A 70,598-nucleotide genomic window follows, 5' to 3' on the forward strand; every position below is an offset into this window, starting at 1 on the left:
TGAGCCTCAGCCAAGAGTGCACAAACCACCCAGAGCCCCGTGGTGTGCAGGAAGGGCGAGGAAAGCGAATAGCTCAAAAGGCTGGAAAAAGCAGCCCAGGGAGTTGCATGGTGGCATTGGAGGACAATAAACCCCCAAACGTGCTGTTCAGATTCAAGTTAACTCTTCATTGCAAAGGAGATGGAGTCAAACTTCTCCTGCTTTCAAGAGTCATCCGTCCTTCAACCCTGAGCCCCCGAACAGTGAATTTAAGCCTCTGCGAACAGACGATTTCAGTTGCCCTAGAAGCAGCTCCCTAAACCCAGCACGGACCCAAAGCACGCATCTGTGCACCTGGCCAGAACGGGTTTGATGTCAAGACAGCTCAAGCTGAAGCACGTTGGCTACAACGCAAGGGAGACCTGAGGTAGCCCCGCAGAGCTGCCAGAGCTCGGCACATGCACGGGCAAGGGCTGTGCCCAGAAAAGCAGCGCTGGAGAGGCTTCTGCAGCAGCCCAGCCGTGCACCACCCCCCAGCCCAGCTGTGCCCCCCCCCAGCAGCCAAGCCATGTCAGCCCAGCCATGTCCCCCCCAGCAGCCCACTCTGCCCCCCAGCAGCCCAGCCTCCCCCCTCTCTGTTCACACGCAGGCATTGTAACGCAGCTGATCAGCCAGTGCCCAGATATTTCCTTCAGCATTATGAGGCAGGAAATCTGCCTGTGCTGGCAGTGCAAGCTCATGTTGCAGACCTTTGCCCTGACGGTGTGAACATTGCACGCTCCCTCTTTCCCTGTCGCTAGCTCTGCTCTGTATGTGAGTCAGTGCAAGATGCTTATCCTTTCCTGGCTTGTTTCAGACCAAGACTTATTTGCAAAGGCCCAACTGTCATCACATTTATTTTTCTTCCTCATGCTTTTCTTGGCCTGGCGTGCTGGGCAGCGATGGTATGCAGATCCAAAGGACCCCAGATGTGCTATGAAATGATGCAGAAGCATCAATATTTTCACTTCAAATGGATGGGGTTTTCTGCTGATAGCCAACTCGTTGCAGTCAAGGTTGTTTAAGGGCTTGAGAGAGAAGAAAAGCACTGATGGAAACGAAGGAGGGAAGAAATGCTTGAGTGCAACGGTCTGAGGGAGGTGACTTGGTTTAACAGGGCTGATTATGATGCAGAAATGGAGTTGCTGAAAACCTGCTCCCCCGACTTCACTGCTGATAAATCTCTGTGCTTCGCTATGAATGACTTAAGCAGCAAATCTGACAGAGGCACGTTCCCAATAGCTTTATTTTAAAGGCATTGCTTCTACAGAGCACGCTCTGAAGGGTCTGCAAAGGTGGGGCCTGATCCTGCCAAAACAGCTCCCTGTACTGAGCTGCGAGCATCCACGGGGGATGCAGGTCGGTTCTCTGGAGCAGAGCCAGAGGTGGTGTGGTGCAGTGAAAAGAAGAGAAGGGTGGGAGGCTCAGGGGCAGGTTTGGAGCCCAGGTAGCCCAGTGGCACACAGACCAATGGCAGCAGCTGCTCCACCTTTATAAAGTCATTATTGATGGATGGACTGGAATAAAAGCAGAATAAGCAAGTCTTGAAACCCCCTCCAGGTTACAGTCACACCAACCACCTTGTTTACATTAAGACCAGTTTGGTTCAGCTAAGGTAAGGCACAGCTGTGCTAGATCCTGTGCAGACACCGGGACCCATCCTGCCCTGGCTAATCTATGTCATCAAGAGAGAAAGGAGGTGGGAGAGGAGCACGCTTACCCTCCCAGGCAACTTGGAGGCATCCCAAAGTCTGTGCCTCAGTTTCCCAGTTAGAAAATGGGCATAGCAATACCCACCAATTTTTAGCACACACCAAAAAGCTCTGTGTCATATTCACGTGGTTTTACCATTAGGGCAATATTAGGATGTGCTGGTTCAAACTGCAGGAAAACAGCTAGGCTATAATTAACTACAGCAAAACCTTGTGATCAGGTATAGCTTTGATGCAGCTCCATCAGATACAGACCTTCTCTCTTGAAAGAGGAATTGATGTTCATGTAATACAGCCCTGCTCATCTCCCAGGGGCTTTCAACCGTGTGAGGGACCTTAGAGCCAGCTGTGTGATGCTTTCCAGCTCCAGCACTCCCCAGATTTTTAAACCGAGCACCCTCGGTGTGATTTCTTTTGATTTACTTATTATAGAAGTTTTTTTTAAAAGCCTCTGATCGTCTGGGTTTTGTACATTGCGTGACACTGGGGAAGAGAAATTTGGGCTGTGCAGCTTACTTCTAGTGCAGTTCCAGGACACATTAACACCAAAGGCAGGAAAGTATTCCTAAGTAGTAATAGCTTAAATAAAAAGGAGAGAAATGCAAGCCAGAAAAATGGAGAAACAGAAGTCTATCAAAAACATTATTAATAAAGGAGAACAAATACACTGAACAGACTCTTTCAAATGGAAAACCGCAGATACTGCAGGGCACTTTGCCTGCTTGCAATAAATGGAAGGTGGCATGAATTGCTACATGCCATCAAGGGGAGCAGGGCAGCGTGAAACCAGTGGAGTACACTGAAAGAGGACTTACGCCCAGAGCCAGGTGCTTTCAACAGAAGTTTATAATTTCTCATTCATTGTTAAACTTCACATTTCTCCCTGCACTGGCAGATTCAGGCTTCCATGGGAATAGAGCAAACTTCACCCCCTTCACAGACGGACTATGAAGGAAACTGCCCCTTCCCAATCAGGGGATTAAAAGTTACATATATATATCCAAATAAGAAATGAATATAACATTCTTGTTGAGAGCAAAAAGGTGTTTTGAGCTCCCACTCATAGACAGGAGACAAGCGGGCCTGTGAAGAGCAAAGCAACGTACTCTGTTTTCCTACCGATGCGCGTCTCCACCTCAACTGATTTTGCAGCTTTGGCTACGATTTCTGTCATCTCTGCCCACTCCTATAAGTCCCTCTCTTGTTCCTTGTACAACTTCCCTCACAGGACAATTTGGCTGTGACACATCAGCTGCCATGCTCGGCTGCAGGAAAGCATTACAGCAAACTTGAGGCTGTCCAAGCCTCAGCAGGATTTGGGCTTCCACCACCACCACCACCACCTCTCAGCAGCCAATTTCCCATACAGATACACACATTTGTTATTTAGTTTTTACCTTCCTGTCAAATTCAGTTGAAACCGGGCAGAGCGTTCAAGCATGAGAAGGGGCACAGGGCCAGACAGAAATACACGTCCCTCCACCAGCTGAAATGCTCAGATGCCCTTTACCAGGCGGACTCAAAATATATTTCCTCCTGATAGAGGGAAAAATGCTCACAGGAAGGTCTGTGGTCTCACAAACAAAACTCTGGCAGCCGCAAGCATCCCTCCTGGATGCTCCCTCAGATCCCAATGTCAGCAACATCTTCTTGCTTTGTGCTAAAATGTTTTTCCTCTGCAAACAGCATTTCCCAGGGTGGAGACATTTTCAAAGATGTTAATTTTTCCCAGATGCTGAGAATATAACATGGGGGGCAGAAAAAGAGACCTCACCTGCACCCAGTCCTGCCCTGTATGCAGTATCCAGCAGTGCCCAGTACCTACACCTAGGGAAGGATTATAGGGGGCAAGGCAAGAACACAGCCCTGCCATCCCTGGAGAGGCCTCAGCTCCCACTGAGCAGCAGGATGGGAATCTGCTGAGCTGGAGACAGTCTCTGAGCCTTGGTCCCTGCAGAGGAAGAACCCAAGCAACTGGGTTGCTCCCCTTGCTACAGAAAGAGGCAAACAGCTCCCATTCCACTTGCCAATGTGACCAGCTGAGGGATGAGAATGACCCTTCCAAAACCAGATCTGATATTTGCATTCAGCAAGCATCCAGACGACATTCCCAGCCACACTGCTCGCCCACAGTAACTCACGCTATGAGATTTTAATTGACAATATACATTTTTTTTCCCTCTGCAACATCTTTTTGCTTAAGTCTAGCTTAATCTACTTGACCAAAGAAATAGCAGCTGGAAAAGCTAAATTTCCCCTTTGAACTAGTAGTTCATGCCTGGCTTACCAAAAAATGTATTCAAATCCGGTAATATTCATCATAAAACTGCAGGGAAGGAAGTGGGAAGGAACCTGGGGGCATCATTCCTCAAGCATTTAAAACCAAAGCTTCATGTCACTTCCACGAGAATAAAAGAAACTATTGACCATTTGATGGCTCCCCTTTATAATCAATTCAGAATTAGGCTTTGAATATTCATTTGGTATTTCTGCTCCCCACGTTTCGCTTGCTCGAATGGAAATGCATAGAGAGGACTTCTGTGTTGATTTGCAGTCCCTTCACAAAGCACCTTCTGAAACCCTGCGACCAGGAGTAGCCACGGACCACCAGCATGAAAATACCTGAGCCAATCTGTTCTCCCTTGTCTCAGTCCAGGATTGACTTGGCATAACCCATTCCTGGCCAAAATAAAATAAAATAATAATAATCCCCCAACGCCAGTGCTGGTGGGTGCGTGCAACCTCTTGTTTCCCTGCTGTTGATCCAAACAGCCCTCTCCATAGTCTCAGGCTGGAACATGTCCTGAGCAGCCAGTTTCTCTTTTGTTTGGCAAGAAGAAACATCGTTTTTTAAATCATGCAAATGAGGAACAAGTTCCATGTATAAAATAAACAGACAACCCATTTTTCACCTGTAATTGTTTTTTTGCCACATTAATAAAAATATGGTGCATATTATGGCTAATGAATATGTAAATGAGAGATGATTAATAGCTTATTTGGAGAGAAATGGGTAGATTCATTTACCTTCTGTAATTCCTCTGTGCTTCCCATCTTCTGTTCGATGTCCTTCCAGCTCCCATCTCTTAATGCCTGAACTGGGTCTCTTTGATGCAATGAAATAGAAGAAAAAATATTGTCCATATTAAACTCGAGACATGCCCAAAACATTTGTTTTTTTTAATTTCTTTGAGGACATCTATACCATGCATGGAATAAATCTCCCATCACCCTAAAACACTTGGGCTAAACAACCTGGCCTGGATGTAAAGTTTTAGGATCTGTGTCCCAGCTGGATAAATAAACCTGCTTGCCAAGGTGTCCTCCCGTGGGGGAACCTTGGGGTGTGAGCATGGGCTGGGAAAAGGTTTTCACTGAAAATCTCCTTTGATAGGTGCCTTTTTCCATCCTTTATGAGATCCGCGTCTATGAGCAATACCCCTTGTTTAGATAATATTATGTGATTTTGGTTTTACTCTGGAAGCTTTCTCCAGAAAGTGTCTGGTGGCAAAACATTTCCCTCTCTCATGCCCCGCTTTTGTATAAAGTCCACCCTGCCTGTGCTGCCTGTCCCACATAGACCCCTTTCAGCCTTGTTTCATACTCTCTGGCACCACAATGGCAATATGGACCCCAACAAAACCCTCAGCCTTCACCCTGAAAATGCTAACTAATTTGCGTTAATTCGAGAGCTGGAGGTGAGACCTGTCCGAGCCCTTGGAACACCAGGTTGCATTTATTGGGCAGCTGAAAGCCCAGAGGGGTATTTAGCTTGAGGGGACACATCCTCCTGCACATTATCATCTCATGTGTGAGACTGTTTGGGCTGCAGTCCATTCACAGGGAGTCCCCCGCATCCTCCCAGCATCACTTCTTTACCTTTTCTTTCGCAGAGGAGCGAGAGTCCGTTTGCTGCTGCTATAAGAGCAAATGAGGCAACCTGGCAGGGAGGTTAGGCTACCGAGCCTGCAGGAGGCATCTCTCATCAGCTTGTGATCAGGAAGGCAGCGTGGCTGTGCCTGCTCGCAGGCGTCCCCAAACCGGCGAGGGGGTGCAGGAAGAGCCCTTGGAGTCTGTGTAATGGAAAAAATGCAAACCACTTTTCAGTGGAAACACTGTGAATTTTTGTTAAAAGCCAAATGCTTCTTTTCTTTCTTCTTTCTGAATTTCCCTTGCTTTCCAGGCTCTATTTTAAAGGAAAAGTGATCAGGGAAGTTTGCTGCTCAGAAGGGCACTTGCAGCTCATGCCCATGCATGACTGCACTCAGGGCAGCCTCCCTGTTGCAGGAAAGGTCCCTTCTTTCTACATTTAAGCAGGGCTGTTATGAAAAGCCAATTAGTCCTCCTTTTCCCTTGAATTACTAAGATTTCACCTGAACCGTGGATTATCCTCTAGCTTTTACCAGTCTACACAACTCAGGGTCAGCACATGCTGGGACCGCTGCAGCTCACCCAGGGCTTGACCAGGGGCCACCCGAGCGAGCAGGAATCACACAACCCGGTGCCTCCTCCGCAGCATGGGACTGCTAGAGCCAACAAAGGCTAATTTTTGAGCCATGATGATGAGGTGGGCTGCAGCAGAAGCGGGAACTGGACTGTTTGCAAAGTCCTTTAGCAATGCCCAAGGTCCTCCCAGAGAAGCCCGGCTCCTGTGAGCACCAGCGCCGGCTGCGAGTTTGCTGGGCTGGGGCTGTCTCACGCCGCAGGGCTACGCGGGACAGAGGGAGCAGCCCCTCCAGGTTGTGGCAGGACTTTGCTCCAGCATGCCCGTTCATTCAGTGTCTGCATCATCTAGCAAGGGGTGCCACTCACGCCGTTCACACATGCTTTTTGGCTGAAATAAAACAGCCATGCTGAGACACCACCCCACCCCCCCCCACCCCCCACCCCCGAACTGCTCGGTACAAACCACTTGAGCGCAGGCACTGGGGTCAAAGGAATTTTCCTTTGTTTCACTGCAGTTTGGTGGGTTAAAATGGGCAGAAACCAGTGCTTGGCAGAGATTTTTTTTTAAAAAAAGATTTTTAATTTTTATTAACTGACTGGCTGCAGATTGCTAAGAGGCAACTGAGCTGGTCAGGGTCTTATTTCCTTCCCAGCCCCCCAGGACACACAGGTGCTGACTGCGCAGCGTTTTGGAGGACCTTGCATTAATCCTTTCCAACCCTCTTCCCATGCCCTGAGCTCACTGTCGGGACACACACACCCTCTCGCGGCAGCAGTTCACCCTTCAAAGGGCCCCGGCTCTGCTTTGTGCAGGCTTCGTGTCTCCCTGGTGCGACACGTGCAAACAAGGGAAGGCACCAGTGTGGGAATGACCCGCTGCATCCATCATACCCACCCTCCCCACAGCCCCGAGACCCTTTGCAAAATTAGGAAACTCTTCCTGCAGCTGCTGGGAACAGCTGGATTGGGTTGCAGAATCTTTTGGAGGAGTTGCTGAACTGGGTGTACCTTACCTGAAGGACTGTGGGTGCTTCATTTCTGTAGAATTCAAGGTTTGATTCTATTTTGGAAAGAAGATTTCCAGTGCATATTCACATCTGCCCCTTCCCTCCTAATCCCAGGGTGGTCATTTATCCCTACAGAGCCTTCAGCCCTTTCCCAGCCTTCTCCTATATCCAACACCGTGGGCTTATCATAAGCCTCAAAACAAAAAAAAAGCTTTCTTCAGCTTCCAGAAACAGATAACTCCTCAAGAACATCAGCTTTCCAGAAACACACAAAACTAATTTTTAGCCCTCCTAGTTATTGGAAAACACAACCCAAAAGGCAGCTCCGAAACATGGCTCAGATAACTGCTGCTTGCATGAGCAGAGGTGATGGAGCCAGCCCTCCCTTCAGCTCCTGGGCTTGCTGTGGTGTCCCCAGCTCAGGGACAGCAGGACATGCCCAAGGTCACAGGGGAAGAGCCAAGGGAAGACTCAAAACATCAGCTCCAAAGCCCCCACCTGACTCCTTGCAAAGCACTTTCCTCTTGTCTCACCACCCTTCCCCACTGACACCCCTCCTTGTGCCCCTGCGAGGACAGGGGGAGGGACTGTCACCCCACTATTTCATGAGGGCTCCTGCCTGAAAGCAACCAAAAGGTCCCACACAATCACTGAAGATAAACACAGATATATGCAACGGGAAGGTTTCTCCTGAACCCTGATGGAAGATTCTCAGATAGCCATGGATACAGGCACACATCGGGGCTTATTAACAGCTTGGGGGGGGGGGGGGGGGGGGGGGGCAGCCCTTCCCACCCGGCTCCATCCATAATGGATGAGGCTTCAAAAGCCCATGAGTAGCCCAGGAGAAGGCAGCTGCTGCGAATCTCTGCTCCTGCGCCACGGGCAAAGGAAGCAAGCGATCCAAGCACAGAAGGAAACAGGTCTTTTATCCATCCCCTTTCAAGGGGGATTCCCATTAAGGGGAAAAAAAAATTATCATGAATAACTGGATTTCTGACCTGCAGCCTGGTTCAGCACCATGCCATGCTTACTCATCCACGTGTCCTTTCCCGCACGCCTGGCTCCAGCATGCTGCACCGTACAGCCAGATATTTTTAATTGGAGCAAGCAGGCGCAGGCTGTCCCTTGTGTCATTGCGTGCACCCCGCTGAGCCAAGCAACCTGCAGTGTCGCAGATTGAACCCAGACATTGCCTAATTTCCTGGGTGAGCCCAGGCAGGCAGAAACTCAGCAGCAGAGCTGGCTACACACCCGCCATCAAAATGGAAATTTAGCTGTAGACGTGTCACTGGAAATTAAAATTTTTGCAGGGGAAAGAAAAAAAAAAAGAACTATTATTAATCATTTGTTCCAATTTTTCATTAAAAGCAAGAATTTTCCTTAAAGTAAATGTTGGTTACAGAAAAGCAGCTGTTTGTTTTGTTTTCTCTAACCAAAACCAGAAGATTGGTCTTGAAAAAGTTTTTGAAAACCAGCTGCTTTGGTCAATAAAGCAAAAACAAAAGGAAACTGTTGCAATGATTAAAACAAACGTTTCTCTCTGAACTTCCAAGAATATAAAGAAAAGACACGATTCAATTGATTGTAGTCAGTATTTGAATCACTTGACACTCCGCAGATGATGAGTATTTGCTGCCTGCAGCATCCCAGACCTCTGCAGCCCCTTCCTGCTCCGGGTGTGCCGCAGTCTCAGCAGGACGGGATAACAGCCATGCGTTGGCAAAAAAAAAAAAAAAAAATTCCTGTGCCCAGGCTTTCAAGGACCAAACCCACAACAGGACAGTAATTGTCTCTTGTTGGTATTAGATCTGAAGCCCTTCCAGGCAGCCCCCCAGCACCACGTGCATGGGGAGCTTTCGCATGGCTGCGGGTGCAGAAAGGACCCCCAGAGCCCTGAGCTCAGCTCCAGTTGGTCACAGCTCATGGAGACACGTTGGGAAGTGCTGTGCCACAGCCCTTTGCAATCCCTTGGTGCTTTCTTAGTTACCTGGACTGGTGTTTCCATCTCCCCCACCTTGACCATAGTTCTGTCTTTCCAAGGCTGATGAAGTTAAGCAGATCACTCTGGCAGACTTGTCTCTCTGGCTTACTCGCAGCATTTCAGTCACTAGGAAAAAAAAAAAAAAAAAAAAAAGAGAGAGAGAGAGAAAAAAATAAATCAAGATGTCTCCCTGGATCTTATGTTCTTTATTGATTTTTCAATTTGGACAAACAAAGCGTCATTCAAAAACCAAACTCTTCCTCATTAATGCACCTTCGCTGTATCATGTTCTATAGCAATCAATTAACACATAAATAATTAAAACAACATTTTACAATAAAATGTTTTGTCCATAAGAAGGCCTGTGATGTGTGAATTACAAGGCATTAATTCATACCTAGTTTTCTTAATGGACCTTGACCTTCGGCCTCATGTCTAGTGACAATGAAGTGTGAATTAATCCACCGTATTTCATGCACTGTCAACTCATCCCATCTAAATGGAGCACAGCCCCCTGAAAGGTCACCCAAATCTGCAGGGAGAGCAGATGTGGATGGTGTCAGCTTTACTGCAGCCCTTGGAAAGGTTTGGGGTGCACTGCATGGGGTGCCCCAAGGCTCCAGCGGCACCAGGCAAAGCCCGAGACCATCTCCCCTCCCCAGCCCTGGGCTTTATTTAACTCAACGCCAGAGCATATGGGCTTGGGATCCCCTTGCAGGGTAAAAATGCCACCATCAGCCCTCCCGTTGTTTAAGCAGGAGCTCGCCTAATGCCTTAGTCTGGCCTCTGCAAAGCCTTGCGGGATCCAGGCATGGGCTGCTCTGCGGAGGTCGCCCACCCCACGCCAGCCCCACCACCCAGGGCTTCACATCCCTTGAGGGCTGGGTGAGCAGCAGCACCCCCTTTGCTCTGCACCCCATGCATTGGGTCCATGGCCATCACGGGAGGAGCAGAGGTCCAGAGCTCAGACCTCCAGTCCCTAGAAAGCCCACATCCTGGAGGACACCGGCCCCTGGTCCTCTCTAGGCAGCAGGTTCACTCAGCCTCATTGGAGGGATGCTTCGAAGGAAAGGATGCAAATTCTATTACCCATCCCTCAAGGTTTCCTCGGTTAAAAAATCAGATCTGGGCTGTGAACATGTCTGTGCTCCTGCACTTTGAGATGAGCTTTAATTAAGAGGTAAAATTATTAAAGCTGCAAGTTATTATAGCCTTAGGACCCCGGCCAGTGATATGAAGCAGATGGTCCAGGGGCAAGCAAAAGCCCTTTAATAAAGAAGCGTTTGCAATTCATGAGCATTAATTATGTCCACTTCTCTCATTTTAAAATGTTATGCTTGTCAGCCCTGGTATTGTGTGGAAAGCAAGCATGATGAATTAGGCAAACCCCTTCTGGTTCAGGACATATTCTTTGTGTGACGAAAATTAAAAGTATTATCTCCCAGAAGATAGAGTGATTAGAATATTTAAGCACTCGGGGTTCCCCACCCTTCCTCAGCCTCCCTCCCCACCACCTCAGCTTCCCTTTTCAGGTTTTGGAGGGCACTGCTGGGGTCCGGCTGCCCCAGGAGGCAGCAGGGGATGCATCTCCCCGGTCCCTGGGATGCTGACTGAGGGCACTGGGGTGCTCCAAACAGCTGTTAAACGGGGAACTGGTGCCACCCGGAGCAAGTCACTTGTCCTCGTGCTGCACCCCATATATTATTTATAATAAGACTAGCCCATGAAACAAAGATGAGGGAGAGGGTCTATCCCATTGAATTCCTTGCTCTGCTGCAGTTTGCTGTCACCACCACCATGCTTCCTCACCTGATTTCCATGGGTGTGAAGTGCCACACCATGGTACCTGCTTGCCAGATGTTCTGTCCTGCCACCAGATCCCTGGCCGGAGCTGCAGCGTTTCAGTGGGACCACGCACAGCTGGAGAGAGCCCTGCCAACCCAGGCAGTGGTGGGCTGGGGAAACCAAGGTGATACCACATGGTACAGCAGACAGGAGGCTCAGATCCCAGCCTGGACCTCCTAAAGCTGCAATCACAGTGCCCACCTGCCCTGCTCACCTGGGTGGTACAACAGCTTCAGGGCTAAAAGCAACGCACCTGGGGGCTGTTAGGGGAGGGCAGCATCCAGGATCCAAACGCATGGACAGCCCTGGGTAAGACCAGCTCTGCAGCCATTGCTGTCACTCCTCTTTTTGCAATGAGAGCCATATCTTAAACTTTCGCTAGTCCAGGGGCAGGAAATACTCTGACATCCCTGCAACAGCACCCAAGTCTCCAAATCTCAGCGCACCCACACTGCATGGGAGAGTGGGGCAGAGATTCATGCAGGACTTCCCTCAGGCCAGTTTACCTCCATATGCTGCTAGCACAGCCTCAAGCTGCTGAATAATCCCAGATTTTTGGAGTCTCAAAAGGGGAGGAAATATTGAATCTGTGCTACTCTTTTCAGAGAACATCCATGACTATGTGAATTCAGGTAAATGCATATATGAGACCTTCCATTTGGGATGCAACGGATGGAGCAGCCTTGCTATGCTGCTGGGAGGGAGCTCTGGCTGATGCCTGGGCCAGTGCTAGGTGAGCTCTGGTTGCTCATCACGTTCATTGATGGACTGAGAGAGTTGAATCCGTTTGTCTTGGTGGTAAAAGGTAGGCTTGAGACTGGTTTGGGCTATAAGGGACAGATTGAGGAGGTGTGGGAAGCACTGGGAGCACTTCAGAAAAACAGCCACCGACAGCACTGCCCATCCTCACGTGGAACCTGAAAACATGGCACAGGGAACTGGTCACGCCGGCACATCAGGAAACCCTGCAAAGCCACGTGAACGTACCAGTCTGTCTTATTGTTGTCCTTTGCTTTCTCCCCTCATCTTTTTTCTCTGGGCACTTGAAGCATTCGTTAAGACCATTTAAAACATAACAGTGAATAATTTCTCCTACCACCCTCAACAACGAGAATCTCAACAAAGAGCCGAAAAGCCTCTCCTTGCATTTTCCTAGGTAGAAACTCAGGTTTTCTATGCAAGGGAGGTCTTGTGCCATGCCTGATGTTACAAGGTCGGTGGGAAAGGGCAAAGGATCTGAACTTGCTCAGACTGCTCCCCAACCCCCAAAGGCATCAGATAACCCAGTCTGACCTTACAGCATGAAGCCGCCTGCCCTCCCTGTAACAGCTTCACCCACTACAGAGCCTCATTTAAATATGACATAGTTTACATTCACAGAAATTTACTGGCTCTTCCTTTTGCCCTAAATTAAGCCCCATTATGGGACCATTTGATTTTTCCAGGGGTTAGTCAGAGAAGACCAGGACTGGAGGAAATCATCTGTGTAAGCCCCCTGCAGAGTCCCAGCAAGGGCTGAGCACCAGGCTTTGGGAGGGTGCAAATCCACTCTGAAAATGGACCAATTCATCCCAAAAAAGCCATCCCACACACTGTGCTGACCACTGCTAAGCACCAGCCTGAGCTGGTCTGCGTTGAAATGAATCCCCAGCCTAGAGCCTGGAAGCTGATGCTTTAAGTGAAATGGGTCCTGCCTGTGAACCCTTACACAAAATAAACAAACCCAAACGCTTGGGTCTGGCTTTATTCAGGCAGCCCAGAGGAGGAGGTGGCTGTGGGTGCTTGTTTGCTGCAGTGATGGCTCAGTGCAATGGCTGGCTCGTACCTTGGTGCCTCTGCATTGCACCAGAGCCTGGGTCAGCTCATGACACCCTTTGCCCCCCTCCCTGTGCAGGGGTCCCAGGGGACAAACCCACCCGCTCCCACTGTGCAATGCAGGCTGGCAAGTACACACTGCTCCTACCTGCGCTTTGCAAGGGAGAAAACTGAGGCAGCAGTGGCTTGCCCACCGGAAAGCATTGCACAGCGTTGGTTTTAGGTTGGCTTGGTCGAATCGATCCACGAGGCCGTGTGGATGCTGAGCTCTGTCAGCACAGGAGCTCCCTAGGACCCTGCATCCAGCAGCCTGCTGCAAGCGCTGCAGGAACCTGCTGCCCCCTCCTGCACGTTTCTAGGGATCAGGGATTTTGTTTGCTTGCCTGCCAGCTTCACGGGATTTTATTTTTGCTTCCCGATTTAATTTGCCTGTCATTTATTTATAGCTATGCTTATAAAATATGCGGCCCCTTCTGAAACCTCTGTCCACATCAATGCTTGCAGGGACCAAAATAATTGCCACGTACACTGCTGGGCAAGACCAGCCCCAGAGGTAATGATCTCAGGCTGCTGCGAGACTGTGGAGCATCCTTTCCCAGGCCAGAACATTCAGCCATGCAGCCGTTTACTGTATTAACACTAAATTTCATGCTTGTGTTCCCATCCCTTCCCTGGCCACGTCTAGGCACTTCTGGTCACTCCCTGCCAGAAGAAGCACAGCTGGTGCTGCCATCTGAGCTCAGAGCCACTGCATGAAGACATCTCAGCACAGGGACAGCATCCCGACAAGGTCGCCAGGGTTTGCTCCGAGACCTCTCAGGAAGAGGAATGGGCGACCCTGCTGCAAGGTTCTCTAGTGAACCCCAAAATGTTGTCATTTGTCTCAGGGGCATCCAAACAGGCTTTAGGGGCAGGTATGGGAAGCATCTAATGCAAACTCTTCTCTGGCATGGATCCTGCCCAAAGGACCATGAGCTAAACCTGCCAGGAGCGCCCAGGCAGGGCTCAGCCCCAGCGCTGGCTCCCTGCTGGGAGGGACCAGTCCTGCAGCCATCCTTCCGAGGGCACCGAACGTCCCTGGAGGAGCAGCTAACAGACCATGCCCAGCAGACACCCAGGGCTCAGAGCAGACCCAAGGCTCATCCTTGTGCCCGAGACATCCAGCCAGGGCCGGGGGATGCGGCTCAGGTCTCCAGGAGGGCAGTGCATTTTTGGAGCAGCACCTGGAGGCCAGATAGGGCTCCCCACAGTGACTGGAGCCAGCCTACAGCACAACTCTCCCAGGTCAAGCACCAAAGCACGGGCCTCTTCAGCTGCTGAAGGATAAATCAAATACACAGCTACCTCCTGCCACTGGTGGGTTATTGACATATGCAATGCTTCTCTTGCACATGCATGCATATAATTTGCATACGCAATTATCCCTTGACACAGGTATCTCAATTGCCTTGCTGTGAGCCTGCCCAGCTTGCAGCCGGCGAGAACACACGCTGCTTTTCCAGCGCAACACAGGGGCCAAAGGAGGCTCAGATCCCCCCAGCACTCATTCCCTGCCTCACGCACATGAAACCCAACCCCACACCACCGTTTTTGACCAAGTTCAACACCAGCACACCTCACCCTAGCTCATTGCCAAATTCAGCTGATTCCTCGGGTCCTGGGCCGGGCACACGAAGGGCTGTGCGGGGCTTGGGGAACATGCACCCCCAGAGCTCCGACAGCCACCGGGGCTCGGGAGCCTCCTGCTCCACCTGCTCCTGGCTGCAGAGGGGTCAGGTGCAGCTCCACCAGCGCAGCCGGGGGCACCGGGGTGCCCCTGGGCTCAGGGGGTCTCTCATTAAGGAGGAATAAGAAGAGAAGAGGGGGTGAGAAAAATCAGATACTGAACACAAGGAAAGGGAGGCGGAAAGTAATTCATTATCCCAGCTTACACCCAGGCCTATTAACTACTCCCCATCCCCTCGGCGTGGGCGGTAGGAAATCCTGCCCCGCGCCAGGGCAGATGGCAGCGCCTCCAAATCACCCCCAGGTGCTTCACGGTCAATTAGAGGGAGTGTGGAGCAAGGGAGAGGGGTTAAAGATTACGCAAAGGGCCAGGCCAGTGACACAGCGGGGAGCTCTGCTGCTCATCTATATCATAGACACTAATTTGGTTTAATTTACTTCAAAGACTCTCCTGTAGGCTATGGCATACGCAGGGCTGGGATCTATTTTTCTCAAAAGATGTTTGAAAGAGGGCAGGGGCCTTTCTCTTGAAAGCATCCCAAAGAGTGCTTTGGGGTTTGGTGTTTTTTGTGTTTGTTTGTTTGTGGTTTTTTTGTTGTTGTTGTTTGGTGTTTTTTTTTCTTACAAGAGCTGTCTCTAAAGGCAGATAAGAGGGAGCCCTGGGAAATGAAAGCCAAAAAAGTATATATGAAAGGAAACACAACCAACAAAGACTGAAATGAAGCAGTTAAAGCACTTCAGAATAAAGCCTCTCCCCACCCAGTGCCTGCCGAGGGGCAATAAAAGCATCCTGCAAAGTACTAGCCACAGATTACCCCGGGAAAGTTAAAGGTGTTGAATTATCTCCCAGGAAGCAAATAAACCAGGGAACGACTTGGAGCTTTTATCCTTTCATCAGTCTGGGAAGGAGTGGCTTGTTAATGCTGGGAGGCTTAGGGAGAATGGGAACACAAGCAAAACAGGGCAGCGGCTCGGAGCAGGATGCCCCTCGGTGGGCAGGAGGAAAGCGGGAGGACTGGGTCCTGGGTGCAGCACCCACCTGCTCCCTCCTGCACGGTGGGCGAGGTAGAGCCAGGGCCAGGGAGCTCCGGCTGCCAGCCCAGCTCTGAGCATCTTCCTGCAGCCTTGGGTGATCACAGCTGCCCTTCTCCATCCCACCCCAGGGAAGGGGCAGCACCTCCTTGGGGGGAGGGGATGCCAGACACAGCAAGAGCTAAGGGGTTTCCCTGTGGGAGCATCCCCGGTGCCCTTTCAGCCACAGCACAGATCATCCTTGGCTGAATTCAGGGTTAGACCCACTAAACACTCCTGGGGGTCTCTGCAGCATCTCAGGCACCTCCTGACTTCCAGGCAGGGCACTCCAGCACTGGCACCAGTGACTCACTGCTCAGCAGCCAGGCCAAAGCGTCATCCCCTGACTGCAGCCCCCAGTCAGCCTGTCCCTGCGAGGGGAGAGAGGAGCTGCAGCAGAGGAAGCACTCCATAAATCACCGCACAAAGAGGCTGTGTTCAAGGAAGCATCAATAATCATGTTAAATAATTACGAGGGAAAAAGTTGACCAAGTGAGAATGGGAGGGCTATGGGGTCAGCACCAGAGGGCAGAGAGGGGAGGGAGAGTTTTGAGGGCAGTCTGGAGGATGAGGGCAGCAAAGGGATGGGAGGGCTCAGGGGATGGGTAATAGATGCAGAAGAAAAAGTGTTGCTAGACTCCAAAAGCAGGCTGAGACTGCTCCAGCCAAGTCCCAAATGGATCTATATATTCACTAACCATATCCCAGCTTCAACCTGTTTGAGGAAAATGCAGCCCTCAGCACCCCTGTGCTAGGGAGAATCCAGCAGGGGAGATCTGCCATGGATGCTTTTATTTAAAGGCCAGTCCTAGTAGTGGTGGTGTTATCACATTTAGTTGAATTAACCAGATTACAAAACAACAATAAAGCCTGTTCAGACAACATACAATCTGAGTCTTCTGCTAGTCTCAAACAGGGCTGAAGTGGGCAGCCTCAGAAGAGCCCTCCCATCCAGGACAGGTTATCTGACATTATTTGTGTCAAATAAAAACAACAGGAAAAAAATTGCCACCTACCTCAGTTCTTGCAACAATAAAACAAACATGGAAGTGGTTCATCTTATTTAGTTGATAAAAACAGACTAAGTAACCAAGGTAGACAAAAAAAAATAATAAAAAAAATTAAAACAGCAACCTGCATCAGGGCTGTTCAACTTATAGTGCCAGGGTCACTTACCTGTACTGCTTCCTCCACACGGATTATATAGGATGACTAATTGCATGTTGCCAGCAAACTCTGCCAATTTGCTAATTGACTTGAGTTTGTCATGAGGCTATCTGACCCTCTCTGCAAGGTGTTGGCCCTTGACATGGTCCTGGATTTGCTTCAGGTGTCTTCCATGTTCATTAACTGATTCCAGCAAGGGGGTGGGGAGGGACTGGAGCATCTTTAGGTGACTTGTGTGATGCCTCCAAAAGCCTGGTTCTCTATAAAGAGCCATGCTTGCTCCACTTGGTTCATCTTTGTGTGTCTGCAACTGAGCACTCCCTGGCTGAGTCACACTCGAGTGAGCCAACTTGTTCATTTTGACAGACTAAAAGACTCTTGCAACCTGTCAGCCACCATGGGCTGAAGAAAACCTTCCCTGCACGAATTAATGTGACATTGACCAAAGAAGTCAAGCCAGAATGAACTAATTAGCTAGCTGGCACTTAGGGCAGCAGCAGCTGCATTTCCCCAGCGTAGCCAGCGTGCTAGCACCTGCCTTATCGGCACGTGAAAAGACCAGGTCGGTGCCAGAAGAGAGGGCTTCAGAACCCCAGCCAGGGCTATGCCCAGGGTGGGAGTGCTGCTGCGAGCTTTGCAAGGAGACCCGGCTGATACCCTGGCCCAAGAGATCTGGTTGTCACCCCGGGCGAGGACAGTTCTTGGCACCCCAGCCATGCTCACTGGAGCCCGCAGCGTGGCCAAGCTCAGCCCAAACACTTTCTGTCTGCTCAGGGCTGCAGGGAAAGGCTTAGCTGCTCCTACCCATGCCAGCTTTACAGCCAGGTCCTGCACGGGGACCATGCCCCCTGCACCTGCGAGGTGTCCCCCAGAGCAGGGTTGGTGGCACCAGCGGGGCTGGGGGCTGCTCTCACACCACAGCCCGGGAGGGCTCTAGGAAGCGCGGTGGGAGCTGGGAGCCATGGCGGGCTGTGTGGGGAAAGGGGGCTGCATGGGGAAAGGGGGCTGCGAACAGAACGGCTGCTCCCAGACACCCAGGATTTTTATTCCTACCATAATTTTTCAATTTACAAGGCAGTAAATGAAAGAGGAAGACGAGATTTGCTCAGCGCATTTTTCAGAAGTATTTACTGCTGAGAACGCTCAAAAAGCCATTTAAACAATTGCTTTTATGATACAACACACATTACAGAAACTTCCCTAATATTTTTTTTCACCCCTCTGCCACTTTGCATCACGCTGCTGCCGTGTTGTTCAGTTAGCTGGTTTATGGGCTGTTTTGATTTTAATTGGGCTGTAGCCCCAGGGTGCACTGAAATTTTTGAGTTTCATTTAGCTCGGTGTGCTTACAGCTAATCGGGCAAAAGTGCTGGGTCCTGCCTTAATGTCTCCTGTCATCTTGTGAGCCAGGAGAGCCGGGAGCGGGGAACACAGCACCCGATGGGGGTGACGCACCTCCAGCCTGGGTGCTGGTGGTCCCCCACAGCCCTTGTAGAGATGGCTTCCTGGGCTGGGGTCTAGAGGATGGTCCCTGTGGCCGTTGGATGGCATGAGGGGTAGGCTGAGGCCTGGGATGCTCAGGCTGGTGTTTAGGAAAGGCTTTTTCACGGGGCGGGGGGGAGGCGGGGGAGTGTCGGGGACTCACCCCTGGAGGGTGCCAAGGCTTGGCTGAGCAAAGCCCAGCTCAGCCCGGGGCATGGTCCCACCCCAGGCAGGGGACAGGACTAGAGACCTCTGGGGCTCCCTGCATTTTTAATTCTTAATTATCTGCACTTTAACCCAGCCATTCCCAGCGGGCAGTAAGTGACGCCAAGAGGGGGGGACAACCCTCCACACCGCCAGCACCGCGGCTGGGAGCTGCATCCCACCTACCGCCCCCAGCCGCCCCCAGGGACCGGCGATGCTCCCACCCCGGGGGCACATCACTTCAGCCCTGTCCCTGCTGTCATCTGGGGGGACACCCGGACCCTGCGCCTTCAGAGCGCGGCCCCCGCAGCGGGGTGTCCTGCGGCGCCCCGCACCCTGCCGTGCCGCCTGCAGCCAGCGGGCGGCGCCCACGCACCGCGCAGGGCCGGCCCCCTCCGCACCGCTGCCCTGGGGCAGAGGGAAGGGAAAGGGAAGAAGGGAAAGGGAAAGGAAAGGAAAAAAGATCAAAAAAAGCCCGTTCCAGGCCAGCACGGGGGCTGTGGTGGAGGGACAGGACGCAGCTGCCGGGTGTCGCCCAGCTCCTGTCGCCACAGGGCCACCCAGGTGGGAGCACGTTTGCAGTGGCTGTGAGCCAGGGTAATGGGGGGGGGGGGGGGGGGCAGGTTCCCACCCAGCCGAGTCAGCCCCCAGGAGGCAGGCTGGGGGGACACACATCAGCCCTGGTGCAAATAGGTGGCAGTTCCCCTTGGGCCCATTTCCAAAAGGGATTCAAACCTTCGTATCTTTTCCACATCAAAAGTCACCTCGCTCCTCATGCTTTTAAAAACGCATCCCCCGGACAAAGCCAGGATGCAGCACTGAGGTGTTGGCACTGATGCTGCTCACTTGTTTACACCTTGAATGGATGGAGAGCACCGCACTGAGAGGCAAAAATTAAGCAGTCAGCTTTTTGTGCCTTCTGTGATAACTGATTCAAACTAAGAAAGAGCATCTTTAATTTTCCCACAGGAGGAGGAAAAAGCACATGTGTTCCTACCTGCTCCTCAGAAGGGAAATGTTTGTCCCCTTTGCATGGTGAGTGGTGCCAAGCCCAGCAGGACCCAGGGTGGCCGTGTGTCCCAGCACTGCAGCTCGTGGGGGCTTAAATGCTGCTTCAGCAAGTGAGATACCGCCCTGGGCTTAGTTGGAGCTCAGCAAAATTAGCACATGGGGGAAATACTCCCAGCTGGAAGGTGATGACCAGGAGCACCCAGATGGGGTGGTCCCGCTGCGCTACCCACGCTCTGCATTGGGTGGCTGAGAAGATGCAAGGCAGCTCCTGCTCCTTTCCTTTGGGATGTGGCTGGGATGAGGGCTTTGGGATCTGGCCTGATGTTAATAACTGGCCTCAACAGGCAGCCTTACAAGAGCCATTGTGTTTCTGCCAGCACCGGTTGCTACATCAGCACAGACATTTAACAGCCAAATGAATGGGCCAATGGAAGTGTGAGCGTCTGTGCCAACCACTGGGGCTGCAGGTACTGCCCACAGGGTGCTAATCCCCCCGGCCATAACTGCACCCCCCGGCTCTGGGTGTTTCGGCACACAGGACTGAAAGGCTCCTGCTGTTTGTGCTGGGTGGCAGAGCCAGCCGGATCCCCCCAGGGCAGCTGCTGCTGACCTGAGCCGTCCTGGCTTGGGACACTGGGAGGGGTGAGTGTGGTCCTGCCAGCTGCTGCCCGGCTGCTGTCTCTGGGGAGCTGGTGGTCACATCACGTGAGCATCCTAGGACAGAGGTGGAATGATAAGCACGCACCAGCACTATGGCACTGGGCTCAGCTCCTGGCCCCAGTGCGAGCTCTGGTGCAGTCTTACCCCTCCGGCACAGACACATGTGCCACGAAGGCAGCCCAGCGAGCTCAGAGCCTCTCTCAGCGCCATGAATTATCCCACAGATCCGCTACATGGCATCACTCGGAGCCTCTCTCAGCGCCATGAATTATCCCACAGATCTGCACATGGCATCGTCGAGAACTTCCGAGGCGTGGCCGGGCAAGCAGACTGGTAGAGCACAGCCCAGCTCTAACCCGCAAAAACGCCAAAAGCAACTGAGTTATTCTGACTTTTATTTCATTGCTTCTTAGTCCACACAGTCGGTATAAAATCAGAAAAGCAAAGCAAAAAAAAAAAAAAAAAAAGAACCAAAAAGAAAAAACAACCCCAAAATGAAACAAAAACAACAACAGCAACACAGTGTCTGGAGTCCTCAGAAGGCAGCCTGGGGTCTGCGCAGGTGCCCATTCAATTCATGGCCAGACATGTCACTGCCACACAGAGAGAGGACAGACATCCCGCTCCGGCCGAAAACAGACCGACGGGCACAACCCAGAGCTGTTTCTGTTCCTCTTGACCACAGCGGGGGGAAAAACGGAACGTCAGTTATAAATGCTTTATTAAAAATAATAGTAAGAGCAAGTCTAAGTACAAAAGCAGTTATAGCTCATTTATATTACACAGAATTATTTTTCATTTCTAGCTTGGTTGTTTACCTCCAGATTGTTAACTGAATTTCCAGTGAATAAGGTTAAATGGCTAGCAATATAAGGAATGGTAAATAGATAGCACCATTTCATATATCTGGTATTTGATTTCATAGATACACTGGGTTTGCTTCTTTCTCATCGGTGGTTTAGCTCCACGGCAAGGATAAAGCACATTTCACGGTTGGGAGCATCAGTGCCCCAGCAGCTCGGCTCGGCACGGCACGGCACGGCACAGCACACCCCCCGGCCCCACTGGCACAGGTGCCGGGGGCACCCCCAGAGCCCCCGCGGGCGAAGGCAGACAGCCCGTGCTGGATTGCAATCCAACCTAAGTGATTTAAAAGCCCAAACTCCCAGCGGGTGTGGTGGCAAGGCAATGGGACTTAGGCACATAAGTCATTTAGGCACTTGGGGCAATCAAAGCCTTTGTTCCAAAATCCTTCAAACCTTTAGGAAGCATCTCCCATCAGATCTGGATGTGCACTTCAGTTACCAGGATCACAGCATGTGGCAGGAGTGGGGGGGACTAACCCTCCGGCTGGCGTAAACAGGCGTAACTCTGATTTATGCCAGCCTAAAACCAGTCAGAGCTGGGGTTTTCTGATGGTTCGATACAGGCTGGGATGGGGAAGGGGAGTTCAGGTCAAAGAGGATTTTGCATGAGAGAAAAATCACTGCGCTCTTGTTACACTGTTAGGAGTAATAATTCCTTAGGCACTTGCTTTAGGCTTTAAAACATAGCATATGGTCAACAAAAGCAAACAATACTATGTACATATATGTAAAAAGTGTTATAAATAGGTTTTTTAAACCATAGATACTATATACATCTTCAATTAACAAGTAACCCTTTGAGTGTTTCCTTTTGGGGTCGGTTGGGTTTGGTTTTGGTTTTGGTGGGAGGGTTTATTCCTTTTTTTTTTTTTTGTGTGTTAATTTTCTTTTCCGTTTTCTCGTCTATTTTCCCCCGCCTCCGTCTCCTCCGTGGACATCATGAGTGCCCTTGTCACACCACACCACCTCCTGCAGCATCACTCGCGCTTCCGTAGGATGACGTAGACGATGCCGCTGGCGAGGGCCAGGGGGAAGGCCAGCCACGCCAGGATATAGGCGAAGCCGTAGGAGGTGTTTTCTGAGGCTTGGTGCCAGTCCGTGTGCCTCACTGTGAAGATGGCCGCACCGGTCATCACGCAGAGCCCTGCCAGGGAAGCACACATGGGTTAGCAACGCCATGCACGGAGCAGTTCCCTGCTGGAAACCTGGAGCCGGAGTGGATAATACCCAATACCAATATGGGAAACTTTTTATTATTGCCCCCTTGTTATCGTGTCTCTTGGACAGCTACAGATGATCGGGGCGGGGAGTGATGCTGTGGGCTCTGCGCTGGCTGCAGGTGAGTGGGGGTGTCTGCTGGACTGTGGAAGTGAAGCAGAAGCCCCTGGAGCAGGCAAAGCTGGAGCATCACCCGGGCTAACCCATCCTTCAGGCAAGCATCAGGCAGCCCCCTGCTCCAGGCTGCTGCTCCAGACCAACCCTGCTCCCTTGGGCAGCTTGTTCAAAACCCAGAGTGTAGCCTGAGCAGAGCTGCTGCAAGAGGGCACACACAAACCCGGCTTGTTTTAAAGCATGAGAGCTTCTTTATCACCTGCTCAGGCAGACAGCTGGGGTGAAGGACGCCCTGGCCTGGCAGGGTCTGTGCCGTGCGATGCCTTGTCCCCTTCCAGGGCTGAGCGAGGAGCTCAGCTGCAAGCCCCGCTCGCTGCAAGCCCCCCTGTGCCCATGGCTTGTCCCTCTTCCCAGCTCCTGGCACCCACCCTTGCCAGCCAGGGCCCAGCACAGGTCCCCGAGGGCTGTCCGGCCAGGCCCAGCTCCGGTAGGCAGCATTCAAGCTTTGTTGTAAAAACAACCCATCAACGTTGGGGACTGCCCAGAGCGAACACAAAGCCACCTCTATTTCTGCCCGAAAAGAAGCTCTTTCAGTCCATCCCAGCAGTTCTATTATACAGTCGTGGGGCTGTTGTCGGAGCTGAGTTCCAAATACCCTGCACGGACCTCGGGACCACCTACATTTAACCACCGTGATATTTGAGCTGTAATTCCACTTGACACTGCTCCTTTGTTCTGGGAAAGTGCAGAAGTGGGAATATGTTTCATTAACACGCCGCTGGTGCGGTTTCCATTCTCTGAGCACGAGAGCCAACTCCCACTGCCCCGGCCCATGCACAGGGAGCACAACAATTGTCTGCCGAGGCTGGTGGGACAGAAAGCAGGCGCGTGGCCATGCCAGTCACCTACAGACAGCAGAAAATACAGCAGCAATTGTCCGTGCGAGGAAATTGGCAAAATGGAGGCAATGGTTCTGACTGCACTTCTGCAGCATCTGCACTACTTTCGGCCTGGAGAACACGCTCGGGAAGTGAAGCACAGCTGCATTTGGCTGCTTGCACCAATGCAAGCAATAATGCATCACCACTTTAGAGCCTGGTTTTAAGAACACCCTCTAGTTTTGTTTTGACAGGCCAGGAGGGCAAATGCTACCGCAAATGTGTTCCTGCAGGTTTGCACGTGCTGCCCTAGCCCCGCAGATGAAGCAGGCTGGGTGCTGGTGCAGGCTTGAGGTCAGCTCTCCAATGCAGGTTTCTGCAAAAAGCTGTGGGATATGTGGAAAGCGCAGCCCTCGAGGCTGAGCTTACCCTCTCCACCCCTCAAGGACAGCAGCTCCAGGGTGGGAGGCATGACAGGAAAGGGATGAAAGTGATGCTGAAGATGGAGAGAGTGATGGAAAAGCTGGGTCAGACCTGGAGAGATCCAAACCAATGTCTCTCCCATGCTGGGCTTATGCAGCTATGGGAAGTTACCTGTCAATGTGATGGACCCGCCAAGGATGGAGGGGAGCTGTCAAGGGCCTTTTGATGCCTTTGTGATGGCTAAAATCCCATCAGGGCAAATTTAGCTAGACTTCAAGGCATGTTCCCAAGCAGTGCGGAGAAGGTGCGGGGGATGCATCCTGCCCTGCTGCCACACAACAGACCCGAATGACCTTGTGCATCTCTTCTCACCCTGACCTCCACTCCCCAGCTCCCCTGAGCCACCGCCTAAGCCACAGTGCAGACCAGCCCCTGACCTGCTCCCCGGCTCTCAGGACACCACTGCCTGGCTCTGCCACGCAAGAGCACCCAGCAGTCCTGCTCCCGGCACCCGCTGGTTCAGGTCCAGCGCTGCTGTCTTTCAGGTTCCAAAACTGGAGACCCTCAGCATCGCCAGGCTGCATCACGCCGCGAGGCGGTGCAGGGTGATGGAGGGCTTCAGCAAGAGCCTTCCCATCCCCTCCCAGAAGGAGGGAGGTCCTCTCCATCTCTGCTGGAGCTGAAAGCAAAGCACTCAAGTGGGTAAGACCTTGTCCCTGGCAGACCTGCAGCAGGGCTTTGTGGTGCCAGGGCTTTGCAAGGCATGGATAAACACCTGCAATGCCTGAAGGCCACAGGAATTTCTTCCATTGGCTTCAGACAGCAGTGGCCTTCCACAGCAAGCTGCAAGGAGACCACATGAGGTTCAGCTCCTTTGACCAGAACCATCCATACCTCCTCCAGGTGGGATCTCCTGAAATTCAGGGTCACAAAGGCCACAACTGCCCTGAGCCCTCTCCTCCAGCCCTGATGGGGGAGAACAGCAAGGATGGCCACCAGTGCCCACCTCTGCATGGTCCGTTCCAATCCAGACCTCTGCCTACAGGTTCCTCAGGCCATAGGAATAAGATCACTCTTTTCCTGTCCTTCTTACTGGCTGGGGATGGATTTTGACCCATGGCTCAAACCCAACAAGGAAAAAGACAGCAGGTCTATAGCCTGACCCTGCATCCCCTTAGGACACCCAGCACAGCACGGACAAAAGGATTGCAGTCCCATTTTTTCTTCCTCCAGGAATGAGGATTCACCACCGATCACTCAGGAGAGAGAAGCCTTCTGCTCCCAGATCTATTAGACAAGCTCTCAGGCAGATAATTGCATTATTAATGCCCATTTCCCCTCCCTGTGTCCGTGCCTGTAATGTGTTTCTACACATCCATCTTTTCAGAGACAGTGAACTGATCTGAACTCATCACCTGCGTCACGGCCAGGCAGATACGCTTATAACAGATTTCATGCCACACCTGCTAATAAAGGTTAGCCCCGAACTTTTCCAGGGTTTGTGAAGATCGGTTGCTTAGAGGATGCTCAGAAACTTTGTTTAAATTCAGTGGATGAGTTTTTCCACTGATTTAGGGGCAGGACCTGGGGTGGCTTTTAGTGTAACATCTAAAGCTCTAGCAAACAACTAGTCTCCTTCCCAGACAGTCTGTCATAATTTAGCCAGAACCTTGCTGCACCATTTCATTTTTCTGGTCTTGAATGCTTGAAAATCCTCCCCACTGGTTTCATATGTGGAAACGTAAACGGAGCCCGTGGCTTTACAGCATCTATATTTGGAGAACTGCAACGCAGGACATGAACCGTGGCTCATTTCCAGTGCTGAGTTCTTTAAGAGTTAAAAATAGTAGCTGACAGTTCAAAGTCAGCTGGCTCACCCTGCACGCTCCAGCGCTCTTTGCTGAAGTGGAAAGCACCAGGCCCCCTTATGGCAAGTTTATAAATAATCATTGCATCCTCTTTTGCCAAAAGAGGTTTGCCACTACTTCCCCCAGCCCGCCAGCAGTTGCGGAAACCTCGCCCAGGCCAGCGGAGGTGGGTCCCAGAGCCAGCGTGGCCGCCCTGGACCCTCAGCATCCCACCCGGTGCCATGGGAGGAGGGGGAGGCAGAGCCCCCAGCCTGGCAGCCCCCGCGCCCTGCTTGCCCCACCACCCACGGTGGGCACAGCTCTGCCTCCAGCAGGCACCTGGCCCCTCTGAAACCTCCCTGGCCAGCACAGCGACCCCCTTACACCTTCCACGATCCAAAGGTTTGGATGCATAACGCCCTGACAGATGGATCCCATCCCGCAGCGTGCGAAACCTCACCAGACCTGAATTATTCATCCCCTCCCCCCCGCCCTGAGCCAGGCAGGAGCCAGCTCAGGGGTCCTGCTTCCTGTACCCCAGGGTGTGATCATTCCCACCGTTACCCGATCATTCCCACCGTTACCCTCTCTTCTGCTGGAAAGCCCTTTCCCCACCGCTGACAGCCCCATCGATTGGCCCCCACTTACCAGCAAGGATTTGGAAGATTCCAGTAACGTAAAACCGCCCGCCCTTGGTGAGTGTGAACAGCTGGCAAAAGAACAGGAACAGGGATAAGACGCTGAAGATGATGGAGAGGATCATCATTGCTTGGACTGACTGCAGCCATTCTGGGGAAAGACAGACAGACAGAAACGTCAGTGTGGGCACCACAGATAGCAAGCGCCCACCACAGCCCGTGGCCTCAGCATCCTCCTCATGCCACCATCCCATCCCTGGCTCCCATTAAGTTTAACAGCTGGGGGATGCAGCCACATCCAGTGCTGCACCAGCTGGTGTGGTCCTCAGCACAGGCAGAGCACTGCCTGGGATGGAGGATGCCACGTGCACAGACCTGCATGCTGGGGTAACATGAATTGTGGGGCCACACACTTTCACAAGGAACATTTCTAATAAAATACGAGCAGAGAGACGAGCTCCAGTCTGAAGCCTGCAGAAACCGTGACAAAGCCTCTGCCCCACCTTCACATCAGGCCCTGGGAGTTCTGCTGTATAGAAACACAAAATCCATGTGCAACAAGTCATGAGACACCGAGCTGGCCAAGCTCAGAGGTAAAATAAATACACAGTGAGTGAGAACACCCTCTGCCCTTGTGGAGTCAAACCTTTTGGAAAAAGCCTTCCCCAGCTGCCAAACACAACTGCCTCCCAGAGCAGACCAGTTAAACCAGCCCCTGAGTGAGTCACTGCCCAGCTATTTCCAGGCTTCGTGGGTGTGTAACTCCCCACGTAAAAAATAAAATAAATAAACAAGCAAAATGCTGCTCCATCCCATGAGCTGCTGCAGCTTGGTGGAAAGAGACAGTGCCTGACGGTACTAGGACGGCGCCCTGCGCACAAACACCTCTGCCTTTGCTTCTCCTTATAGAATCTGAGATCAAAATGGGTATTCACAGCCTTCCTTGAGAGGGTCTTTAAGGATGCAATATTGATTAATTCACCATGGAAGGCAGACAGGACTTGGTACAGGTAAACTGAGACACAAACCACCCAGTGAAAGGCAGAAGAACCATGCTTTGGGCTGGATCCTCGCACAGGGGACAGCGAGGCAGCACTGAAGTCTCAGTCCCAGTATCGTCTTCCTGCCAGTTTTACTCCCTGCAGCTTCGCTCCCCCGGCCGCACGCTGCGAGAGCCAGCTTTCTGCAGCAAGTACCTGAAACGCAGCAAAACTTCCACATCAAGCTATGCTTCAGCTCAGCGACCTTCGTGTGGGACTGCCCTGAGCAGCATCTGCTCTCAGAGGAGCAAGCACGCTTCTCCCCCAGATCCTCGCAAAGCTGCACTCGTGGAGGGGAGAGAGGAATTTGAGCTGGAGAGCGAGGTACAGCCTTCAGCTGGGACAGCAGTGATGATCCATGCCTGAACCCTTCCAGCAAATCCGTGCCTGCAGGGAACATCCTGTGCAATTGAGTAACGTCTGGCGCATTTGGCTTTGCACCATCAATCCTGCCCCTCGCCTTTGCCTCCCCATGTTCACGCAATGGAGCAATTCAAGTCCTGCTCACCGAAGCAGACTGAACCCACCCAGAGCGGCCCCTGCTCATTGCAGCCTGCTTTTTCCTTCCCCTCCTTTCCACCATTCCCACACCAAACTGCTCTGCAGCGTTACCCGGCCCTGCTGAAGAGCTGCTGCGCTTCACCCGAGTCAGCGCCGCTGGGTTTACATCCACATGCACCAGTTGCTGCTGTTCCTTAGGAAGGAGCAGCTACCACTGCTGTCACTCCCAGGAAATCCCAGCGTAGCTTACACACCGATGCGCAGACGAAATGTCCCACAGATTTCATCACTCTCAGCTGGCCAGGCAGGGAAACCCACTGCCTCACCCACAGCTGCCCCCTCCGCTCTGCCCATGCTCGGCCAGGGAGCAGCGGAGGGAAGGAGGCAGCTCAAACGCTGCTAAAATCAAGTCATAAATCATTCCTTAGATGGGATCAGAAAGTATGGTTAGAGGATGCCCAGCTGCTGAATTGCCTTCTCCATCCACGTTCCAGCACAGAAAGGGCTCCCGTCCCAGGTGTGAGAAGCTGAACCTTCATCTCACCATCTCCCGAGCCCCACAGCCCTGCCCCACTCCGTGTCCTGGCTCAGCCCACGCCTGCCCAGCCCCAAGCCCTGCAGTCAGGTCCAGGACCCAGGAAGCCAAGTCTTTTGTGATCTCAAAGGCCACGGGATCTGGCCCAGAGAGGAGCCCTTTCTGCTCCGAGGTGGATGCTCCAACTGCCAGTTATTTTAAGGAGAAGGCTCTCTAGATGGAAAGCTGAGCTGAGCTGCCCTTTTAATTGCATCCGCCTTCCCGTGCCTCTTTTTTGGTTCTGAATGCAAATGATTGATACAGGCTTTGCACAATCCCGTTGTAATAAAGAGCTGTGACAGAGGAATACAAAGGCAGGCACTGAGGGAGAGGGGAAAGCCCACCGTGACCGCAGGGCTCTCAGCGGCCAGAGAGCAGCAATCGCACAAGCTGGCGAGCAGGAAAATTGGAGATAATCCCACAGACCAGAGCTCTGGATCTGCTCACATCCAGCCCTTTGCTGACTTTTATTGGCCTCCTTTGTAAAAACAAGGGGCAGGATCCCCAGCTCATGACTCGGAGACCCACCAGTGCAAGCCGTTATACTCCCATTAAGTCCAAGCCCAGCTGCCCCCAGACTTCAGCTGTATTAGCACAGCTCATTGCCTTTAATTCCTTTGAAAACACCACTAGAATGGCAGATAAGATTGCTGCTTCCTCAGCCCCATATGCTCTCAACTCTGCTGCTATTAGTGCTCTCTCCTACCTATAGGCTTTTAAAAATAAAGCAAGTTTGCCACAGGGAGGTCTGCGCCCTGTCAGTTGTACCACGGGGCTGTCAGCACTGTTTACTCCCAGGCTGTTATTTGTGGTTTCCCCTGGGCAGTGAGTCGATTATTCCATTTTTCTCCTGCATCTCTTCAGCTCTGTGTTTATCTCTTTGTTCTTCAGGAGGAGGAAGAAAAGGAAACAGAGTGGAAAGGACAGATAACACCCTGCACGCCGCTTCCGGAGAGGACCCGTTGGGAGCAGTTTTCGAGCCCTTTCAGGCAGTCAGAAACAAAGTCAGAAGTTTTTACAAAACAAATTTGAAAATTTCCCTAAGCCCTGCAAACTCTGATGTGCTCATGCCACCGCTTGTAACAGCGGGGAAAAAGATTTCACCCCGGGGATGCTGAAGACCACGTTCCACTGCCCTGAAGTCTAACATGAAAGATGGAAACTCAGAGCAGAAATTGCAGCTGACCCCACTAGAGCAGCAGATGCTAACCCAACCCCTTCCAGCAAAGCCCCAGCCCCCCTTGCAAGGAGGTTTTATACCCAGATGAGGGGTGCAGCTGAGCAGGATTGATGGGGCAGGCAGAAACATGCCCTTGGGCAGGAGCAGAGGGCTTTAAAAGACAGGCATTGGCTCCCCAGGGTTTAATTCACTGCTCTGTTTTAGACACCCTGTCCTCTTTTGAGCTAGCCAAGAAGAAAGAATGAAGTACAAACTGCAAAGAAACTTATATGAGCAATCAGCTTATGTACTCGCTGTAAGACATCACTAGATTAGTGCTGGGCACTAAAACCACCTGTGTGCCATGAGCTGATGGTAACATTCGGAGGAAAGCTTTCCCTTTGCAAACTGCATATGCACTGCATCCATCAAAAGCAGCCACTTCTCAGGAAGAAAGCACCCACTAAGGAGGTAACTGCAGCACATAACATATACAAAACTAGAGGGAGGGGAAATTCATGCCCACATCTGCAGGGTAAAACCTGCTCCTGCAGTGCTGCTGACCATGTATCAGCAGGGTCAGGAGCACATGCACCTACTGGCACAAGGTACCAGCCCAGCTCTGTCCACAAAAGCCGTAGTATCTGAGAAGGGTTTTTTCAAAGCAGACTCTCGGGCTTCAAGGTCTGACCAAGAAACTGAACCCAACCTGCATCCTCACCTGTGAAGCAGACAGGTCACATCGCAAGCGCTGGGGCTTGCAAGGGTGTTAAACCTTGATACTCAAACACACCTTAAGAGGGTTGAAAAAGGGTGAACTAAAGATGCAGAAATATTAGCTCAATGGCATCGTTCTTCTGGGCCTGATCTTCAGACCGCTGCCCCTTGGCAACTTGCTGTAGCAACTCAGAAAGTCAAAAAAGCTCAGCTACCCGCAGCACTACTCCTGAGTGGCACAGACCCCCCTGCTGCCTCCCACAGCCCCGTCACCCAAAGTGAACATCTCCTGTTGGGGACAACAGCATCACAGTTCATCAGCTGCATCCAGCAGAGCTGCTAACATCTCCTAGCGAAAATCCAGCTCCGTGACACTGCAATTTTCTTCTGCTTTGGTCCCAGACCTCCCACCAGCACGAAATCAAACCTTCCCCAGCTGCATTTGTGGCTGCTGAATGTTCAAGCCAGGAAAAGCAGGTTTTGCACCCAGCAGTTGCTCCTTTCCCATTCTCCTATGGTCCATCCTCTGGAGGGGACCACAGAGTGCTGGTTGAGGTATTCCTGGAAAAACCACCAGAAAAGGGTGATTTTAAAGGGCTCCCAAAGTGTTTGTAAGGGCCAGGGGAGGAGCAGGTGAGAAACACTGGGGCTGCGGGGAGGCAGTGAATGAACTCAGTACTGCCCGAGACTTCTTGGTCCTCTTCTGTAGCTCCTTCAGAAGGAGATGAAACCCCCAAAGCCCTCTGTTCTCCTCTCGTCCTCTTTTCCTCTCAGCTGTCCTCCCTTTTGCCTTCTCCTTGAAGCTGCACCCAAGAAGTCCCCGAGGCCAGGAGATCTGTAGCTCTCCAGAGCTGCCATGTTCAGTCATCCAGTCAGACTGTTGAAGCTCACAACCCACAGAGGCAACCTCTGATGCTGTGGAGGCAGCAGAAAGCTGCTGGCACCATGAAAAACACCTTCCAACAGCTCCACAATGCCCAAGCCAGCTCCTCTCCAAGACCCTCGGTGTGGTGGCTCCGACTTCCTTTTGGTTTGTGTGTGAGAGTGAGCTGAGGTGGTCGACACGTCACTTCAGGCTCAGGTCCTCCAAAGGGCTTAGGTACCAGCTCCCACTGATTCCGAGTCCAGGCACCAGGAGCAGGGATGGGGAGCGATGCTGCCCTGACCCACAGGCACGTTGCAGGTATACACCTGGTCTGTGGCCACAGGGGCATCCAAGAGTCTCATCAAGGCCAAAAAAACGTTGATTTAAGGGTTCTCCAGCATGGTGCTCTGCAGTGGACCCACCGACCCATTCTTCTGGTTTTGCAGTCATTGTTAGTCCACACGTCAACTTCTTCCTCCCTTTCTCTCCTCTTCTATGGGCCAAAGCCCCCCACACAGCAGGGAAGGTTGACTGACCCCCTTCCACAGAAAAATGGGAGCCAAAGAGCCCTGAAGCAGCTGAGAAGGAAAAGCACGAGTTCCCTCCCTCTCCTTATCAGATGCTCTTTGTAAGAAGAACAAGAAACAGTAAAAAAATGGCTTTAACCAGAGGAAATCCCTTTAATATCATAGGCTACGTGGTTATGGGAGAAACTGATCTGAAATACAAAATGTTCTCCGGGAATACCCCACAATTTATTTGAGACAACTAAGGGGCAAGCTGTAGTCACCCACAGCTGGCAGAGAGGGGTTCAGCCCTGCCCCAGTCAGGGCAATGAGGTCAAGCGATGGCGAAGCGGGTGTCCTGGACCCACAGACTGCCGAGGGTAAAAGCTGGCTCTGCTGCAGACTGCAAAGACCCTGAAGGATCAGCTACGTCCCCAAATCAAGATACCTGTACATGCAGTCCCTGAGCTGAACGGGGCCAGCTGATGGCTAGAACCTCAAGCGTAAAGGCTACTACACAAACAAGCTACTCGGTATTTACTGCAGGGCTCGTCATAACAGATCCAGCATCTTAGACCTGGGGAATTTCTCGCTAGTTTGCAGCTGCCCAGCAGAAGTAAAGCAAAAGGCTGCGACGGTGCTGTGCCCGCAGGCTCAGCGAGACGCGCAGCCTAAGTGTGGCAGGTTACTTCAGCATTCAACAAAAAGCTGAAACCACTTTTTAAAATCCTTGCACTTCTAACTTGCAGGGGTGACTAGACTATTGCTTCCACCTCACCCTCGTGCACTGGGAAGTGTCCCCTCGCCAGTGACAAACCCTCCAAGTCTCAATCCACTTGGTGCAGTCTCAGTCCTTCCAGTGGGCTGGAGGGGAATCTGCTCCCATCTCTTTTTGTTGAGGTATTTTATACTCACTAGCAATACTGGAATTAGGCATTGAGAAGTAATTTTCCTCAGCGCAAGGCTTCACTGAAGCCTAGCAGCGTCGTTTTCAGTCACAAAAAGGATACAGCAGGTTAAATGGCACCTCCATCTCTCAATACCTTTTCTATGCCATGTGAATCCAGCCTTGCTGGAATAAAGGGTCTGAAAGAAGGGCAGCAAAGCCACTCGGGAGGGGGGGCTGACAGACCAAAAGCGATGGGGGTTCAGATGTTTCAGTTATGCATTTTAAAGTGGAGAAACAGCAGCGCAGCTCCTCCTGGGAACAGCTGATGGGTCAGGGCACCGATGCCCCTAACTCATGCCAGGAATGAAGATCTGTCCTGCCTTCTCCAGCCCAAAGAAAATGCATTTCAAGCACCAGCAGTGCTGCTTAGGGCACCACCTGCCAGAGCAAAGAGGGACGGTCAGTGTGCAGAAGAGCGGGGCAATGCCCCGGTGTGAGGCAGTGCCTGCCCCATCAATGGGAGGTCCATCCCTGCCCACCCAGGCTGTCCAGGGCAGATCTCCATGCTGGACAACCCACCTGGGCTTTGCTTGTGGCCATCACATCAGCAAATTAGCAGGTGCATCACACGGCCCATAGCACTTAGTAATCATGTGGACTGGCAGCCTGCACATTTCCCAAGGTTTAGGGTTTTCTTTTCCCTTTAAAAAAGCCAAAAAACCACCAGCCTGTCTGCGAACAAGCCAGTCATGTGAAAGCCACAGAGCAGTGACAGGAGAAACTGTGGGAAAACAATAGGAAAAGCGTCTCCTGATGTTACAGGAGGATGCGGGGATCTCCAGGGAGGTTCCCGTTCCTTCCCCACATTCCCCACTCCCACTGAAATCAGAAGAAGAATAGTAGAAGGTAGCAGAAAAAAAAATCTTCTTGCCTGCATGAAAATTCAGTTGTGGAAGGAAGAGGACATTTTTGGAGGAAAAAATACCACCATCTGCAAATTTGGGGTGGAATCTACTTAAGAGCAGTTGGGCGGTGCAGGTCCGGCCGTGTGCCCCATGTTTGCAGCGGGATCGCACAGCTGGGGGCTGGCGCGCAGCCGTGCCGACGCACAGTTCTGGGATTGAGAGCTGAATTCTTGAGATAAGTCTTTTCCAGGAATGTCTGACAGTGCAAACGAAGCAAAGATTGCAACATTTTTTCCATAGTTCTCGGCCTCTTGAAAAAAAAAAAAGGCATTATCTAACAAGCAAATGCAAAACTCAAAGCAACAAGCAGGCAGTTGTAAAAGGTGAAGAAGTGGGCATCTGCCCCCAGCCTGGTGTTTCCTCCTCCCTCCCTGCACACATTTCCACCAGGGCTGCTCAGCCCTCACACATGCACGGGGTTCAAACCCTGCCAAGAGGAATGTGGGAGGTGGGCGCTCAGCCCCCTCCAAGGCCAGCTCCAGCCTGTACCCCAGGTCTGCTAATGTCCCAGGAAGCCCCGGTCTGGCAGTCCTGCAGCCAACTCTTGGGCTGTTCTGCTGCTTATTCCATCCCGTGGGATAATCTGTGAAGTCCGGAGCACAGTCCCCAACCTGCCCCTGTGTTCAACACAAGTGCATCTTGCTGGCACCTGGTTTTAGCAAGTTGAGTTTCTCGTTGGGCATCTGCATAATGGTCATGGAAACAAAAGGGTCCCTGTGCAGCTGCCCCCTCCTCACCGTGCTGAGACCGAGAGGGGCACCGCAGCAGAACACCCCCCAAAGCCCCCATCCGTGCTGAACGCACAAGACCCCACCCTCCCTAATTCCACATATTCCGAGTACTGAGCACCACCCCTTCCCAAAAAGAGAGGAAGAAGTGACTGCACTACAGCGGCCACTGCAATGGCCAGAAGAAACACCGTCTCTACGTCAGGACTAAGTTCTGCCAAAATTCCCAAGCGAGGATTTCTTGCTCTTAGCCCAGAGCAGACCTTGGCACTCTGCAGTTAACCATTAAGTACCCTCCTTGGCACAAGACAGAGAAACAAGTTCTTACAGCTTTCTACAACTGAGTGTAGCACGCACAGCCGTTGGAAGAGATTTAAATGGGAATGGTTTGCAGTATTTGGTATGGGATCTTTCTTATCTTTTAAAGTAAGCATATTCCTAGCAAAGAGCATATGAGGAGCATAACAAGGTTGAGGGAGGGACAAGCACAAGCCTCAGAGGTGTCTCGGCCACAGTATCCTTGCCCTGTGTTCCCACTATCGCTTCACATAGTGACCGACCACAATTCCCCCAGCAGCGTGGGGTGGTGGGAGCAAGGGGCCCAGAGATGGGCAGCGGGGAGGGAGAGAGCAGGGATCTACTGGAAAGGAAGCCACATGGCAGTTTTGTTCTGGTTTTACAGACAGATTTTAAAAGCCTTGTGCAGGCCTAGGAAATATCTTTTAATTTTGTGTTCCTACAGCACCGGTGAGCTCTGGATCCTGCATCCAGAGTCCCACCAGATGAAGACTGGTCCTGAGTAGCACTGCTCCCACACTCCTGTCATGGGTGGATGAGGCACAAGCCCTTGCCCAAGCAAAATCCCCTTCTGATGCCAGAGCAGAGCCTTCATATGAACAAGAGCTGTCAGAAAGCTCTTTCAGGCTCGAGCACCATTGCACCTCGCTCACAGCAGCCCGCTGGGGCACCTTATCAACCAAACTCAGCTGCTCAACTGCATTCTTAGCAGGGTCATCTTGACTATAGTCCCATTAATGATAAAAAAAATGAGGGAAGCCCTTCTTTGAGCAGTTTCTGGGAGCAGGGCAATATAGATGCACAACACCCAGCGGGACAGTCAGATGTGGAGGAAACGATCCCAACTGCTTTTTGGACAAGCCCCTCTCAACACCGATAACTCCTCGACACGCAGCATCCTGCAAACACCCAGAATAAGCAGTGCAGGTTTGAAAAGCAAAAGATTTGGGGAGGCTTTACAGCCCTGGGCTCTGGGACTCCTGGGGGCCATCGCTGCCTTTTATTTCAAAACGCAAAGTCAGCAGTTTTGGAGCACGGATGAATGGCCGTGAAGCAGCCTGCCTACGCTGCAGATAGCCAGCACCAGCCAACTGCTGATGAAGGACATGGCTCCAGAAGGCTCCTCGGCTGGGATAGGATCCAGCCGCTTCCTGGCCAGCCTGGACACCACCAGGCGTCAGCAGAGACCAGCACGGCAGCTTCGTTCCCACCCAGAGCAGAGCCTGGGCCCGTGCACGGGAACAGCCGCTGCTTTCAGCCCAGGGGAGGTAAGAGGGAGGGTGAGCATCAGCATCCACCCCCCTGCGTGGGGGAACCACGACTGTTTTGCTCCCAGCAGGCTGGGGATTAGGGTGACCCGCATCTCCAAAAACCTCCGATAGTCCCCCATCGCCGCAACCCTTTGAAAGCATCTCAGTGTTCCCTCCTTGTCGACCTAGTGCTCCCAGTGCGACCATTCCCTCCTTGCCGACACCACGCGGCATTGGTTTGCTCCTGTGCCAGGACCATGTTTCCAGCACAGTATGACTGTGCGTGCAGTGACATCGCCATGATTCACAGGTGGTTTCACTGGGGGAATCTGTTTCCATGGGAAAGCAAAAGCCAAGCTAACTGAAAACGAATGCTGGACACACTGGCATTAGCCCTGTCTTCTGGGGAAACTGAGGCACAGGCTTGCCTGACACCCCGAGCACAGATTTCTCATTCCTGGTACCTCTGTATGCCCTGGAAACTCTGTCACAGCATCTTAGCAACTACTCCTCCCCTGCTGACCTCAGCAAGCACTTCGCTGGGCGATGTCACCCAGCGTGACATCAGCCTTCACCCAGCTTGGTCCAGAGGCGGCTGCTCAGCCACCCCAGCTGTGCAGGTGCCACGGGCACCATTTCAGCAGCAGGATGAAGAGCCTGAGCACTCAGCACATCCCACACACAGTGCTCAACAGCCAGCTGTAGGGTGAGGCGTGTGCCTGAAACCTCAGCCTGTCATAGCAGCAAAAAGCAGTGCAGCTTTCCAGGCAGGGACACGCTGTCAGTGGGGTACCACGCGCATCTTTGCGACACCCTCACAACCGGAGCAAAAGGGAGGTGTGCCAGAATCAGTCCCTCCACGCCCAGCAGGGCGATGGGTGCTCAGCAAGCCCTGCTCCAAGGACTGCCTCATGTTTGTACATCCGAGTGAAATCAAAACAGGCTGATAACAGGACACCACCCAACAGGGCTTGAGCCAGTCACCTCCAGTGCGGCTGAGCATGCCAAACACACTACCACAGTGCTACCAGGAGCTGCCCCGCAGCTCGAGGGCAGAAGGGCAGAGCAACGGGCACTGACTGGGTCTGGTACCCACGCTAAGCCCCATCACAACATCAGGGACTGGTAAGGTGTTAGGGAGCCATCTCTCCACTACATCCCCCCACCAGGACATCAACAACGTGGTGGAGCCCTGCCCCTCCATCTGGGGACAGGGCAGAGGAGGCAAGGAGAAGGGCTGGGAGGGAACAGCTTTGGGGGTGCAGGAAAAAGCAAGAGGGAATCACAAATAACCTGCACAGGCAAATCCCCCCTGATTTCCCATGTCCAGGGAAGTCACTAGAAGTGATGGGCAGCACCAGCCCTGACTGCTGGGCAGCACTCACCGTTCGTGGACGACGTCAGGCAGTGGAAGACGCTACCAGAAGTGCAGTTCTGCCAGAGGTCTGCCGTGTGCCCGCCATTCACCAGCCATTGCTGCAAAAGAGACGCAGCCCCGTGAGCAGGACCCTGGCAGGAGGCAGCAGGCAGCCGAACGCGCCCCCACAAGGCTTCGGCACCGGCCAGCCCCAGTGTGTACTGGTACGCGCGTGCCTGGCCAGGCGCTCCCAGGCACATGCTTTTCTTTGGGGCGTTTGGGGTTTGGAAAGTAAATACTGATATTTTCTTTTAGCTGCTTTCGCCTCAACGGCAGAAAAACAGAACCTCTTTATTCTCTTTAACATGGATCAAGTCCCACGGGGGACGTGCATTTCCCTCCCCTCTGCTGTCCTCGCCTGGTGCCAAGCCGGGCTATTTGAATGTTTCCACGTGATTTCTAACGACTCAGAAGATTTTTGTAACGTCTTCTACTACCATTACCACTCCCCCCCTCAAAAAAAAAAAAGAAAAAAAAATAATATGGGAAAGAAGAACCTGGTGAAGCAAGCCTGGAATTCACTAGCTCCACAAAACTGCTGCCTTAAAACCAAGTCAAACCTCTTCCTAAGAAGATTACACATTAATTGGGCTTAAGACTGAGCGCAGTGCTGGGAACCCTCACTGCAACATCCAGCCCTTCCCACTGCTTGCAAAACTTGAGCCTTGAAAATCGCCAGCAGGAGCCCATCTGGGTTAGGAGACAGAGGCTGTGCCTAACTCACAGCCCTAAAGGAGCAGAGCTGGAGAGCAAAACGCTGGTGCTGAGCAGCCAGTGCCCAAACCAGCCCCCTTCCCAGGGGTTTTACCCACACTGGCTGTACTGGTCCTGCGGGCTGAAGCCCATGAGCAGGCGGAGCTCCTTTGCGAAAGGGGAGCGCAGCGTCACCCCCAAGGAGGGTATTTTGGGTGCTCTGAGGCTGCTCCCTGATGCGAACCAGCGTGGGGACGATGAGGAGATGGGCTTCATCAGCACCAATGCCCTGAGCACCCGCTGCCGCACGCAGCCCAGCACCCCACCAGTTCCACCTGCCAGCACAAAGCCAGAAGGAGCTCTCTGTGTGAGATGCTCCAAAATTCCACTGCTAGTAAGACCAGCAATCGGCAAGATTCCCGCTAAAAGCCAGGCTGTAAAATAAACCACAAAGAAAAATAACACCATCTGCTCTTGCCATGCCGTGCCCCCCCCACAGCCGCCCCTGCCCTGCCGGTGCCGGAGGAGCCCGCACTTACGCTGACGATGGTGGAGACGAAGAGCAGCACCAGCACGGTGACATGGAGCACGATGATCCCCAGCAGCAAAAGCAGCATCTCGGCGGCGGGCAGCGCTGGAGGGGACAGGGATGCCGCTGGGCGCGGGGCCGGCCCGGGGCGGCAGGAGGCGCACGGCAGCGCCTGGACCCGCCCGCGCCGGGGGATGCTCGGGCAGCGCCCGGCTCCCGGCTTCCCCCCCCCCGGCCCCTGCCCGGCCCCCCCCCCCCCCCCCGGAGACCCCCGGGGGCCCCTCCGAGCCCTTCCCCCGAGCCTGCTCCCCCAAGCCCTCTTACCGAGGGGGCTACCCCCCGCCCCGCTCCCCTGGGGTCTTACCCGAGGGCGGCCCCCCAGCTCCTCTCCTCCGAGGGGGGGCTCCGATCCCTCTCCCCGAGGGCACCTCCGGGGCGGGGGAGGGGTCCATCGCGGCGCATGTCACCCGAGGGGCTACCCCGGCCCCTCTCAGCTGGGAGGGGGGTCCCCTGCCCACCTACCCAAAGGACCACTGGGGGTGACTCTGCCTGCTCGTCTCCCCAGGGCAGGCTTTCCCCGGCCCATCTGCCCTGGAGACCCCCGGGGGACGGTGGGGTCGGGGCGTTTACCTCGGCCTCTCTTCTCCGGCGGGTGCCCTCGGCCCATCTCCCCTCGGCACCCCCCGCTGAGGCTCTTTTGGACCCTCTCCCCGGAGAAGGGGGGGGCTCTCCCCATCCTATTCCCCCCTCGGCACCCTCGGAGAAGAGGGGAGGGGGGCTGCCCTGACCCCACTCCCTAGAGGACCCCCGGAGCTGGGGGCCTCCCTCAGTCCCTCTCCCCTGCGGACCCCCGGAGGGTCTCTCCGGCCCTTCGGGGTGCCTGTTGTCCTCCCCGGGGAGCGCCCCGCGGTGCCCCCGCAGCCTGGCTGGCGGAGCGGGCCGCCCGGGCCGTACTCACGTCGCGGCGGAGCCGAGCGGAGCGGAGCTGGAGCGGAACGGGCGGCGGGAGCGGGCGGCGGCGCTGACAAGTTTCCCCTTTAACCGGGGCCACCGCCCCGCTTGCGTCTGCGGGACAGGGAGGGCTCTGCGGCGGCGCCCGGCCGCTCCTCCTATAAATGTGGCAGCGCCCCAGCCCCGGCCCGCCTCCCCCGAGCGAGAGTCACTCACCGTCCCATCCCCATCCCCATCCCCATCCCCATCCCCATCCCCATCCCCATCCCCATCCCCATCCCCATCCCCATCCCCATCCCCATCCCCATCCCCATCCCCATCCCCATCCCCATCCCCACACACCGCCGTTCCCGCCTTCGCCCTCCAGCCGCGCAGCGGGGACATGTGGGGCGACACCCACCCCATGGCCTGCCTGCCCCCCTACTTCTTACCCACGACGCTCCCCCCTCAGCGAGGACCCCTGGCTTGGCCACGCGTGTCTTGGGGGGCACTGCTTGTCAGGGCGGCCGTCAGGGAGCTGGGCTGTGCCCCACGCAGGATGTGGCCAGTGTCCCGCAGCTGGCAGCTGGGGCGGGGGGTCCTAAAGCAGATAAGGGGAGGGCTGGCAGGGGGTTTCCCCTTCCAGGGCTGCCAGGGGACGGGGCACAGGGAGCTCTGCTGCATCAGGTGGGTGCCAGAAGCAGGGACCCGAGGGACAGGACCTGGGGAGCGAGCATCTGGCTGTGCTGAGCTGAGGGGTGCTGAGCCGAGGGGAGCGTCATCTGATTTACACAGCGGGGCTGCCTCCAGGAGAGCGACACCTTTGCCATTTGCTCCTACGATGGCGATGTGATTCTGACTCTCGAGCTGGAGTATCTTAGCACTTGAAAGCCAAATTCTGCGGAACCGAGCAACTTTTTGCTAAATAGAGTACGAGATTTTCCAAAATGCTGGAGGACTCGATAGCTCGGAGAGGAAGGGGTGGCTGCACTCCGTAGGCAGCCCGTGCTCATTCCTCAACCACAGCTAACCTGCTGAAATGAACACCCTAGAGCCACCCACACCCACACAGCCCTAGTCCCCACAGGAGACGTGCACACTCCTCCCCTGCACACTCCGGGGAGTCCTGAGCACTAGCACCAACCTCCCATCACCTCTCCCCTCTTCATGCACCAGCTCCAAACTAGTCCTGCTTTGTTGCAGAGACGAGGGAATTCGGCATCCAGCCACCAAAATTGTAAATCTTGGGAGAAAAGAGGGAGAGAAGCGTGCTTGGCTCCTTCCTCCTGGCAAGCACAGGCGTGTTCCCTGCAGCACAGGCTCTGGCTCCTCCGCACTCGTGTAAGTAGTCCCATAACACACGTTAGCCAGCAACTGGGAGTTCAGAGCACTCTGGGGGTGAGGGGGAGATGGGCCAGCGGCTCAGACGAGGCCCCTGGCCTCACACCATGCTCCAGCCTGTTTCAATACCTGCCTGCATGCCCCACTGCAATGCCACCAAGCCAAACTGTGCTCCAGCAGTGCCAGCTCTGCCTGGTGCAGGTTTGCCCAGCCTGGTTCCAAAGGATGTGATTTGCCCTTTCTTCTGAAAAATGCCCGCCCATTCCCCTGCTACCACCACCGCCCCCCCGCCCCCGCTGCTGCTGCCTGCCACAGCAGCCTGCTGCATGTGCCGCCCTCAGAAGCCAGTGCCATCTGTGACTGCAAGCCCCACAGGACTACAACATCTGGACAACCATCAGGACATTCCTCACTAATGAGGCTATTTCAGGCCGTCTTGCCTCTGTGGGTCGGCCGCCCGTGCTGCTTTCAGAGCAGAAGCCACCACGCTCCAGGCAGCACAAACACAGAGCGAGAAGGGTCTTGTCCCCAGGGACTGCCACTCAGCCTGCCGTTAGAGACTATCTTCTGATTCGGGTGTGTAGGTCTGAGATCTCAGCTGCTGTCTCTCTGGATAAATAATCTAACCTGCTCCCCCAAAGCAGAGCGGGAAGATGCACAGTGGTGAAAGGCAGCTGGGAGGTGTGGGGGTCACATACTGCACCCGAGCTCCTCCATGAATGCGGGAGAGCAAACCCACCTCTGCTCCAGTTCTGAAAATGGTGCCAAAAGCAGCTTTTTAAGCACAAAAGAAATATCTGAAACTCAAATCAGGGAAAGAGTAGCCTGCGGGTAATGAAGCCTGTTTTGGCTGAGAGTCGCAGATTAGGAATGGTGGAGGCAGCCCAGAGAGAAGAGCACATCACTCCCGTGCTCCTCAGACACTTCTCTTCTTGGAAAGGTGCACGATCCAAAAGGAGAAGGGCTTTGGAAAAACATCTGCTGAGCACGTGCTATGACAGCAGCTCTGGTGATGGGACCATGCTGCCCCAGGGAGCATGGCGAGTTCCCGTGAAAGTGCTGGAGGCAAAGCTCCTCCATGTGCCCTCCATCAACCAGAGGTGCTGGATGGCGACTGTCCGGGCCAGGACAAGAGGAGGCAAGAAAGCGAGGATGCTCACAGCAGAGCCCTTGAGGTTTTGCTGCAGAGACAGCATCGCCAGCAGAGCCGGCACAGGCTGGAGCACTGCAGTGCTCCCCATCAAGGGGCTCACAGTTGCCCCAGCTCAGTCTCCATGTGAGTGTGGGTAGCAGTGGCCATCACCGCCTAAATAAAAGCAGGCGCCACAATAAATTTAAAAAATGTTTTGTGTACAAACAAGATTCGCCACAGGCTGTGCTGGGAATACTGTAAGATTGGTGGATTGTATAAACACTGGGAAGAAAATGTGGATTTCTCACTTTGAAACTATTCCATGGGATCGCTTCAAACTCTTTATGATGCTCAAGCTTGAATTTTTAGAATAAAATAATGAGAATTCAGGAGGGAAAGTGGGGTTTATGTCACTTTGAGGGGCTCAGATGCTAATCTGACAAGGTAGTGATGGACTTTGAAGACTTTGCTGAAAATGATCTAAGCTTTGTTTAAGTGTCTGTGGCATCACCTGAACCAGCACATCATGGGCTCTGCTGCCACTGGTCCAGCGTACACTTGGCACCATCCCCTTCCGCAGGCCCGGTGAATGACACCGCTCTTAAAACAAGCATTTTCAAACTACACAGAAAGACAAGATTTTCTCTGTATGTCTTCTTGTTTAACCCCAAGATTTTGCTTGGTCATCACAATTTTTAGGGACTTGCTTTCTGTTCCCTGCCCTCGTGATTAAGACCATTAGCAACAGAGGGTTTGAAACACAGAGGGGAAGGGGCAGACATCTGCACTGCCATCAGCAAGCCCACAGCTCATCTGGGGCTGGGAACAGGACAATGGGGGGAAAAATCCTGTTGTCAAACAGCTGTGCAACTAGGGAAAGGAGGAGAGCAATCTATGGTTTAATTTGCATTGCATGGAGAACGTATAGTGCTCCCCCAAGCAACGCACATACATATATATGTATGTATATATAAATACACCTACACAGAGCGGAGTAACTGTCTCACTAAGTTTTCCAGCTCTCCACCTTGAGCGCACGTCCCCAGCTGGCAGCGAGAGCCGGCTCAGCAGGCTGCCAGGACCTTGCCCTTTCCCCAGCACACGGAGGGATGTGCGCTGAGTGCGCTGGGTCTCAGCCAGGCACCCGGGGGCAGGCAGACACTGTGCCCTGAGCAGGGGCACCGCTGCGGGCTGCTGAGCCCCACGGCCGGGCTGAGAGAGGAACGGGCCTTTTCTCCAGTGTAAAACGCTTTTTGGATCAAAAGGCACTGAGTGGTTTTTACCTTTTTGGATAGAACTGGTAGAATGGCTATCTGAAAAGCCATCTCTAGCAGAAAAAAAGAGAAGACATTTAAATTCAGCAGACTTCTAAAACAAGAGGTCTAATATATCTTGGACACATTTACTTACTTTTCCTGACATTTGTTCTCCACCAAACCAAGAAGAATTTGCAAAATATTTTAGTCCTGTCTGCATTCATGCCCAAAACCCAGCTTTGTCCAACTTTGTACTTTGAGCTCCAAGCCAGTTGTCATCACTGATAGGGGCAGGCTGAAATCACTGGAGAAAATCCCACTGGCTTCAATGAAACCAAAATTTATCCACTGACTCCAAAACCAAAAAAAAAAAATAAACCCACTCAACCAGGCTTCCCAGCTGGGACACGGCTCTGTGCCAGATGTATTCAGATACTTTCAGAAATTGTGATTTGTGCTCATCTCCTGCATACTGACAGCATAGAAAAAGAGCCAACCCGCTGCGAGCTCCTGCGGTGAACCTACAGAGGATACAGACCTACGCCAGCCTGGAGCTACCTTTCTGCCCAAGCTACTGGGTTTTACACTTCTGCCTTCAGCAGTCCCAGGTCTGGCCCCTTTTTCAGTCACCTCCAGTGTCCCAAGAGTGGCCACCGATGCTCTGAGCGTGACGATGCTCCATCTCCTGCAGCTCCCTGCTGAGGGACACAGCAGATGCTGTGAGTCTGCACAGGCTCGAAGAACAGCTAGAACAAGACCATGTGAAACAAATCCATCGGGGGCTATTAAATCCAAGGACAGCCCTGTCAGCTCAGGAAGTCCTTGAGATACTAATTGCTGGAAGCTGGGAAAGTGGACTGGGAAACTATCACAGGGTGCTTGCCCTGCTCTGGTGCTTTTATCTACGCATCCTCTGTTGTCTCTGTCAGGGGCTGAATCTGGGGCTTGCTGGACTTTGCTTGGAGCCAGCACAGCCACTTCGACGATCCTACACTGCCCGAGTTTTCCTTAGCATTTTGCCAAAGTTTTCTTCCCTCTCTTCCCCTTTCTTTTTTCGTAATAGCAATGAGTTTGGGTTTTTTTCTGACTGCTGATGCTGTTTTGGGAATTCTGTCTCCCTTGAGCATAATAATCTACATTAATTATGCAATATACTGTTAACATGGGGTTTGGCAAGCTTTCACTTCACCCAAATTCATATCAGACTCCTCCAGGACATCTAGTAATTTTTCTTTTCTTAGACAAAAATATCATCCAAGCCTCCTTTCGGAATAGCTTCTTGATAGACTGGCCTTGACAGTTCAGCTGGGTCCTGGACTGACGTGAAGCTTAGCTTGCATGAAGCAACGCTGTCCTAGTTTTACTAATTTATTTTCTTTCCTCCAGTCAGTAAACAATCAGTTTACAAACCCGACTCTGCAGGGTTTATTGGAATGATGCAGGAGGGTGGGAATATGGCTGTGGGATGCAAAGGAATTTCCACAAACCAACTTTCTCAGCAACTTGGCTGATAAAGCCAGCAATAAAAGCAGCCACGTCGTTCTTCAGACTGAAGGCATTTAAAGAAAGGAAACATCACATCAGTGCAGAAAGGCAGCCGAGGCAGCCGGGGATACTATTTAGAAGTGATCTATGAAAGCAAATCATGTAACGGTACGAAAGCAAAGGCATCTCGCACATCAGAAGCGGGAAGGCAGGGCAGTTGTTTAATGCACTTGGTGTAGATCAAAGACAGAGGCTGCTTGGCTGCAGCCCCACAGGCAGCCCCACAGTGACTGAACCCAGCGGCTTTACCCACCAGCAGCTCAGCCATGGGAGGCAAACCCATCCCTGTGCAGGAGACCCTGCCACAAGCCATGTGTCTATGGGAATGTCACCCAGAGCCCTCTCCCTGGAGACACATTTTTACAGGAGCTTTGTGGCAGGGCTGGCTGCCACCGTGAGATGTGCACAGGACGCACTGTCAGAGTGGGGGGGAAAAAAAAAAAAAAAAAAAAAAAAAAAAGAAAAAAAAGACTCAAACTGAAGCACATGTAGGATTAGACAATCAAATCCTACAACTGGGCGGGATTTCAGAGTATCAGCTGCCAGAAGAAGTAACATCAATATTGTCAACTTATGGAAAACTGGCGTGGGGAGAATGAAGCCCCAAAGGGACCTGGGAATTCTCTAATGTCTGGGAAATCTGCTGCAGGAAAGCGGAAAGTATTTGTGAAAGAAATTAGAGAAGCTGCAACTGAAATTCCTCTGGTCACGGCTCAAATGGAGGAAAGAAACGCACTGCCAATATTGTGTGAAGAAGCACTGCGAGGGCAGGACGGCAAGATAAAATTTAGAGAGAGAGAACTGCGACACCACATAAATGCTGTCAGTTAGGAGAAAGCCTTAGAGGAGTTGGGCTGGTGGGAAAGATGAGTGTTTGGGGGGTGCTGAAAGCAAAATCGGAGAAAATCGGAGGCTCCGGGTGCTGACTGTTACCGGAGTGCCCTCAGAGTAAAACGGAGCTCAGCTATATTTTTTGACGTGGCTCAGAAATGAAGGTGGAAGTAAAATGAATGTGAAGCTGTCAGCGATGCCAGGACCTCGCACAAGTTACTTCAAACCATGAGCCTTTCAGAAAAGGGCTGGGGACGAACTCACGGGGCCCATTTCTCAAAAAAGAAAACGGGCAGCTCTGCCTGAGAAACCAGCTGTCTGGAGCCGGACTGCAAAACAGCAGGGCAGCCAAAATCACCAGGATTTGGGCAAGTCAAAGTAAAGGAACACGGGCAGAGCAGGCGCACAAAGCAGCACAAGGCTAGCGAGGATGCTAACGAAAACCGGCAATCCCGGTGAACTCGGCATGCCCTCGGCATGTTCTGGGGAGGGAGTTTAGTGGAGAAAGGGAAGGTGTGATGAGCTGGACAGTCTTTTCCTGCTTACGGTTGTATCTTCTCTTTAGAAAGGGTGGCTTCTGTCTCTGACAGACTCTGGCTCCAAGATACACACAAAGCAGAGGAAATCTATTTTTAGTTTCCACAAGACAAAAGTGCTAGTAAAAAAAAAATAAATGTTAAAAAGACAATTGCTTCCTGTGTAGGGCTGCTGCTGCCGAGGGAGACCCTGCCAGGGTGCTGAGGTTGGGGCAGGACCTGGGCACAGGTCACAGCTCTCAGGGGCTGTCCCGGGGACAGCAGGGAGGGCAGGCAGGTCTGTCGGGACCTGTGCTGTGAGATGGAGTCATCCAGGGATGTGGGACAAGAAAAGATGCTCTCAGCTCCTGAGAGCCCCCACACTGGACCAGGAGGTCCATGCCCTGCATTCCCCAGGGAAGAGAAGCGACTTGAGCCTCTGCTTCTTGGGGATTCTTGGCTTTAGGCTGAGCTCAGCTCTGCTGGGGTTAGAAGATTCAAGAGTGTCTAAGTGACACGTGAGTATGGAGCCAATTTGCAAAGTGACTTTCACACTGAACCTGGGATAGATTGAAGGCTTAGCCCTCTGAAAATTCCGATCCTTGCAAAACAGGTCTGTGTCACAGCAGGAGAGCAGGTGCTGTGGCAGCCAGGGTGGTGACTTCAGGACTGATTCATTCCTCCGTCTTCAAAGCGCTTTGGTGCTCCCACCACCAAGCTACACGCAAGAGGTTAAATTAGGAACCAATCCATACTCACCAAAATTAAAACCACAGCATTTTCTTCAATTACCTAGTTGAAAGTACTTCCTCATTTTAGGACCCCAGCACTGACATTTTAGATGTCATCTAAAATTTTTCAAAAGCAAGAAAATGATCATTAGAAATCAGCTTAAAATATAGGGCTTTCTATTTAGGAACAGAACATACTGCAGCGATTTACAGGATAGTTTGTGTTTCTTCTGCTGCACCATTAAAATTACATCATGGATGTCAACAGCTAATTACTCTGACAACTAGCTTTACCTCCCCTTGTGATTTTTCCACAGACTCGGGCAGACTCAAAAGGAGGAAGAACGATAGTTTTGCTCCTAAAATCACAGACTGGAAGGGTAGGAATAAACCCCTGTGGGTGGATTTACTCTTAGTTGCATACAGGATATTTTCAGCTACTTTCTGGCACACTGTGAAAGAGCGGTGGAAGGAGAGAAACCAAAGGAAAAAAAAATCCTGGTATACCATGTAACACACAAAGCAATCATTTAATTTCTACTCAGGGCTTTCAACAGGAAGTGGAAGTCTAAACATGTATTTTCAAAGCCAAGCATCTTAGCAGAGCTGGAAACGCATCCTAGCAAAGCTGGGAATATCCCCTGCAACAGATTGCGTGGGCCCAGCAGAGCCCAGCCTAGACATAACCCAAGAGTCGCGTGGTGCTGGGAGAGGTCTCGCGCATCCCCATGCAGGTCCCCTGGTCGATGGAGAGCCAGCTGGCTGTGACGGCCAGGCTCCAAGACCAACTTGGCACGAAGCAGCACTTGCAGCACACCCTCAGCACGTCTCAGCTGCTGCTGAAGGCTTGGGATCATCTCCTTGATTTCATGGACCTCCTTGATGAGGCTGGGGAACAGCAAGAACCCCCCATCTGACAGTCCCATCACAGGGCTGGTTTATAGCACCGTGTTGCTGACGGGCCCTGTGGGCACAGGATCTCCCCCTCCAGCGGTCTTGGGCTGACTCGGACCCCCCATTTCTGGCAGACGTGTGGGGAAGCCGAGGGCAGAGCCCCTCTGGAGGGGAGGGAGGCACGGTTCGGTTTGCTCTAAGGCTCTGCCAACGCACAGCCGCATCTCCCAGTGCAGCTCATCTCCCAGAGCAGCTCATCTCCCGGAGCAGCTCATGCCACCCAGAAGAGGGACAGGCAGCGGCAGTTTCCCGTTCCTGTTTAGTTTTGCGGGTTTGTTGGTTCCCTCGCCTTTGATTTCCCTGTGCAGGGGTCCTGCCCACACCCACGGATGCACATACAGCAACATAGGACAGATGGGAGAGGCTGGAAGTGAAACAAGTGGAGGATCAGAAAAAACGACGGGGTGTGAGATGCTGAGCAGGCTCTGGGGCGGTGCTGAAATTGCTTTATGAAGGCTTCACCTGGAGTCATGCCCAGAGGGCTCCCAGGAGGAGGTGGGAGATTGGGGGGCCTCAAGGGGGGTGCTGCTGGGTGCTCAGGGCAGCCTGCTTCTCCACGGCCCCTTGGGGTGCAATCCCAAAGAGCTCACTGTGTCCTTGAAAGGATTCCTGGGGTCCCTGGGGAGGACAGGACAGCCCCTACTGCTTCTCCATACGGTAACCCCCCTCTTGTAGCTCCCCAAGAGGAAGGAGCCGAGGGCTCTCAGCATGAGCCTGGTGGAGAGTAAAGGGGTTATTCCTCAGAACTGAGCACATCCCACCGCTGGGAAGCAGGCACGGAAGAAGATGAGGTTTACCCAAGTGGGAAAAATCCAGCCCCTCATAGTGGGGCATCAGGCTGCACCTGGCCGTGGTGTGCAGCCTCCTCCACGGGTGCAGAGCTCTCCCAGCACCCAAAAGCTGGGATGCCTGCTCATTGCTTTTGATTATATCAGTGCACACTTGTGGAAGGACTATTTAGAAAAAAAACACATGATTAATTAATGTCTTACCAGAGCTGGGCAGCATCCTGGCACAGCTCCACATCTGGTCTCCATGTGCGCTCATCCAGCCGGGTCTGAGCCACTTTTAAGGGACACCTTTTGTCCTTAATGGCTTTTCAGATGGCTCCTATGTTCACCTTGATCTGGAAGATTTCCTGCAGTGTCTGGTGTGAAAAGGAAACATATGCATAAATTAAAAAATGTATTCTCAAGTGACCACTTAATTTCCCTTTTCTCCTGCCTGTCTGCAGAAACAAACGAGTTCAATAAGCAGACCCTGAGCTCAGACCACTGCCCCTCTGCCACATATCCAGGCACAGATCCAGCAGGGATTTCTCTTCAGGGAAAGGCCTCTCTTTGCTGTTGCTGTCACATCAGAAGAGGTTTCGGAGTAGTGATGGATCCACTGAATTATCAGCTTCCCAATAGCACTGCTTGCAGGAACTGATCATCCATCAATAGCAACGACTAGAGGGAAGTTTTTAATGGATCCTCATTTAAGGATGTGGTATCAGCCCACAGTGCTGCAACTCTGCTCAGTTAATCAATACTGTGTCCAGCACTTTTCAGGGAGCTTCCCGTGAGCCCCACCAACCTGAGCCCGGTGCCCATCACTGGTCTGCACTCCCTCTGCTTGGCAGAGCAATGCAGGAAACACAGGCAAAACCACGCAGCAAGCAGAGCGCTGAGGCTGAAAGCACGTCCTTGGAGGGGAAGCAAGCCTGCGACCCCCCCGGCAGGCACCCCAGCAGAGACCTTCTGCAGGGCAGCCAGCATTTCTGGAGTAACTACCAGGAGATGCAGCCAGAATTGGCACTTCCTGCTGGAAATCCCTGTGCTGCCAGGCTGTCAGCTAGGATCACAGAATCCCAGACTGGTGGGGGCTGGAAGGGACCTCTGGAGACCACTTAGTCCAAACCCTACTGCAGCAGGTTCTCCTCCAGCAGGCTGCAGAGAGTCACGTCCAGGTGGGTTTTGAACATCTCCAGAGGAGACTGCACAGCCTCTCTGGGCAGCTAGCGCAGGAGGCACAAGCAAAACACAGTATCCACGGAGATGAAGTTACAGTGCCAAATCATCCTGCTCCAAGAAGAAAGTCCCCAATACTTTTGAGTTTCAAACAGAAAATGATACTGTAACCAACTTCTTCTGGTGACCATCCTCGGGCCAGGTCTGCATGGAAGGTGGCGTCACGGGGAAGTGACAGTGTCACACCAAACAGGAGGGGCTCAGGCTACCTTGGCCAGTGGGTCTGGTCTTGCTCTTGGCTTCAGCAGTCTCAGAGATGCGGTTGGTGAAGGTGACGTTCACCCCGCTGAAATGCTGCCACATCTCGTTGGCCATCACCATCAGCAGGTTCCTGATGTCCTGCAGCTTGGCAGAGGCCGCCTGTTCACACTGGGAGGGGAGGAGGTTGTTGTCCGTGAACATGGTCCGTGACTCCGGCACCGAGATCCTGGTGAGGGAAGGGACAGGCCCCTGGTGAGCCCGTGCTGCTGCTGGCTGTGGGCAGGCACGGACCCTGCCAGGGAGCAGCGTGGATTAAACATAGATCAAACCTGTGTTCTTAATTTGACCACATGGAAAGTGAGATATCTGGACACCATTTGTTTAAGAATACTTATCAAAAAATTCCACGTCCATGAAGACAACTGTGATACTTATGAAAGCTCAGACAAAAAAACAATTATCCCAGAAAAACAGGTATTTTAATCAGACCTCATGTTTACGTGTTTGAGGCATTTAAGTGCTTCCCAGCTTCACAACAGCGCGCAGATTGCAGTCGATTCACTTTGCTCATAACTTGCTCAGTTTCACACTAAACTGAACGAGCATTAGATGATACTCGATTCCCTGTCTGTGCATACAGGATGAAGTTCACGCCTGTGCAGTAGTCCAGAACAAGGTCAACAAAAGACTTAAATACCACATAAGCTCCATTTAAAACATGCTGATCCTCGGCACATTTTACCCCCCTCTGAATTTTAGCGTCAATCCTTTGCAATTCATTTGCCTGTCTAAATATGTCTGAGCTCTGCTGTGAATAATTATCAAAACATTAGAAAAATTGAATCAATCTATGCCCCTCCATAAACTGCACGTGCCTGTGCGAGCAGCAGATTTATTCCCTCAGCCCTTTGCCACTTGGGGCATATCTCTGCGAGTGCTGGTTTAGGTCCCCATTCATTTACTGCAGAGCCAAAGCCGAATTCCTGGCACCCAAAAGCAGCTGAACTCTATCCCGGGACCATGCTCTCTATTTCTTTATCTTCTATGTCATGTCGGCTCCCTGCCAGGCCCTCTCCATGCAGGGGTGAACCCCCCCCGACCTTACGTCAATGAAGAGCGCTCAGGCAAGCACTGACACATCTTTGAAAATATGCATAAACTTAATGAGCTGTGCAGAGGTGCTGGACTGAATTCATTTCCAGGCTGATCTCTGAACCCTGATATAATGTTTAATTAGGTGGGACTCGTTTTTACCCGTTGGATGTTCAGCATCCAGCTGAAAGCAGAGTGGTGTTCTCCCTTTATGGTGAAAAACGGCCCCTCCGAGGTGGGTGTCTCTGGGTGGGATGGATGTGATGCCCTTATAGTGGGCTGAGGAAAACCAGTTCTCTGCCGGGGAGAGGCACCACACATCCCGGGGACAGCCCAGCACTCGCGGGCTGCCTGGCATGCGCTCACGTGGCGTCAGCCTGCTCCAGCCCTGGGCAGCAGCCGATGCCATCGGAGGTGTTCCTCAGGTGGTGGCACTTGCTGTCGATGCGGTGGGCCATCCGCTTGTTGGCCAGGTCCCTCTCCAGCTCATGCTGGGCCACCCAGTTGGACCTTCAACACACAAACAACAGCCATGGGTGGGGATGTTTGGGTGGGAACTCTACCCTCCCCATCCCGCTTCCCTGCAACTCCCACAGCTACGTGCTCCCATGAGCATCACTGCCCACTTCCCAGGGAGCCTGCACAGGTTTTACACCTGTGGCATGTGGGTAGATGTCGGGGGTCACCTGGGGGTTTCAATTACTGCTGTCAATGCACACCTGCCCTGCAGCAGGAGATAAGGAGTTCCCCCTTACATGAGCTGGGCTGCTGCCTCATCCAGGCACCTCTGCATCCTCTCCTGGCAGGACCCGATGACGCCGACTTCCTGGGCGAAGGCAAAGCGTGACCCCATCAGCGTCCGTGCTCGATCCTCCTGGTCACACTCATCCCCTCGGGTCCCTCCAGCCTTGCACACAGCAAGAACGTGCCTGCCTGTCTTTCTGCCCAAAGCAAACAGGCAGGGAGTGGAGAAAGTGCCCCCCAGCCCCAGCACACTCGCTTGTGCAGCTGAGCCCGCCCGCAGTGACCGGGAGGGGCCGGGAAGCTGCTGTGGCCGCGGCCTCTGAATTTACTTTCGGGGTGGATTGGCAAGTGTTTTTTCATCTTGACATCAATGTCAAGTGTTTAGTTCCACTACATCGAGACAGGGACAGATCCTGACCTAATACGAACAGGCATAGTGGTTCCCCGGACCAGCAGCGCTTCACATCCCCATCCCCAATGACTACTTGCCCTTTTGGCTCCCAAAATTTTTTCCTCCCCATGAGAAATCCCATCCATATCGGACAAGAGGAGATGCACTTCACTTTGGTGTAAATCCCCAGCTATTTCTGAGAAACCCCCAGTTCCACCAGAGGAAGGCATGTGCTGCTCTCAGCTCACGGACTGCGGCACGAACCTATTGCGCTCGTAAAGCCCCAGCTGCTGGAGCCAGGTGATTCCTGCTCCAAACCCAGGAATTTTTAAGCCCTCCTGTCTGCAGGTGCCAGCTGAAAAAGCACAGCCCAAACATGTCCCAGACACTTAAAATCCAAAATGCCATTACGGAGATATCAGCTTTGATTATTTTCCTAAAATCTCATGACCTTTAAATTAATCCTTTAATTTTTCAGGGCCTGACTCATAAGAAAATAAAAAAATCTTCTAACGGAGCAGTGGCTTCACAGTCCCAGGGGCTTCAATGTCCTTCCCAGTTCCGCGATGCCTTTGCACGATTGTACTTCGCTGTACCCCGCGTTCGCATCTCATCTTCTGTGCCAGCTCTCATCGTGTTTGCTTTTTATTCATAATTCAAAGCAGACTATATAAAGACAGGCAGGAGTGCACATTTTATGATTTCTCTAAAATACATTGCTGAAGGGTATGGAGCACCAGGCTGATGGGGAGCTCAGGGGGGAGCTGGGGGGGTTCAGCCTGGAGAGGCGGCACCTCTGGGGGGCCCTGATGGCTCCCTACAGCTGCCTGGCAGGGGGTGTGTAGGCGAGGGGGCGGGTTGGCCTCTCCTCCAAGTAACAAGCAACAGAACAAGAGGAAACAGCCTCAAGTTGTGCCAGGGGAGGTTTAGACTGGATAGTAGGAAAAATGTCTTCATCAAAAGGGTGGTCAAGCCCTGGAACAGGCTGCCCAGGGAGGTGGTTGAGTCACCATCCCTGGAGGTACTTAAAAGCTGCGTAGACGTGGCACTTAGGGAAATGGTTTCGTGGTGGACTTGGCAGTGCTTGGTTAATGGTTGGACTTGATGATCTTAAAAGTCTTTTCCAACCTAAACGACTCTGTGATTCTAAGCACACACGGCGGCGGCCCTGCTGCAGCCATGCTGCTCTGAGCAAAGCAGAGCTGGGGGGAGAGGTAATATCTTTTATCAGACCAACTCATAGAGTTGGGAAAACCAAACAAGCTGTCAGGCACTCGCTGCTTTCTCCATACCTGTGTGTGCATATGTGTGTAATACATATAGATACGTGTCTGTGACATAGATACATACAGGACCTGTTCTGCAGGGCTCCAGAAGGCAGGAAAGGATCACAGACTCCTTGAAGAGGGACAGAGGACCCCGATATACTACACACACACAGAGATGGTTGTCACCTAGTCCTTCCTCTGTAAGGGTAAGTCTTACTCCCACTGTGTGGGGGAACGCCGCCCCCCGGCTCAACAGGGTTTGGGGGTGGGAAGAGTTTATACCTCAGCAGCACTAAGGAGCCAGTGAGGGAACAGGGCTGAAAAACCTGTTTAGGGAGGTTTAGGTAAAAATAACTTCATACACAATCTGTGTTGCCAAACTTACTGTGAAGAGCCGTTTCTCCACATCGTCATGGACTAGGTCGATGCCCATCCTCTTCTCCTGGTGACACACGCACTCCTGAGTGACCTGTTGGGGACACGCCATCACTGCTGGCTGCTGGGGCAGGGCTCCCTACAGGGATGCTCCCTCTGCCAAGTAATGTAAGAAAAGAAATTATAGGTGGTCACAGAGATGACAGCGCAGGAGAAAAGTGCCCAGGGCAGCTGGTTTAGCTGACAACGAGCAGCTGAGCTGCAACATCAGCATTAAATCAACATGAGGGAGCACACGTGTCCGTGGTGCAACCGCAGCTGAATGCAGGGACCTGTGTCAGGCTTGACGCTGACCTTGCCAGAGCCTTGTAGTAAGGCATGGGCTTTTGTCTCCCAAACCGTGATTTTGGATATACCGCTTTATAAAAATATTTGGTTAAGCAAATACTGTTCCGATGCGCTCAGCATGCGCTGATCGGGGATGCAGCAGATGGCAAGGGATTTGTTTATCGCTAACTTAATTAATGGCCTCTTAATAAAAACTTTCTAGATGTTACAGAGCTGTAATGAAACTTCATCAGACGTTTGAAAGGCTGCAGATGCTCCAGCAGGAGGCTACAGCCTGCAGCCCACTGGACAGGGCGTACCCGGAGAGGGGTCTCCATCCCAGCCAGGGCTCTCTCCAGTCAGTTCTTCATGTCTGTGAGGGCACTGCTTGCCCCAGCCACCTCTTCCAGCTCACGGCACAGTTCTGACTTCCAAAATCCTGTATCAGCGGCATGTTCTCCCTGAGTTTTGGTGCTTTATTCTTGGGGTTTTTTGTTTGCTGAAATTTACCCTGTATCACGCGGGAGGTTTCAACTCTCAGATGCTCCACGTCGTGCCGGGAAGCCTCTGACTGTTCATAGTTGGTCAGGTTGGAGCTGTACCAGTCATCGGGAGTGTACTGGGTGAAAGGGGGTTGTTCTGTTGGAAATCAAAGGAAGCGTCTTGCTGGGAGCCAACACCTGGGAGCTTCTGGAAAAGGGAGCCAAAGCTGAGTTGATGGCACCTGCTTTATAGAAGGCATTGAGCATCCAGAGGAAGCTGAAGCTCTGGGGCAAGGGGTGCTGAGGAAAACAGTTCTTATAGCTTGAAGCCATGGTGCTGATGGAGGCGGGAACTTGGCAGGGCTTGCTCTTCGATGGGCATACGTTGCTGGGAAGGGAGAGCCATCCAGCTCTATTCCTGAGTGCTGCTATTTGGGTACGTGTCCTGCACAGAGGCAACAGGAGGAGACAACCTCACTGACAAAGCTCCTGCACTTGTGTTACTTCTTACAGCAACACACGCAACTTATAACACAGGCAGTGATGCGCACAGCACCCACACAGCGCCTGTCCAGGCCTAAAACTCTTGAAAACAAATCCCTTCTGTCAGCATCCCAAGCATTTGTATACATAAGGATTTGTCTTTGTTGTTAGTATCCAGCGTCAGGTCTTGAAATACAGAGAGAAACAAATCACGGCTGCTAAGGAGGACGACAGATATTATGCCTCCATTTTCCTTAAATCTGTCAGTCCAGTCAAACTGGAGTTGCTGATTCTCTGCTGTTCATTTGTTTCTTTCGGCTAGTGTACTGCTGGTCTTAGAGTACTCCAGATACAATTTTCTCTTTAAAAGTTCCATTACCAGCCCCAACAGCGCTGGACACACAGCTGGTACCCACCCAGCACGATTTGTGGGTGAGGGACTCCATCCTCATCATCTCTACCTTCACTTGCATTAAATGCTCAAGCGAGGAGTCTGCAGGTGAGCTGAGTTTTACAGGACTAGATCCAAATTTGAAAAATCCCTCCTATTTCAACCTAAAAAGAACAGCCACGTCTTCCTGCAAAGGAAGAAAAATGTCTTTGGCTCACCTGATGTAAAATAAATGCACTTGGAAAGGAGATCACCCACAAAGTCTTTTCAGAGCGGCTCGTAAACACCAGCCTTGCGGTAAGCCTAGGAGGAATGGCCACACAGGGAAGTTTTGCTACCAATAACTGCAGACAGCACTGTGGGTGCTATTGCCCTTTTCAGACGGAGGCTATCAATTATTACCAGAAATATAATGCAGAGGGCCACCAAATGCACCCAACACACATAACCCGAGGACAAATGCTCAGGAGGGCACGTTGTACTCATGAAGTTCTTGTGCGGTTACAGGTGTCTCCCACTGGCAGAATAAGTCTCCATGGCTGTTGTCACCCACTGCGCTGTTGCAGGGATGTGTCCTTCCCCTAGCACCGTCCCGTCCCCACTGCTCCCAGCCTGGCTCAGAGCCCCAGTGACAGATGAGGACACTGGCGTCCTGTGATCATGGATGGGAGTGGGGCTTGACACGAAGCATGCGCTAAATCCTATTTGTAACAGCATGAAATCAACTTTATTCCTTTAAAAATGGGATGTTTGCATGAAATAAACTTGCTTTCACTCCGGAACTAAGCATCCACAGAAGCAATCACGTAACTAGAGGTGTAATTGTTCCTCCTGGGCTACCCTGATCACTTTGCACGTGTAGGTGAGCTGGCAGAGACTGGCTTGTTTTAAAAATCAAAAAATCCTTGGGAAAGACAGTTGCTTTCGTTTTAGTCACCTCTGCAACAAAGAATGCATCTTTCTGCACAAGGGCAGGACCAAGGACTCAGGCTTTCTTGCTGGAAAGCTTAATGGGTGGTAGATGGGAGACACAGAGCCAGGCAGCTCTGCTCTCGAGCTAGTGCCAGGGTCTCAAAACGCAGCTATTAAATAAACAGCAAACGCAGGAGAATAACAGGTCCTTTAGCTAGGGCAAACTGCAGAAAAATAGGGATGAGTCAGAGGGGAAAAGTGCACAGCCTGCAGCTGGGAAATCTTTGAACTTTCAGGCTGTAAGCCTTGCCCAAGTCTGGCCGCGCTGGCACAGGCTGCCCCAGTACCTGCCTGGGCACCGTGCTGGCACCGCATCTCGCCCCAGATCCAGCCTGGCCAAGGAGGCTGTGGGATAGGCAGCGGGAAACTCACACCCTCACATTTAGCAAAAGAACTCTCACAAACACGACCCTCCGAGCCAGTTTGGCAGAACTGAGGACAAAATGTCTGTGCTCAGGTCCAACAAAAACCACTGTGCGTGCCGGTTCCCACAGACCAGTCATTTCAGCCCTTTTGTCCCTGCTCGGGATAGACGAGTGCACTTTCCTTTGCTCCACACCACTTATTTATACCTGAGAAACAGCATTCAGAGAATGGGAGATGGCTTCCCCAGCTCCCACCCTTGCCAATAAATTACTCCCTTTCAGATACTGGCAGACACACATTTAAGAAAGGGAGGAAAAACCCTTGGGAATGGACTGGAGTTACTTTTCCCTGCATTTCCAGCTGAAATAAATGCCCCATCTCCCTGGGGAGAAACCATCCCAGGGTGACATGTTCTACTACCCCTGAACACAGACACATGCCTGGAGCTACCGACCACCTCATTTGGGTACATCTGGACGATATAAGAGATACTGGGGGCGATTAGGAGAAATACTGGCTTTTTCAGTCCTCCCCTCCCAGTTAGAGCACATGCTCCCCCTTAGCTGCCTGGGTGAGGGGTGCACGTTCCAGGGGGCTGGGGTGCCCGGAGTCGGGGGACTGATACTCACCGCTGTGCTGTCAGGCTCGGTGGCAGCACCGTCAGGCACTGCAGCATCCCCGGTGCAGTCAGGCACAGGACCAGGGGAACGCTGCCACGGGCGCAGGTTGCTCAGTGACTGGATTCTGCCTAGGTGACTCCCTGCAGCCATTACGGCAACCTGGTGCAGCAGCTCAATGGGCAACCCAGGGCCACCCCTGGGCAAGAAAATACCCTCAAACGGCATCCTAGTTCATGCCCTGGACAACCTACTGCCCTCGCTGGGCAACTTCATGCAGCCCCTGGGCAACCAGGTGCAGCTGTTGAGCAGCTGGACAATGCTCTTAGTCATACGATTTAATTTTAGGTAGTTCTGCATGGAGCAGGGAGTTGGACTCAATGATCCTTCTGGCTCCCTTCCAATTTGAGATATTCTATGATCCTATGAACTCAGCACCCTCAGTGGGAAACCCAGTGCCACCCCTGGGAAACTCAGTGCAGAATCTGTGCAACCTAGTGCCTTTGCTGGGCAACTTGATCGCAACCCTGGACAACCCCTGGTACCATCAGTGGGCAACCCAGCACAGCCCCTGGGCAACAAAGTGCCAGGCACGGGCAAACCAGTGCTTGTGACGGGCAAACCAGTGCCCTCACTGGGTAACCCAGTGGCAGCCCTGGTGCTCCTGGGCCAGCCTGCGGCCAAGACGAGGACTTACTGGGACAGGCAGATGTAGCACGGTGGGGGTGCTGGCACCCCAGGTGAGGAGATGCACAATGTCCCCAGGAGCCCCACCACGGCACAGCCTCATGTGGCACCAGGGCAGCGTGCAGCAGGCACTTGGTGACATCGGGAACACTCCCCAGGAGAGGGACCTTCCTTGGTTATTTCAAGCTTTAGCCTGAGAAAAGGCACTGGAACAGGAGGAGCCCGGTGGTGCCGGTGGGGGTTAGCACAGCCACTCCAGCTAACCCAAGGGGGTTTCTCTCCAACTTTTGAAAACATCCATCAGGTCCTGCTGTGAGGACCTTGGGTCCCACTTCATCCAGAGGAAACCTTTCCGTTTGCTTCATTTTACCACTTTGATTAACTGTGAGCTACGTGGATGGCTCACCCAGGCTGATTCATCCGTCTTCTCAGAGTCGTTTTCAGTCCCCTCTCATCTTCCCAGCCATTGCAGACTGAGATTGCACCAAAATGTTTTACAGCTTCTGAGTGCAGTGACACCCTGCCCCACCGCTCCTGCTCTCCATGCACGCACACGGAGCTGCTCTCCATGGAAAGCCGTGCCTCTACTGCCAAAAACCTGACACAAAAAATAACTCAAACTGTTTTGTGTATACAAAGTTTAGCACACTTTGATTTAACTTTAAACACACGTCTGTTACGGTGTTTAAACCGGGTGAAGAATCAACTTAATCAAACTGAAATAAAAAGTTCAGCACGTTAAGTTGTATCCTTCTACAGCTAAATCAGATAAAATAATTCCAATTACAGCGAGCCAACCTCCACCCCTGGGCAAGACACGCACACCCCCTTGGACCAGCCCCGCTCTCTGGTCCCTGCGTGCTCCCAGCCTCCCTCTACACCCGCTCTCATCCCTGCCCAGAGCTATTTTTGTGTAGATGAATCACTGCACAACGAGGGACACCACTAATTGTTGTAGGCAACCACGTGGGTTTTGAAGTATTTGCTAAATTAAGCAATAATAATAATTAGATAATATTGTAAATGGCCCACGGGCGCGCTGCAAAGCACGCAGAACAGGACTTTCTGGGGAAGCAGCCACAAGCACCATGATGCAGCAGAGGGACAGCTGGGGACATCAAAACCGAAGAAGCTTTGGTCCCACCATAGCATCTGGAGCGGCTCTTCGAGCGAAGGGTTCGTAACATACCTAAAAGCTACAAAGATGAGGAGAATTGGCACGGGTAAAATAGTCACATTCACAAGCTAAATGACTCTCCAGCAAGAAGTTATCGACTGCATGCAGTAAGGGGTCTCCAAATCCCTTATGCCTGGGTCCCACACCAAATTAAGTAGACTATTTACATCATCTCCATTTACAAGTAATTAAACTAGGTTCCTTCACTGTGGCTGCAACTCCACAGCAGCAAATTCACTGAAATTACAAAACTACCCTTCCCGGTTCTGGTGGGGCATACCCAGTTTTGGTGGGCACGTAGGAACATAGTTTGTCCCAAAGCCTCGACCATTTTAGCTCAGAATCAAAAAAGAAAAACAAGAGAACGCGAGGCTGACGTTAAGCAGGGGGACAATTTTCAGCATGTCAGCCCAGGTTTGCCTAGTTGACTAAACTGGAATTTCAAAGGCTAAGTACAAAATCTACTGCCAAAAGCTGTCAATCTTTCTGTCACAGCTCTATATTCTTGCTATTAATACAGCATTACGCTGGATCATAAGCTGCCCTTCTGAAAATATCCAGATCCAGATCTTTTATAGCATCCGTCATGAGTCTACATTCACCTATAACATTGCCCAGATGCAGGTTTACGCCACTTTTGAACATTCCTCTCCCTCCTATAAACGCTGTACCTGCCTGAAAGGGATCAGTTGTCTATTCAATAGCAGAATAATTTTCAAAAGCCACATTCATTTATGGAGGCTTAAAAAAATTTAAACTGTGCACCCTGCATCCCCTGCTGTCACACTGAAGGACCAGGATGCTCACAGGCAGTGCACGCTGCAGCCTGGCCTAGGGCTGCTTTAGGGATTCAAACAGGCTTCGAGATGTTATCTATTTACAAAAGCAAGGCTGGCTCCTAGGGATGAGCTGCACAGAGCTGCAGCCGTGGGGACCCCCAGCGGGCTCCATCTGCCCATGAAACATGAGACTTTCCAGGGTATTACTGAGTTTCCTGCGTTTTGGTGAAAATGGAGTTGACCATAAAATAGAGTGTGCCAAGGACTCTCGAGGTGAGGCTTGGGCTGCTTTGATCTCTGCATGTAGCCCATGGGAAAAGATAGTTGTGACCATCTCTGAGCCCTCACTTGCCACAGCAGAGGCTGGGACTGGCAGGAGGAGGGCTGAGGGGCTGGACACCAAACCCAGAGCAAGCGGAGAGGAGGCTGGGCAGGTCGGCAAGGAGAAAGAGCCAGCTTTGGACATGGGCAGCCACTGGAGATCATCTGGGGCTCTCCCTTCCTTTGCCAACAGCCCCTCAAAGAGCTTGTGCTCTTCAGAGAAGCTCAAGAGTCCGTGCTGGCCCCTCCACAACCCCATGCAGCACCTGGGAGTGCCACCATCCTGCTGGCTGGGCTCCTTCACAAACCCGCTCCCCAGCCCAGCGGCACCCATCTGTGCTCTGCAGGCAGGCAGCTCAGCCCCAGCAGGGCACATACCCACCTATAAATAAGGGGCAATGCCAAATTCCAATTTGTCATTAATTCCACCTCATTTGAGTCACTTTCTTGATATCCTTAAATGGCTACAAAAACACGGTCCAGCAGCAGGTTGCCCCAGAAGGACCTGACTCCTCTCCCTTGCTCTGGTTTAAGGCGGGATGACCTCTGCGATGTTCACGAGCCTGCACCAGAGTAAACACAGTGTAAGTTAAGGAAGAATCAGCCCGCAGTTAATGCCTCAGCGCAGCCGGGACCGTCTGCACGTGCTGGCAAAGGCTGAGCAAGCCCCTCGGGCTGCTGGCGCTGCGCTCGGTTCTGACACAGGAGCCGTTACAGCAGTCTCGGAGGTGGGAGCGTGCTGCACGCACCCTGCTGCCCTGAAAGAGGCACGAGCAACAGGCCAAATATTTTGCCCAAATCAGTGACAGCTGCCCAAGTGAATCATTCCTTATGCATGTGTTTCAAGCGCGTTTCTTTCCCCCCACATTCTTGAGGAGGTTAGTGATTGATTTCTCAGAACCTGCGCTCTCTGCCAAAGTTCACATCTCCATTTCCATCCTGACTTTTCTATCCATAAACCAAGGGGATAGATGTGAGCCAACTGCAAGTGGACGCGGGCAGGCTGCAGCGAGGGGAGGCCAAAGCAAAACCTCTGCCCTGCCCTGCCCACCCCCCCATTATCCCTGGTGCAAAGGTGGGGTGGCCATTCCCACCCTGCTCATACCCTTCTCCTGATGGAACGAGCACATCCCACCTCCAGCCCTGCCTCAGAGCCGAGGGATCGGCTATCCTCTACAGGAAGACTTTTCATCGGATTTCTCAAAGGCACTAGGAAAATGATGGCGTTAAACCAGCGCGAGCTGCTGTGTGGAGACACAAATGCCATTTTACATCAACACACCTCTCTGTCCCCACGCAAAACCGCCCTGGCGCTCAGGAGCTGCGTGTGACATGTGAGAGGAGCCCAGGTGCCCCCGTTTGGCCCATGGGGGACATGCTGAATGCGAGTCACCTCACCTAAGTTTAGACATTGCAGTCTAAATAATTTTCCTTTACGGTCAGGAGGAAGAAATAGGTCTCTCCAGAGGCCATTATCTGACCAACCTTACGTGCTTTTTTTAGCATTAGGCAGATGGTGCAAGGGAAGGCGCATTTCTTCAGCATCCCGTAAGAGATGCACAGAGCGATGCTCAGACTTGGACATCTGACCAACCCAGGGCAGATGAACCCGGACCCACTCAAAAACACCCTCAGTCCTTCAGCAAGGCCAGACTCACTGAAAATCTACCCTTGAAGTTTTGGGTTCCAAAGATAACGGGCACAGAAAATCGCCTCTAGACGAAGGTAATCTTCACCTCCAAACATGAGACTCTTAACGAAGAGAGAAACCAATAAAGAGATCAAAAAGTAGACTGGTGGATGAATTATTCAGTCTAACAATAGTAGCGTTTGATGGAGCTTTCCAAACAATAAATGTGGCATGAATAAATCATTACAAATCCCTCCTTGAGCTCTCGTGATGAGTCACAACCAGCAAACCACAGATGCTCGGGGCAGGCTGCTCCGCACATCCCCAAGGGTAAGACACAGATAACTCATGTAATCACAGCAATCATGATCTCGGAAAATGTAACAATTTACTGGTGATGTTCTCAGCGTACCCAAGGAGCTATAGGAAATAATCCCCAGTGATTTTGGAAAGAGCCTCCTTGTAGCTGGAGCCCTGGATTTTTCTCTCTGCATTGGCCTCACCGCAAAGTCCAAGGCTGTGGGGAAGGTGTACTAAAATTGCATCTACCAAGCAAAGGGGTTGCTCACACCATAAAATTCAATCAACTACACAAAGAAATAGGCATACAAGCAAGTAGGAGACAGCCTTATGCACACCCACTGATTCACAGTCGTATAAAAGGCCTACACATGGGCATGAACAAAGAGGGATGCGTGCCCAGAGCTGAGGATGCAGAGCATCACACCACATCTCTGGCTCCCTGGAACCTGCCAGGAGCCTGATGGGAATTGTGATCTTCCAGCCAAGTTCGCACAAGGTCACATTTTGGGGTTACCTCCTTGGCACACAGAAAAGGCCTTATGAAACCATCCCCAGCTACTTCTCCCTTGTATATCCCACTTGCTGTGGCCCTCGATTTACCAGAGGTGCAACCTTCCAGCCACTCCGGGGGCTGACTTCTTTCCAAGGAGAAAAGCCAGGCAAAAAACATTCAGAGCTGACAGCACAGTGGTCCGATAACTGATGGAGGGGGAAGAAGGGAAATGAAAACAGTTTCCCCAGATTTGCCTTGAAATACCCCACCCGTGAAAGCATTTCACCACGTGCTGTTTGTTAACATCACGATCAGCCCCATAATTTCAGTGTAATTTAAACACAAACTTAAAACTGAGCCCCAGCATCTGAGATGTGCTGAGTAGAAATAGATGGCTCGCGTGATTGATGCTACGCACACGCTTTTGTGCTTAGCTGAAGTGAGTTATTGGTGGCCTCTCCATGCTCATATATACTCCTCATTTCTGAGCCAGATGTGAAAGCAATTAGCACAACGGGAAGACTATCTTTAAGTCTGTGGGGCTTTTTATAGGTCAGTGTTTATTTTTGGACCTACTTTCTTGAGGTGAATTTTGGCAGGCTGCTCAAGGACTGGTTTATGTCATGACTGGCTATTGTTTAAAGTTTTTTATTGCTTTGGCAAGGGCTTGGGTTGGAAAGGGGAGGGGAGAGTTGTATGGGGTTTTTTTCTCTGTCATCATATTCAGGCTACTATTTCACAGACAGCAGAAGGATCTCAAAGTCTGCAGAGCCGATAGAAATGACCTCAGTTTCTGCCTCCTCAGGAAATAGCGAGGGCTGGATGCAGCCCCACTGTAGAAGTGCCCAGAAAGCTTGTCTGGAAAAAAAACAACAAACCAGCCTTCATGGAAATTGCTTCTAAAAAGAAAAAGAACTGTCTCTCTCTCTCTCCTCACTTCAGCTCCCCTTGCAGCACTGCCAGGGTGCTCCTTCCATGGTCACACAGACGCTTGCAAAGGAGGGCTGAGCCCCTGCACCGTCCCGCGGCACAGAGCCTTGCTCAGCCTCGGCTGCTGCTCAGAAGGACACGACTGGAGAGGAGCCTTAGCTGCAGAAAAGCTCCCGATTCCTGGGCTGTAGGGCGGTCTAGATGGGGAAATAATACCAAACAATCTCAACAGAGCAGCAACCCCTGAGGCTGCTGGAGCGCCAGAAGAAAAAGGTCCACGTAGCACTTCCATGAGCGCAGCGCGGTGCTAGCGGGGTGCTGGGGAGGTCTGCGGTGCCCTTCGCCGCTGCTGTCACACCTGCCTGGCTCAGGGGGAAGAAAAAGTCTTCCCAGAGCACCGTTACTTCTGTAAATACGCAGCAAATGCAGCAAATATTCCTGTAAGGAACAGTTGCAGCAAACCGGCTAAGCACAGCGGCGGGAACCACTTTTGTTGCATTTCAGCTCCCGGAGCGCATCCGTGCTGCTTCTGCAGCAGCAACACCCTGCAGCCGAGCTGGGCTGCGTGTGGCACAGCCAGCTCAGGAAATCAGCAGCCAGCTCAGGGAAAAACCACTCTCAACAAGCCAGGTGAGACATGGGGGTGTGCTGACCTGACTCCCCCCAGGCCAGGGGGAGAAGGTGGCCAGCGCTCGCCGCAGCCTTTCTGCTGTGCCTCCTCCCCAGGTCTGGGACACAACCAGCCCTGCAGGTTGGGTGCACAGCTGAGAAGCAGCAGAGGGAACATCTGCTGGGCTCAGCCCCGGCCACCTGCCCCGGGACCTCAGAGGGCTGCAGCCACAACACAACGATTTCCACACCACTTACTTATACCTGAACTTTCCCAAATACAGGTGGTCTCGGCTGGCCTGTCCCTGACGTACACACAAAACACACAAAGTGCTCGTGACTACAACTTATTGTAAAACACCACCCAAGCTGTGCTTGAGTGATTTTAATACTCCTGCAAAGAGATCACCTACAGAGTTACTTCTGCTAAAAACAAAGCACTAATTCCACATTTCAGTACCGGGATCACTCAAGGGATTGTCTAACTCCAGACTAAATTTCCTTTTATCAGATTTGGCCACTGAGAGCTCTGATAAGCACAACGTGTGTGTATTTACAAGCCATTTCAATAGGCAATATAAAAAAACTCCAACTACATTTACTTGCTGGATAAGGACAAGAAAGCAGCCTACCTGGTTTGGCCAAACGTTTGGCTGGACTCGGAGCCTGAATCTGAACTGCCTTTTCCTTTCAGCCACATTTGTGACCGGCCCTTACAGCTGCCCCAGCCCCAGCCAGGATGCCAGAGACGGACCCACCAGCGAAGGACGGGATGGATTTGGATCCGAGCCCAGCTGCAGCCCGTGACGCTCGGGGCCCTTGGTGGTTTCGGTCAGTTCTAGTTTCCGCACACCAGCAGGATCACAGAGGAAGTTTACTACTTCGAAACAAAGGGAAACCATTTCCATGTAAAGCTGACAAATCATTAAGACAGCTGCAATCAGATTAGATCCCATAAATTACTTGATATCATTTGGTAGATTTTTATTTTTTTTCCTAGAAAGGGCAGATTACATTTCCTACTAAAACCGCCCTTTTTTCTCACCCCTGTGAGCGTCTTTCTGTCCCCGCTGGGACAAGCCAGCAAGAGCAGTGTTTCTTTTCTGCCATGCCCTGCTGCAGACCTTTAGAGCTATCATTAAGATTTCATCACATAAATATTTTGCCTGATCCTTTGTCTCATATTACATGTAATTTTTATCCTTGGAACACTGTGGTCCACTTAGCCAGATGGAGTACGCGGCGCCTGCTGAAGAAAATATAAAAGCAGGGCTGAATCGACGGGTTTCTTCCCTTGTAAGTGACAAATATTTTCAAGCAGTTTAAGCAAAAGGTGTTTTCTGATTGTATCCCGAGCAGCCTTCAGAAAAGGGTTAATTCTAGCACATTTTGGAGAGACAAATGTTGTTCAGACTAATGGGTGAGAGGATGAAAGTTGTTGAGGTCTCTGCACACTGAACCCTCATTAAAGTTTGCTCCCAAAGGTACCTATGAGCTATTTTGGTTTGGGGCTTCAGTCAGCAGCTGGGATTTTCACCTGTATCCCCCAAAAGTGATGGGCCAGCCCCTCAGTTTTCTTCTAAATCCATGGCTTCTTCCTGAATCTTGCCTTACACAATTAAAATACAAGGCACAAACACTTTGCATCAGCCCTGGGCCACGGAGTAGGGTGCAGAGCAGCCAAGGAATGAGCAGCCTCCCCAGAGATGCAGCCCATGTGTTTTAGCACAGGTACCGAGGGCAGGACTCCTTACTGCCACAGACTGCCCGAAGCCCCCTCTCTGTGGGTCTGGGGGTGTGCGGCAGGATTTGTTCTGCTGCAGCTGCAGGGAGCTCTGCAAAACCCATCCCAAGGGGTTTGCCCAGGGGGAAAATCCCTCCGGACAACCGGCTGGTGCTTGGAAAGATCTACAGGGACCCCAAAGCCCCTTCTGCCAGGTTCCTGCCCAAGGCAGACAGGGGAACTGTGCCAGGTACCTGCACATCGGGGGTGATCATGAGGGTATCCTCATGCAGACAGGTTCCAGTCTGGTGCTGGTGCCTCACCAGTGCACATGCTGCACAGATCCTTTGGTCCCTGCTGCCCAGCTCCATTGAGATTTGCAAGCGGGACTCATCCCCTACCCAATGCAGACTGGCTATATGGCAGACAGCACCCATTCTGGTTTTCAACCATTTTTTTTTCCTAACCTGCATTAAAAAAACTGCACACAAATGCTTTCTGCCTGGTACCATGCAGCACTAACAGCGATACAAGTCTCTCCCGGTAGCAAGATGCGGATAACCAACGGTAACAAGAGCATCCTGCGGCCTCTTGCTTGCTCTTTTGCACCCACTCCACGGCAGCTTTTCCTGTGACCCGAGAGCCAGGCTGGGCATTCCCAGTGCCACCAACAGTCCTCAGAAAGAAAGAGCTGGACAGAGTTGTCCTGCCCCCAGAAAATCCTCACACACATGAACCAGAGGGTGGGCAGGAGGGGCCCCACTGCTGGGGAGCCCGAGCCAGAACACGTTCTGCCTTTGCCCGTCAGCTATACGAAGCAAAACAAAACACCCTGATTTCACCTTAGAACAATGATGAAAATAGAAAAAAAAAAAACCAAAACAGATAAAGATAATGAAGAAAAAAATAACTGGAATAGATGTGAAATAAATCATGACAGCCGGAAAAGTATGCCAGGAAATTTGCATTTTCCCACCCTTTGCTGAGAAACACTTTTGTGATGTGCTTGCCCTGACTGCCTGCCAGCACTAACAACTATAGCACCTATAGAGACCACTGACACCAGACAAACCAGTAACAAAGCTCAGGGCTGTCAGCGGGGCCACCGCTCCCCAGAGTGCAGCAAGACCTGTGAGAGGTTTCTCAGCGATGCCAGTTCAGCAGCAATATCTGCTGGGGCTGGAGCTACGGGCAGCGACTCCTTGAATGAGACTTCCAGGCTAGAGCAAAATAAATATTTACCCTGAGCCAAGCAGCTATAAAACCCAGTACCAGGGTGCTAGGCCACCTGCTTTGTGGTAGAGAAGCCCTTCGAACCCACTTTCAGGGACAAACATAAGGAGCAGAGGTGCACATACTGGGAAATAAATAATTAGCCTGGAAAGCAGAAGACTGAGAGGGGATCTTATCAATGCTTACAAATACCTTAGGGCGAGCGCCCAGAAGATGGGACTGGGGTCTTTTCAGTGGTGCCCAGTGACAGCACAAGGGGCAACAGGCACAAACTGCAGCACAAGAAGTGATTTGGGTGATCTGCAAGGGAGATGTACGCAGGTAAGACTGATTTCCAAAAAAACAGAAAGGAAGGTGGGGAAAAAAAAGTCGAAGGAGATAGCCTGGCACTATTATGTCCTTGTCCTTCAGCAGCTGGGTCTGAGGACAAGGGCAGGAGCAGCACGTGGACCAGAAACCTTTGGCTGCCTCAAGAAGAGTCCGTATTTCTTTGGCACAGCCAGCTCCAGCGTGCGTCACCCTCGCCACCGGCACCCTGAGCAGGGATGCCCCAAAGGGCCCTCTGCACCCATGCGGAGGGGCAGGCTGCAGCCCCGACCCCCCGGACCCCCTGCGCTGATGGGCACGCAGCGTGGGCTCACGGAGGCGCATCTTGGCAGCTGTGTTTTCCTCTTCTCCCCGCGGAGGGTTTGTTCCTTGGTGGGTGCGAGCGGCAGGAAGGAGGCAGCTCGGGCTGGACCAGCCCTTCCCGCAGTGGAAGCCTTGGCAGGAGCTCGGCTCCTTGGCTGGATTTTTTGCAAACAAGCACCGAAGGGTTTCAGCTTTGCAGCTTGGTGGAGCTCACATTTTTCCACCTTATTATTTTTTTCCCTCTTTCCGGAGCGTGAGATTCAGCTCCTGAGGGCTTTTCAGGGTTTCGTGCAAGCTATCTTTCAGATTTGGGGCTTTGTGGTTTCGTTACACCCACCTTGAGTTTTATTTGAGAAGGGACCAAAATACAAAGCGAGCAATTGGCCAAACCCAGTGGGTTTTGCCTGGTTTTAGGCCAACATTTTTCAACCCACCTGAACACATAAATCATCTCAGTTGCGAAGCTGGGCTATAAAAGCAGAGAAGTTCATTCACTTTCTTACACATGTAATACCATCACAGCAGGGAGTGATTCTGCCCCAAAATTGTCTTGTTTCTGTCCACTGAGTGCCAAGGAGTCTGCCCAACCGGCTCACACGGAGACACCTGCCCTGTAGACAGGAACAAGAACAAATGACACCCTCCACCAGGCACACGGCAGCACCAAAAACGTTGGTTTTAAACTAAAGGTGTGATTCTATAAAGCTGATATCATGCATGATACTTAAGGTCTGACACGCACTCCTGAAAAACTTGGGATTACGTTATTTAGTGTTGAGCATCACCTGAATCTGGTTATTGACTCCTGGGGAAAGGCTCAATCCAAATGCAACACCCATGTCACACAGAGAAAAAGTTTCAAGCACAGTTCCAGGAGGGATGTACCAGGAACAGGTACAATAGATAGGAACGGGAAAGGTGCAGCTTGCACCCCCAGGAGATGTTAAGCTCTCAGCATCTGCGGGTGTTTATAACTTGTGAGATTTAAATTCCACTGCCAGCATTGAAAGAAAGGAAATGGGGGCGGAAGGACCTGCCTGTGCTGTCTGTTTTTATTGTTTCATTAGGACTTCCATGAAAATTAGTATTTTTCTTAAAGCCACAATGCCTGGGGTTGTAAGACTATGTGAGAAACTCACCTCTCGCTCCAAGATTCCTCTCTAAACCTCATAACTGCATAGAAAATGACCCCAAAAGGGGAATATTAAAGTCAAAACCGTTTCAATTATGCAAACCTCTATTTTCTATGGAAAGGGGGGTCCATCCAATCTGACCTCTGAACGTCACAGGACCTGGGGTGCCCCAGCACTGCACTTTTCCAACCAAAAGAGATGGGAATAAGAGTCCTCCCTACCCCAGACACACAGAGCCGCGCACAAAAGCCTTCCAGCCTGGTAGCACCTGATCATAGGGTAACTCACAGTGGAGGAGACTTCAGAAGGTCGTGCCGCCCAACCTCATTTTTTTCCACGGGACGCCTTCACTTCTGTCTGTCAGGACACACCGAGCATGGCTGGGGCATCCTCTCCTTGCTCCAGGCTTGCCCAATGGGCGCACACCCTCCCCAGCTGCGCGACGGGCTCCGATGGCAGCGGGGTGCAGGACGCCAATGTGTGTTCCCTGCAGGGTGGCCAGCAAGTCCCTAAGGAACAGCTCTGCCAACCCAAGGAGCCAGTGAGCCATCCTGGTCCCCAGCTGTCCGCAGCTCTGAACCACCTCAGTGGGGTTGGATGCTCCAGGGGCGATCACCCGCGGTCAGAGTTGAAACCCATCACTTCGCAATTAGAGCCCGGCTATTTAGGGAAAATACTTCTCGTTTCCCCCAACCCTTTTTCCTCCTAACAGCATCCTGCCCCGCCATGGGGAATGGCTATTCTTAGAGACGTCTATTTTGGGTTGGAATGCTGGAATTAAGATCCTTCCTTCCTTTAAAGAAAACATGCCAAACGGTATTTCGAAAGCTTCACCCCGGTTTGAAGGCTACGGTCTGGCTGCTGAGTGAAGCAGATTTATTTGTTAGCTTAATATGTACTGGGGGCTGTGATGTGCCCTGCCCCACCGCCCCAGCACCAGGACCACCCAACCACCTCCTGAGGCTCTGGGCACTCCAGTGATGGCTCCTTTAATGACTAGCTGCCACAGGCTTTATTCATTCCTTCTTTCTTGGCAATGCCTTGTATTGGTTTCAAATAGGTTTAGTAAAACATTTTCCATCAAAGCTTTTTTTGACAGAAAATGCCTTTGGACACAAAGGAAACTTTTGTGGAGAAAAAAAATAATAAAATAAAACCTGCTCAGCTGACGTTGGAGACCTTTATTAGAAACTCAGAGTTGTTTTCCTCCTTGAAACATTTTTGGGACGGTACTGCTGATGCAAAAGATGTTATTTTTTCAAGGCAAATACAAATTTTTTGTGGAATTACCAGAAAATTTCTCCTGCAGTTATCACTCCTGGACCGGGAATCGCTTGCAAAAGTGGGTGAATCTGACAGCAGCAGCCCCTGGGGACTCAGGCATCGCAGCCTCCGGGCTCCCCTACCCCAACCTGGGGCAATAAGGCAACTCTCTTCCTTCTACGTAACAACACCCAAAGCTTAAACCGAGGATGAAATGCGTATTTCCTCCCTATGCAGGTTTCCCCCATGGCTACAGCTCTCCACAGGGCTCTATGGTCAATGTACAAAGGTGTCTCGAATGCCAAAATGAACGTGGCTTTTCACAGGTAACAATGCAGTGAGATTTTTGGAAGACAATGTAAAATAATAGGGATTCACCTTGCCTTTCAAGTCTATTACCCCGAGGACCTGGTTTTGTACAGCACCTGAGATGCTGACGTAGCCACAGGACTCCAAGATGTGGGGGCTCG

The 70,598-nt window shown here is 52.1% G+C and overlaps 2 protein-coding genes across 2 annotated transcripts; both read right to left on the minus strand.

Moving 5' to 3' along the window:
* Window positions 1-20,851: 20,851 nt before the first annotated feature.
* On the minus strand, window positions 20,852-39,370 carry PMP22 (peripheral myelin protein 22). The gene is made up of 5 exons (XM_055797036.1): window positions 39,220-39,370; window positions 38,272-38,366; window positions 37,008-37,098; window positions 26,142-26,282; window positions 20,852-22,157 (listed from the first exon to the last, which is right to left on the minus strand). Exons 2-5 carry the CDS (start codon window positions 38,347-38,349, stop codon window positions 21,991-21,993), a joined length of 477 nt encoding a protein of 158 aa, XP_055653011.1. The 5' UTR covers window positions 38,350-38,366; window positions 39,220-39,370; the 3' UTR covers window positions 20,852-21,990.
* A 7,683-nt stretch (window positions 39,371-47,053) lies between these two features.
* On the minus strand, window positions 47,054-57,370 carry TEKT3 (tektin 3). Its single transcript, XM_027784905.1, is given in 13 exon segments — window positions 47,054-47,318; window positions 47,320-47,430; window positions 48,489-48,643; window positions 49,718-49,727; window positions 49,729-49,935; window positions 51,168-51,311; window positions 51,557-51,627; window positions 53,590-53,673; window positions 54,227-54,393; window positions 54,396-54,537; window positions 54,539-54,732; window positions 54,735-54,816; window positions 57,230-57,370. Coding segments are annotated over 13 exon segments (1,608 nt in total). The 3' UTR covers window positions 47,054-47,218.
* Between the last annotated feature and the right edge of the window lie 13,228 nt (window positions 57,371-70,598).

The sequence above is a fragment of the Falco peregrinus genome, chromosome 2 (assembly GCF_023634155.1).
Source record: "Falco peregrinus isolate bFalPer1 chromosome 2, bFalPer1.pri, whole genome shotgun sequence".
Classification (NCBI taxonomy): Eukaryota; Metazoa; Chordata; class Aves; order Falconiformes; family Falconidae; genus Falco; species Falco peregrinus.

What these genes read in the sequence shown, in the direction of transcription:
- PMP22 (XM_055797036.1), bottom strand. Translation starts at nt 38,349, where the DNA reads ATGCTGCTTTTGCTGCTGGGGATCATCGTGCTCCATGTCACCGTGCTG. An exon ending in TCGTCTCCACCATCGTCAGC is followed by an intron (nt 37,099 to 38,271) that starts GTAAGTGCGGGC and finishes TCTCTTTTGCAG; the next exon opens with CAATGGCTGGTGAATGGCGG. An exon ending in CCTGACGTCGTCCACGAACG is followed by an intron (nt 26,283 to 37,007) that starts GTGAGTGCTGCC and finishes GTCTTTCCCCAG; the next exon opens with AATGGCTGCAGTCAGTCCAA.